The 72,089-nt window shown below is 45.8% G+C and overlaps 1 long non-coding RNA gene across 1 annotated transcript; it reads left to right on the top strand.

Annotated features, from left to right (window-relative positions):
- The first annotated feature begins 31,374 nt into the window (after positions 1-31,374).
- On the top strand, positions 31,375-37,399 carry LOC138819631 (uncharacterized). The gene is made up of 4 exons (XR_011369534.1): positions 31,375-31,443; positions 31,950-32,042; positions 33,121-33,226; positions 37,313-37,399. It is a non-coding gene; the product is annotated as an uncharacterized lncRNA (long non-coding RNA).
- Positions 37,400-72,089: the final 34,690 nt, after the last annotated feature.

The raw sequence follows: 72,089 nt of genomic DNA on the forward strand, positions 1-72,089 counted from the left end.
AATCAATTAATATAATAATTAATATAATATATTAATATATATTATATAAGGCCCAAATAAATATAGGTCCCATGGTTTCCCTTATCTACAATAACTAGTATATTTTTTAATCAAGCAGGAATGGTCAGATAAGTTGATATTAGGCGAAAGATAAGAACTCAAATGGGTTTTTTTTTCTCTTGATATTGTTTCTAGCATATTTCTAAGATGATTTCTTTGTATGTCCCTCCCCCATGGTATAACCCTTGTTTTCACTGTGTTTGATGTTGGTATAATTTGTGGAGGAGAAGGGAAAAACAAATTCTTTAAATAGGGATACAGGTGGACCCATTGCAACAATCAGATGTTCAACACGTTATGTTGGAAAACAAACTTTACAACTTTGGTGCATGGGTTGGTTTGGGGGTGGGGAGTTGGGAAGAGATGGTAAGGGGAAACAGAGGAGGGGCAACAATGCTTGATAAGAAATGTAATCATTTCCTTGCTCATGTAATTGTACCCCCTCTGTACGTATTTTCACAATAAAAAAAATCATGAAATTTAAAGTAAAAATCCATGTCAATTTTTTTTTGTTGTTGTTGGTCGTGCAGCTTGAATTCTGGGCCTGGGCAATGTCTCTCAGCTCTTCAGCTCATTGATACCACTGTACCACTTGAGCCACAGTGTCCTTTCTACTTTTCAAGTGGGTTATTGGAGATAAGAGTCTCACAGACTTTTCTGCCCAGGCTGGCTTTGAACCACTATCCTCAATCTGAGACTCCTGAGTAGCTAGGATTACAGGCATGAGCCACCAAAGCCCAGATCCAAGTCAATTTGTAAAAAGCAAGCTTATTGAAACTTCTGGCTTTTTCCAATAAACAATCTTACTTTTTAGTATTAGTTTATAACTATGAGTTATTTTTAGATGTAACCGTGAACTTTTTAATAGAATCAAACATAATTTTTACTATTACTCAGTATCTCACAAAATCCACTGTAATTAGCTTTCCCCAAAGTAAATTATTACAGGAAGTGGCGCTGTAGCTCAAGTGGTAGAGCGCTCGCTTTGAGCTGAAGAGCTGAGGGACAGCGCCCAGGCCCAGAGTTCAAGCCCCACGACCGACAAAAAAAAAAAAAAAAAAAAAGTAAATTATTACATACTCCATTACTCACTATTATTACACTCTATATTACATATAGTGTGAAGTGAAAATAGTTTGGATCATTATAAATTCACATCTGTGATTTTAAAAGAAGGAAAGAAGATTTTAGAGTTAAAATCAAATGTAAATGTGTTGTGTGTCCTAATTAAAGCAAAATTTATGAGTCCATACAGACAAATTTATTTTCTTTCCACTAAAGGCTTTGAAGTAATACTATTGGAAATAGTGAGGCAAGAGGAGGAAGAATTCAAATCATGTCAAAGAATGTGTCTGTTATTCTGCTACCCCCTCCATTAAGAAGACCTACCCGGTCCAGATATCACAAAACTTCAAGTATCTCTCTTAGAAATCTATTTGGAAAAGTTCTAAATCACTGATTATTTATGTATTTTCTGTTAAATGAAACAAAATATAGACACAAAACAACTGAAATAAAATGCACACATATGTTGAAGTCACCACAGGTGGAAAAACAACCAACAAAGTAGAACTCCCCCAGGAACAAAAACTTGTTGTGCCTGTTTGTTTTTAAGCACAAAAACCTGAAATACATGTTACCCTTGAGTAGATCCATAAAGATAACTGTGTCTCAGAAATATGGTGTGTTAATTTGTAATTAAATTCATCTAGATGAATGTAATATAGCAAATCACGTGAATGGATCAAATTGTTTAAAACAAATGTGACTGTATGTGGAGTGAGAGCTGCACATATTAAAAGAATAAAATAACAAAAATCATGACATACTTAAAAAATTCAGAAATGCAATGAATAAGACCAATGGTATCCATATTGAGACCTAAATCTTACTGATTTAACAAGAACAAAATATGCAAATAATAGAATCTGAGCAGGGTACCTGAGTGTACATAATTGTAAACTACTCCAAATTGTAGAAGACTGAATGTAGGTTATCTAAAGGAAAACATCAACCCATGATATAAATGACATTGAAAATTTCATGAAAAGATAGAAGTAGTTTCTAGAAAATACTATTTTAATAAGTGGTGATCAAAATCTTTCTAGTACTGACAAAATTGCATACCTATTTAGTTAGATCCAAAAAAGACTCAAGTTACGCAAGCTGATTTGAAACTTTGGCAAAGTAGCAGGATACAACTATATTGTTATTATGGATGTTGACTCCGGCATGGAATTAATTTCCTCTTTGATCTGACAAATGAATATATGAAAGAACAGAACTTCAGCTAAATATCAAGACCTAACTAAACATAGAACCAGAAAAGTGATCATGCAAGCCGTATTGCAACTGGGATAAAAGGAATATCAGTCATACTGATTCTGTATTTATTGTAAATGCTGATTTTTTCATAAATTATTTCCTTTAGCTTGCATTTTTAAAACATTGGTAACTAATTTTGGATTCCTCCTTCAATTTAGTTCTGAGTATAATGTATCACTTCAGTTCCTAACCCATATCCCCAGCACTCACACACACACACAAACACACATACACACAGGAGCTTCACGATGCACCTGCTTGGTGTGTGGAGTGGAGGGGGATGGAGGAGAGTCTCCTCCAGTGGTGGGGCTGAGGGGAGATTCAATCTCCTGGGCCGGTACTGGGGGTGAGGGATAGTGCTGAGCTGAGGTAAGGCTGCAATTGCCATGATCTGGAAGCCTTAGGACCTAGTCAGGGCTGCGATTGTGGCCAGGGGTGGCGGGCAGGGTCCAGGGGAGCAGGGGTCGGGGCCCAGGGGCACACTTTGGTGGCAACAATGGCCAGGGGTCAAGGGGTCAGGGGCGCATTGCCGCAGGGCGGGGTTGCCCAGGAGAGGAGTGTGGGGCCAAGAGAGAGCTGAGAGAAGAGAGAGCATGAGCACAGGCACCAGTGGAAACGGCTTCAGTGGCTGGCGGCTGCTCTGATCATAGCGTGGGTCCTGGTCGGAAGTGCATAGCATGTGGCGGCGAGGCATCTATGGCTGCTGAGGCTGTGGCATCTGAGGAGAAGGAGCAGAGGCTGCATGCAGCCCCGCCAAGTGCCAGCAGAGCACCGCCTCCTCCCAGTAAGGCTGCTTTTCAAACATGGTGCTGCCGGCTCTGATCCGCAGAGCTTCTTGCAGTCACTTGGCAGAGATGGTGCACCCCTGGCTTGCTTGTGGCCCTTATTTGGTCCCGGCCCCAGATCCTCAGACTCTGGGCGCGCACCTGATCGCAGCCTACAGCTTCTTCCAGCAGCACACGTAAGTGGATGCCCTGCAGGCCAGCACCCCGCGATCCACCCCCTGCTACCTCCCCACACCACCTCTGACACACATACAACTGGCCTGTACCCCCAACCCCAGCTGTCAACAGTTCTGACTGGGTGATCACATTTCCCATGTCTGTCAGCTTCTGCTAGTGCTCCCAGTCCATTTGGTCTCCTTGTACTCCCCAAGAATCTGCCAAGTCGCCCAGAAGTATGTAGGCTGGAAGCAGGGAGTCCATTCATGTATATAGCATTTAGGACCCCATCAAAGTCACCAACAACCCCCCTCCACCCCAGGTCAGACACCTCTCTGGAGGCACCATGACCCCCTGCTTTGTTTTCTGTCCAGGCTCTGAGGAGCCACATGTCTGGGGACTCCAGCGTCCTGGCCTAGGGTTTTGGTGAATGGGGAGTCAAGGCTAGTTGTTCCCAAGGGGAAGGGTCTGTCCCTGGAGAAAGGGGGAGGCAGGGTGGTTCTGCATTATTAGAGCATTGTTCCCCTTGGTTGGTTGCCCCTGGTTCTGACAAGAGAAACCCCGTGCTTGAGCTGGTACATTGCCCAGATGAGAAACCAACAAATTCAGGAGAGGCACTGCTCTGAGACTGTGTGTTTAGGTGTGTATGAGAGAGAGAGAGAGAGAGAGAGAGAGAGAGAGAGAGAGAGAGAGAGAGAGAGAGAGAGAGAGAGAGAGAGAGAGAGAGAGAGAGAGAGAGACAGACAGACAGACAGACAGACAGACAGACAGACAGACAGACAGACAGAGAGACAGAGAGACAGAGAGACAGAGAGAGACAGAGACAGAGACAGAGACAGAGACAGAGAGAGAGATCATCTTTCTCATTGTACAGTCACCATGTCTAAAAAGAACAAAAGCATTTTGGGGTGGGGTTGGGTTGTGGGGTCTGAACTCTGGCCTGTGCGCTGTCCCTTAGCTCTTCAGCTCACTCAGCTCTTCAGCTCAAGGCTAGCACTCTACCACTTGAGCCATAGCACCACTTCCGGCTTTTTTCTTTTATCTTATGTGGTGCTGAGAAATCGAACCCAGGGCCTCATGCATGCAAGGCAAACGCTCTACCACTGAGCTACCTTCCCACCCCGAGCAAAAGTATTTTATTTGTGTGTATGTGTGTATTTGTTGTCCTTTTTTCATTAATGCCCAGTATGAGCCCAGCCACAATTCTTGTTTTCTCTTTCGTTTCATGGCTCCTTTAGAGAAGGTTTCAGTAGATGTTCCTTTCCACCACTTTCTTCCCCTTTCCTCCAGCCCACAGTAACTGGTGGGCCTATGTGGGTCTCTCCTAGGAGGCCTGTGTGAACTGCAGACCAGAGTGGACACCTGCCCTTCTGTCTTCAGCCAGAAGGCTGATGAGGCTAATGTGACCACAGCCGCACTCTTCCAGACAGTCTGCTCTCATGTGTATAGTTGGAGCTAATTCAAAGTTGGGAATGTGTCTGCCAAACATAATTAGGGAATGAGATAGGGGGAGTAGGGCAGGGGCTGTGAATCTAGGTCGGTCTGGGAAGTGATGAACGGTGTGACATGGCAGATGGTTCACCATGAACGAGGATGAGAGAGGAATCTTACCCAGGGCATTGACAGTGTCCGTCGACATCTGAACAGGAGGCTCCAGACCCCCAATGGTGGCATGGATTCCCTCCCAGGGCAGTGCACTGGTTGGCAGTCCTCCCTCGAGTCCTGCAGACTCCAATCTGTGTCCCTCCTGGGCTGTTTCTAGCTGGGCAATGGTAGGCAAGTGTGTTCCCCCTGCTAGAGCCTGCTTGGGATCAGGACATGGCAGTTAGCTAGGGCTCTCTGAATGCCATTTTCTGTAACCTACTGTAGGCTGTCTGGAAGGAAAAGGGGACTACTGATTTTGGAACCCATTAAGTTTGATTGGGACAAGTGAAATGCCAGATTTCCCAGGGTTTTTTTTTTCCTTGATGCTGGCTATTTCTACTAATGCCTGGAATTCTGGGTCAAATTAGATGGACCATTTTAGACATTAAATTAGACATTCAAAGTGGCACAGGCAGAGTTCCCAAGCCAGATGGTCTCTTGCTATGAACGTTGTGTCTTGACTGCCTTTCTCCAGAAGCTGCTGATTCTCCTCCAGCTCTCTCTAGGGTGACCACCACAGTCAAGGATGTCTTGGGGATCAGAGATTGTGACCTTGCCATCCACAGCCTGCCAGCTGTGAGCAGAGACAAATCCCAGGACCTGTACTGGACTCTGGGAGATTCAGAGACCCGGGATGCCTCAGGGATTCTTTCTCTGCAACATGAAACTTGGGAGGCGGATATGGTGGACCATCCTGTCTGGCCCCAGGGAGTGGATAGGAGGCCCCTTGAGCCTGGTGCTCACCTAACAGCAACCTTGTTCACACCTGAGTGGGGAATTGAATGCCACATAGCTGGTCAGTGGCTGGACAGAGATCTTTGAGAAGATAGACATCCCAGAGGCCCTGGAATTCAGTGAGGACATCATGGCTCATGTCTTTGGAACCAAAGCAGTTAAGTGCAGTGGCACCAGGAGGGTGGGAAGAGGGATGAGGGAGAACTGTTGGAGAGCTACATCAGGCTTTGCCCTCACCTAGGATGCTTACCTGAATTGGATGGGACTTTTCTGTAATATTGTCATAGACAGATGCTCATTTATTTATCCAACAAACTGTTACAGTGGGTGCCAGGTCCGGGGGTGAGGGTGGGGGTTATACACAATTAAAGGTACCAGTGCTGGTTCCACAGCACATGAAGACATCTTGGTTTGAGCTGGAGATCATTGCTACACTACTGTCATCCTAGCTACTTAGGAGGCTGAGAGGGGAGGATTGAGGCCCATGCAGGAAAGCCTGTAAGACTCTTATCTCCAACTAACTACCAAAAAGAAAACACCAGAAGTGGATGAGTGGCTCAAGCCATAGACTGTTGGCCTTGAGTAAAAAGGCTCAGAGACAGCACCCAGGATCTGAGTTCAAGGCCCAGGAGTGACACATAGAGAGGAAAGAGAAAGAGAGGAGGAAAGAATGGAGGGAGAAAAGGAGGGAAGGAAGGAAGAAGGGATCATGCAGGCCTTGGTTTGGAGTCCCTGGATCAAGAGATCCAACCATGCACAATCTCTGTGGGACAGTTTCAGAGCCTAAAGTCAGTATGTAGGACCAAGCCACTGTCCCCTCAGCAACTTCATGACATCCAGGATCTGGGTGGTTGCCGACTGCAGAGGGAAATAGCCTCGGGTAGACACTAGTGCTCAGGGTGGGTCACAGAGTTTCAATCTCCCCTGGCTCACCAAGTTTATTTTCTGGTCAGATAAGAAGAAAGTATCCAAGGGCTAGGGAGGTATAGGGTAAGGGAGTGTCCAGAGTGGGGTAGCAAGGGATAAGCAGGAAGATGAAGAGGGAGGACGATCCCAGATCAAGTGTGTCAGGCCATTGAAACCATGACCTCACCTGAAAACCTAGACCATCAGTGATAGAGCATTCAACCCAGCCACATGGCTATTAAAAGTCCTGGCATTCTGGGTTCACTGTTGATGACCTCACTGTTGTCCACTGCAGGATACCTGTGCAGTACATCCTTGGGGACTGGGACTTTTGCTGGCTCAATCTGAAGATGACACCCTCAGTGTTCATTCCTCAACCAGAGACAGAGGTAACCAGGGCACTGGCACAGGAAAGCCAGGGAATGAGGGCAGGAGTCAGACCAGTGTTGCTCTGAGACTTCCTCTATGGGACTCTAGGGTCCCGTGACTACAATTCTCAGAGGTAGAGGTGGGTCTCCTTGCTTTCTAAGGCTTTAGTCTAGATGGCAGATGTGCGATTTAGAGAGGGCGGACTGAAGGTCGAGGCTGGTGGAAAAACCAGAGGCACTGGGCCTGAGCAGGGTTGTTTCTTTGAGGATACTCACAACCCAGGAACATTCCTGAGATAGATCAGCACTTTTCTCCTTCCCGAAAGAGAGGGACCTAGAGCCCTCCAGTCTGCATCCCTTGGCTGAGAAATTCATTCATTCCCATATCCTTTGGTTGCATAACTAGATCTCACCTGACTGCTCGGTGTCAAGGCAGGACAGTGAGAGATCTTCAGTCCTTGATGAGGTCATGGGATCCTCAGTATGAGATTGTACTTGAATGTCCTGACTTGGTGCATGGTCAGTCCCATCTAAGACTGCCATGATCTAGGACATAGAATCCAGAGAATCAGAGCAGAATGGTTCTATTCTGTAAGTTTTGAGTATTATGTGTGAGCTTTGAGCTCGGGTGTGCTCACCCGCTTCCCTTTCTTGGGTGGGTTTATGCTAGAAAAAGCTTAAAACTAGGGCCTGGGCCCATCTGTTGTTTTATGCTCAAAGCTAGCACTCTACCATTTGAGCCACAGCTCCACTTGCAAGGTTTTTGGATGTTTAATTGGAGATAAGAGTTCTCAATGATTTTGCTGCCAAGGGTGGCATCCAACTGCAGTCTTTAGATCTGTCTCCTGAGGGGATAGGGTGACAGGCATAGAAAAGCATCTTTGGGGGGCTGGGAAGATGGCTCAGTGGTAAAGCGCTTGCCTTCCATGCATGAGGCCCTGGGTTCGATTCCCCAGCACCACATAAGAAAAAAAGCCAGAAGTGGCGCTATACCTCAAGTAGTAGAGCACTAGCCTTGAGCTGAAGAGCTGAGGGACAGTGTCGAGGCCCAAAGTTAAGGCACCACTACCAGACCCCCCCCAAAAAAAGAAAAGCATCTTTGGCCGGGTGCCAGTGGCTCATGGCTGTCATCTCATCCTAAGTACTCAGGAGCTGAGATCTTAGGATCAAGTTTCAAAGCCAGCTTGGGCAGGAAAGACCCTCAGACTCTTCTCTCCAATAAAGCACCAGAAAACTGGACATGGTGCTGAGGCTCAAGTAGTAGAGTGTTGGACTTGAGCTGAAGAGCTCAGGGATAGCACCCAGGCCCTGAGTTCAAGCCCCACAACCAACAAAATGAAAGAAAGGAAAACATCATTGCCTGCAAAGGACGGTGGTGGTGTATTTGTGTGTATGTGTGTGTGAGCGGGAGTTGGTACACATTTAGTGCCCCACTCAGTCATAGTTTTTGAAAATTGTACATGACTTTGCATGGCTGAGGCTGGTAGGCGGTCAGTGAAGCCTGAGGTTAACCCAGACACCTGGGCCCTGAGCTCGATCCTAGGACTGCCATATACACATGGTTGAAGATCCTAGGAAACTGGTTCTTATCTCTAGGAACACTAATAGAATGTTTGAAATGTACTAATTGAATTACTAATTAACTAGTCTTTCTAATGTAAGATTGTATGCATTAAATATAGGTCTTGGATTAATTTAATTAATACCTTATTAAGTCTTCTACCATGATTAATTAATGGAGGAATAATTTTAGACTGAATAATTAGTAGTAATAGAATATACAAAAGTAAGATATAGACATCACTTTTTATATAGAGTTATACACTAGAATCTACACAAATGTCTATTAGTCTCTCTCTGTATATGTTTATAGATGCATATACATATGTAAATACACACACACTGCACTTTACACATCTATGTGTTTATGTGTTGACCACTTCTAGGGCCAAATTTGCCCGACAACTTCGTTTGCATCAGACTGGTGTGCTAACATTTATCTACTCCCCATTCATGAAATGGGCTTTCTAGGCCCTGCATTCAAATCACAGAACTGCCAAAAACTTAAGTAATCCTGGTGGAAGAAGCCAAATGTCTCATTTGTTTTCCGTATCGGTGAAAGTCCTGGGTGACAGGAATGAGGTATAGTACATTGGCAAATCTATGTCCTATGTAATAAGATGTAAAAAAGGTTATGTGTGTAATCATACTCACTAAAATACATAAGAAATAAATAAAACACAAAATAAAATGAATAACCACACTAACTGCAATATGCAGTAAAAATGTGTATGTAAATATGAATCCTGTATTTAAAATGAATACGAATATTATTTTTGCAAGAGCTAGGATTTGAATTCAGGCCCTGGGAACAGGCCTGACTTTCTTGTCTACGAGCAGGGTGAGCTTCTCCTTCTCGCACAGTGCTGTAGATGTACCTAGGACCTGAGTTCAAATCCCAGGACTGACAGAAAAATATGGCATGAATAACAAACCTGAAGTAGAGGGCTGGGAATGTGCCTTAGGGATAGAGTGCTTTGCAAATCTATGAAACCCTGGACTTGACTTCTCAGGAACACATCACTAGCAAAAAGCCTGAAGTGGCTCTGTGGCTCAAGTGGGAGAGGGCTATTCTTGTACAAGAGTAACTAGGTACAGTGCTCAGGTCCTGAGTTCAAACCCCAGTACTGGTGTATGTGCGCACACACACACACACACACACACACACACACACACACACACACACACACACACACACACACACACACAGACCAGAAGTAAAGCTGTGACACAAAATGGTAAATCACTGGGCTCCTGCGCTGAGCTCATGGTCAGCACCCAGGCCCTGTGTTCAACCCCAAAACCTTGCCACACAGGGCTCAACTAGGAGAGTGCAAAAGTTTCAAAACCTAATGTGCTTCAGCAGTCCTAGATGACAGGAAGCAAGATCAGACATGTGCTTGGATTTCCAAAGCTTTCAGAAACCTAGCAGAGGCATCATAGGCCCATCATCACCCTCAATGAAACATTGCTTGAACTTAAGTGCTCTAGTTGTCTGCCAGAAGGACTCCTGAATTATATTGAGCACTGTATCTGAACACCAGAATATAGTCTCACAAAGGCAGGATAAGTGCTGGGAACTTGGCCTGCCACAGGAGATGCCCCAAATGAAGGCTGCCTGTCAACACAGAGCACTGGGGAGAGAGATAGCTTGGAGTACAAAGAGGCCTGTTTTCCTGACCTTCAGAGCCCATCCACACTCATCCTCACTAATTGGCCCAGATGGAGTTGTTTGTTACAGAGCTGTACAGGACTGAGGTCTTTTGTCTGCATGTTCAAACAATGAGAGAGCCTTCTTCCAGCAGGCCTGGGAGGCAGAGAAACCCTCAAGGCTGCACTGGGAACTGTGAGGGGAGCCCAGGAACATGCAATGTCATGAAAGCAATCTCTGTGTTATGAAATCATTGTTTTGAAAACAAATTTTCTAGCTTGGTGCCTTTCATCATAGCTACTCTGGAGCTTCACCTATAGAAATACATCCACACATATACAATACATGGAAGCAGGTCCTGGGCTTGAACTATGAGCATAGGCCTTGTCCCTGAGTTACTTGTGCTCAAGGGTATTGCATTAACCTTGAGCCACAGCCCCACTTCTGGGTTTTCTGTGATGTCTTAGAAATAACAGTGTCATGGACTTTCCTATGCAGGCTGGATTCAAACTCAGATTCTCTACATCTCAGCCTCCTGAGGAGCTGGGATTACAGTCAGCAGCCACTGGCACCTGCCTTTCTTTTCTTCTTCATTTATAAATCTGGACAATCTAACTACTTAACAACACCATTCCAATACTTTGAATTTATAAGTAAACTACCCAATGTTCTTTATAGGTGCTTTCTCTGAGAAGGATTTTCTCTCCTCCTCTTCTCCTCTGGTCACAGGTTTGAAGCCAAGAGTGAGAAATGAGTGTCACATGACTTTGGCAGCAAATGTCCACAGAACGTGCCACTTCAGTCACTTAGCATTGAGTTCAGTGGAAGTCAGAGTGTCATAGACATTTCTGCCCTGGCTGGCTTCACCCTGTGATCCTCAGACCTGAGCCTCCTGAGGTAGTGTGATGGGCCTTGGCAACTGGGGTTTGCTAGGTCAGAACTGTAATAACATTGACAATACAAGTCAACTACTTATCACAAAGGACTTGGGGAGCATATTAAGCTTTTCAACAATGGACCTTTCAGAACTCTGTAGGACACAAGATTATAATGCTAGAGTCTGAGAGGCTGGGCATGTGGATCTGCTACACTTGAACCTTAAGCTGTGACCCAATTCTGGTGTATATCAGCTTTCATTTTCCAGAGAATGTTCTCCTAACCCGCAAATAGGAAAAGTACTTTGATTAACCATCACTTTTTTTGCATTATGTGTCTCAAACTCAAGCCTGGGCACTGTCCTGAGCCCTTCATCTCAAGGCGAACACTCTACCACTTGAGCCACAGTGCCACATGGGGCCTTTCAGTGGTTCATTCGTGATAAGAGTCTAACAGGCTTTACTTGCCAGGCTGTCTTTGCACTCTGGTCTTCGGATCACAGCCTCCTGAGAAGATAGGGTTCCAGGTGTGAGCCACTGGCATCTGGCCTATTGTTTTTGCCAGTGCTGGGGCTTGAACTTAGGGCCTGGGTACTGTGTCCATGCTTCTTTGTCTCAAGGCTAGTGCTCTACCACTTGGGCACTCCACAGCTTCTGGCTTTTTTTGAGTATGTGGCACTAAGGATTCAAACCCTGGCATTCATGAATGCTGAGCAAGCTGTCTACCACTAACCACATTCCCAGTCCCACCCTTACAATTATCCCTCAACTTGCCTATCCTCAAGGAAAGGCTTCGGAGTATAAATCATCTAAAGAAATTCCTGTAGGAAGGTGTTAAAGATAAACAAGGCAAATCTCATATTTGGGAGAGACTCTAAACATGTGAAGACTGTGACAAATACCTCCATTTACTTATGTATCATGTTTTGACACTTAATAATGTATTAATGAAAAATGAGTCAATGTCCTAAATTATTTTGTATAATTTTATAATAGATGTGCAAAATGTAATAAATATTATGTGAATAATAATATTAATACAATAAACAATATGTAAATGAATAAAATATAGAAATACAGAAATACAAAATCAATAATAAAAAATCATAGTTTGTATTAAACATACACATATAATACGTAACATATATTACACATGTACACAAATATTATTTTCCATTATAGGGACTTAATTCAGGCTCTGGGAACTCTACCCTGAATTTCTTTTCCTCAAGGACAGTGAGCTTCCCCTTCACCTACGATGCGAAAGAGTTACCCGGATGGTGAGATCAAATCCCAGCAGTGGCAGAAATACTACCTCCAGTTCCAAGACAGTGACTTAATTACTTTTAACGGAAGCAGTTATTTTTATTCAGTTCCATACTGAACATTTTAAACACAGCAGTGTACAAATTTGTATATCTATTCAGACATCCTTCCCTTACCTGCAAAGTGTTTCTCCGAGCTCTAAATTGTTTCCTTCTTTGTACATTTTTTGTTGTAAAAATGTTGTATATAAGGGTTACAGTTAAATGAGCAAAGTAATGAGTACATTTACTATTGAGCATTGTTGCATCCTCCTTTGTTTTCCCCTTGCCCTCCCTTCCCTCCCACCTCCACAGCTATCTCCTGAACCCCCCAGCTGAGGTCAGTGACTTAATTTTTTGTTTTTGGCTTGGCACAGGATTTGAACTCAAGTAGTAGAAACTCTGCACCTTCCCTCACATTGCTACAGGTTTACCAAGATCCTGAGTTCAAATCCCAGGCTAGGAAAGAAAACTGGCAGAAATTCCAAACCAGGGGATTTTTTTTTTTTTACAACCATGGAGCTTGAACTCAGGTCATGGCAACTCTACCTCAGCTCTGATTGCCTTAGACTGGGCTGCAGACTCTCACCCATAGTCGATCCTGGAATCCTAGGCCCAGAGGGCTTGCATGAAGAAAAAAAAACTGGGACAGCACAGAAAGTGATGAGCTGCAGAGGACTGGGGGTTTTACCTTATTCTTTTCTTTGCAGGGTGACCATCCTGAGTCTGAATGGCATGGCTGCAAAGGGGAGCTGAACTTCTATTCCTGAAGGCTGGTGGGCCATCAGGGAAGCCATAGACCAACCTGTCAATATAGGCCCTGGGTTAAAAATCTAAGTCCTGACACCTACCAATGGCAGGACAGCACAAGAGATTCGTTCCTATGCATAGTAATACTGATTGAAAGAGTAGTTCGTGCATCAGTTGAGTCTAAAAGTGGATGAAATAATCCTAGGATGGTGATTGATTTTAATTGATAGTTTATTAAGTATAAAAAGAATAATATTACTTCAAAGGCAGTATAATAAATACCTAAGAGTTGGTAGGAATGTAGTAGGCGTCATTCAGTCAGATAGATGGCTCTGGCACTCTTTACCAATATGTATTAATTGTATACCACCATCTGCCAATCCATTCATCAGTTTTGGCCAAACCTGGGGCTCCATCTCAGTGCCTGGGAACCACCTCACAGCTTCATTGGCTAGAGGCTGCCGTGCTCACCCTTACCCATTCATGAATTGGGCCTGCTAGGCCCCAAGTTTGGATCCCAGCACTGCCAAAAATTTAATCTTGGAGTAAGAAGCAGAGTGTGACACATGTTTTCCTTTTCTGAGAGAGTCCTGGATGTCAGGCATGATAGAGAACACATCTACAAATCTAGATGCTATGTGATAGGAAGTAAAAAAAATGTAAGAAACGGTATAGGTGTCAAAGAGTCAATAAAATAAATGGTAATTAAATGAATAAAACAAGAAATGAAATGAATAACCATACCAAACATGATATTGTCAGACTATATGTAAGTATAAATCCTGTCTTTAAAATGTAAATAAAATGCATATAAGGAGTATGTTTTGCAGGACTGAGGCTTGAATTCAGGCCTAGGAAAGAGGCCTGACTTTCTTGGCTTCAAGTATGGTGTGATTCCCCTAGCCCGACAGTGCTGCCTTTTTATGCAGACTTTGTGTTCAAATCCCAGGCCTGGCAGAAAAATGTCACGAATTGCAAAACAGGGAGATAAATAATTGTTTTTTTAATTTTTTTAATTTTTTAATTATTTTACTTTTTTAATTTAATTTTTTTGTTTGTTTTTGGCCATGGCCATGCACGTGGCTTGAACTCAGATCGTGACAGCTCTGTCTCAGCTTCCATCACACTAGCCTGGGATGCAGCCTCCAGAACCAAAGCCAAACCTGGAATCCTAAGACTTGATATCTGACAGGAAAACAAAATGAAAATGACACTAAAACAAACTGCGAGCCACCCATGGTAGGTGCTTTCTTGGCTTTGGTTCCTTGCATGGTGACCATCCTAGGTCTGAATGACATGGATGCCACACACAGGTGACCATTCCTTGCTCAAGGTTGGCAGACTCTCAGGAAAGCCATAGGCCAACCCCCCAACACAGTCCCTGAGTTCAAATCCTGGTCCTGACACCTACAATGGCAGGAGATCCCAAGAGACTCCTGCCTATGCACGGAAATTCCGATGGAATGGTATCCAACACATGATTGAATAGTTCGTGCAGCTGTCTGGACTGAAATTAGATGCAATAATTCTAGGACGCTGATTGAACTTAATTAATGGTTAATTAGGCATGAAAAGAATAATACTCCTTCAATGGAGGCATAATAACTACCTAAGACTTGGTAGGAGTGTAGCAGATGTCATTGAATACTAGATACACAGCTCTGGCCCTCTGTACTAATATGTATTTTTGGTATACTACCACCTGCCTATCCATGTATGGCTATTTTGGCCACCCCTGGGGCTCGATCTCAGAGGTTGCCAAAAATTTCCTCCTGGAGTAAGAAGCCAAGTGTGACACCTGTTTTCCTTTTCTGTGAGAGTGCGGGGTGTCAGGCATGATGGAGAACAAGTCTACAAATCTAAATGCTATGTGACAGGGTGTAAACAATGTAATACATGGTTAGGTGTCATCACAGTCAAGAAAATAAACGGTAAATAAATGAATAAAACAAAAAGTACAATGAATAACCACACCAAACATGATATAGACTGAACACCTGTCTCGAAGTTCAATCCTATCTTTAGAATACATGTAAGGACTGCGTTTTCCCGGGTTGGGGCCTGAATTCAGGCCTAAGGAAGAGACCTGACTTTCTGATCTTCAAGCATAGAGACCTTCCCCTTCCCCTAGATACAAGAGTTACCCAGACCCTGAGTTCGAATCCCAGCCCTTACAGACAAAAAAATAGCACAAATTCCAAGCCAGGGAGCTTCATTAGCATTTTTCATATGTTTTAAAGTTCACTTGGCCTTTAATTGCCACATTTTGATTTTATAACATGAGAGTTTTTCAAAAAGGGGTTTAAACATTTACATTTCAGCACAGCACATTGGTGTTTCCATTTTGACCATCTGCCATGAAGACTGAGAATGAAAATGAGTACATCATTCCTCCCTAGAGGGACAGTTGATATTATTTCTATTTAGAGTTATTTCTATAACTATAACCACTCTACAATTGTATCTTGTGAGTTTTCCTCAGTGCCTACCACAAAATACACTAGGGGAGTCCTCATGCCACAAAAGGTTGGGTTTCTGAATAAAAACTCACTTCTGTGAGGACAGTAGGTACTTGTAAGCATTTTGGGAATAAAGTGAATTGTAAAATGAAAAACAAAAACATTGGGACTGGGATGTAGCACAGTAGTGGAGTGCTTGCCTAAAGAGCATAAGACCCTGGAAGAAAAGGAAGGCAAGTTTGCTAAAGGTCAGAAGGTTAGAATTTTATGATCTGTATGAACAAACTTCTTTTTTTCTATTTTTTTTTTTTTTGGTCGGTGGTGGGGCTTGAACTCTGGGCTTGACTTCCTGCCTTCAGCTCTTCAACTCATGGCAAGTGCTCTACAGCTTGAGCCACAGTGCCATTTCCGGTTTATTGGAGATAAGCCACAATGTGATTTCCGGTTTATTGGAGATAAGAGTCTCATGGACTTTCCTGCCCAGGTTGCTTTGAACCGCCGTCCTCAGATCTCAGCCTCCTGAGTAGCTAGGATTATAGGCATGAACCAACAATGCTCAGAGCATGAATAAACTTAAAGATTGATTCTGAGGAAAGAAATTTGAAATACACTTTTAATAGAAATAATTTATAATGCCATGGTTAAGGCACTAATTCAGAAGTATTTATTCATTGGCTGGTTTCTTAGTTCATTTAAATATATATATATATATATATATAAACATTTTTAATATATATATACATACATATATATTATTAAAACATAGCTTTGAAGTGTACCTAAAAGCATATGTGCTCATGTAAAGTTATACACTACACAAGCTTGATTTTTTATTTTCAGTTTGTTGGTGCCATAAATTAGGTGGGATGTGTGTACTGTTGTTTTGTTCTCTGTTTTTGGAGAATTTCTCTCTGCTTTCTTCCTCTACCCCCCTCTCTCTGCACTTGAATTCAGCTTGCTCTTTCTTGGCTTGATTTTTCATAGCTGATTTTCTACCACTTCAGCCATACCTGTAGCCTGGCTTTTTGCCAGTTAAATGGAGATGTCATCTCTCAGGCTTTTCTGCCTGGATTGGCTTTGATACTTCATCTTCCAGTTCTCACCTCTTGAGTAGCTGGGATTTCAGATGTGAGCCACTGAGGTGCCTAGGGATGAATTTGACTTTGGTTGGTGCATTCTTTCTGTTTTTCTAAGCATGGGATCATCTACTATAGAATTTCTGTGAATGTCCTGGGTCTGAAATAAGATATATAATACATATGCTAATCTGTATAGTTCTCATAAGATGTAATCAATTAATACATGTTATAAGTATAATAATAGTCAATATAAATAATGAATGAATGAATAGTGCAAAAAATAAAATAAATACACAGTAAAATAATATGCAGTAAACATAAGTATGTAGATATTTATTAATCATTATTTCAAATGTGGATGAATATTACTTTAACAGGACTGGGGATTGAATTCAGGCCTAGGGAACAGGCCTGAATTGCTTGTCTTAAAGATGGTGAGTTTCCCCATCCCCCACAGTGCATTAGAGTTACCCAAACTCTGAGTTCAAATCCCATACCAGACAGGAAAATAAAAAGACACGAATTCCAAGCTGGGGAGCTTCATTAGTATTTTTACAATTTTTATTTTGTGAGGCTTGAGCTCTGGCATTGGGCCCTTTCCCTGTCCTCTTCAGCTCAAGGCGAGCACACAACCGCTTGAGCCACAGCACCACTTCTGGTTTTCTAGTGCTTTATTGGAGATAAGAGTCTCATGGGCTTTATAGCCTGGGATGGATTTGAACCACAATCCTCAGCCTCTTGATTAGCTAGGATTACAGGTGTGAGACACCGGCCCCCAGCTATTTCTAATATTTTAAAATTTTATTGATTGATTGATCGATTGCCAATCACAGGACTTGAACCTCAGCTTCCATCACCCTAGGCTGGGATTGTGCAGCCTCTGGACTCACAGCCTACAATGGGATAATAGGCCTCAGGGGCTGACAGGAAAACAAAATGAATACAGCACCGAAAAATCCACTCATTATCTTGACCACGTAATTATAACCCCTCTGTACAGTATTTTCAAAATAAAAAAATGGAAAATAAATGAATAAAACAAAAATACAATAAGTAACCATAACAAACAGGATATGGACTGACCATCTATACGTAAGAACAAATCTTACCTTTACAATGAATATAAATAGAATGTTTCCGAGGTGGGTACTTGAATACAGGCTTAACGACCAGGCCTTACTTTCTTGTCTTCAAGCATGGTGAGCTTCCCCTTCATCCACAGTGCTTCAGAGTTACCCAGGCCTTAAGTTCAAATTCAAGGGTAGGAGAAACGGCATGAATTGCAAGCCAGGGAGCTATTTTTTTGCTTTTATTTTGCCAAACAAGGTCTTGAACTCAGGTCATGGCAACCATGCCTCAGCTTTCATCACCATAGGCTGGGGTGCAGCTGCTCGAAACACAGCCTATCCTGAGATCCTAGAACTTCAGGCCCTGTGCCGCGGGCGGGTGGGTGGGAACGGGGAAGGATGCACAGAAAAAAAGTGGTGGGATGGAGTTTTAACATTTTCTTCTTTGGCACCGTGGCCATCTGGGTCTGAGTGATCCGGCTCCAAAGGATACTTCACCTTGCATTGCTGAAGGCTTGCAGGCTACTGGGGAAGCCATAATCCTGAACAATGATTAGCCAGGCACCAGTGGCTTTCACCAGTCCTCCTTGATACTTACAAGGCTGTGATAGGAGGATTATGGTCACAGTCACCCTAGGCAGGGAAGTCCTTGAGACCCCTGTCTAACCTCAATGCCAACAAAGCAAAAGCAGAGCTGTGTGGCTCCAGTGGTAGAGGGCTAATCTTGAGCAAGAACAGCTCATGGACTGTGCACAGATCCTGAGTTCAAAGTCCAGGACTGGCAACAAATAGACATACACAACAATCTGTGCAGCCATCTGGCTAAAGCAGGTCTCCCTCTTGTCCCCAACTGGATTTGACAGAGTTTCCTGGTAAAGGGGCTGCTGTCATCTTGACTCCATCCATTCTGTCTGTATCACAGAATTCCAGACACACCCTCATTCTTTCATGGTTCTTTTTGACCAATGGGATACAAGAATAGTGGCCACGACCACATTCCATGTTTCCCTGTATCACTAGGATTCCCTCTGTTGGTTGATAACACTAAAAGCAGTTGAGGAAGGTAGAGGTGGCTGAGTGGTGAGCAAGAGACTCCAGGTGACTTTGAGGTAGAGTAGGAAACCATGTCCTAGTCAGTGAGAGGATTTCCTAGAGCCTGGGAACGTGGCCTGCCCAACTTTCCTGTCCCAGCACTCAGATGTCTGAAACAATAAGACTCAATGAGAGAACTGTGGGCAAGAAACTGCCACAAGAACACCAGCAGTATCCTTCCGACAGACCTGAAACATTCAAGAAAACAAAGAACACGAAAAAAGGAGGCATCCCCAAGACAAACATCTCTGGGGAGCCGAATTGAATGGAGAGTCCGGCCAAAGGTGATGCCGACCATGGGCCTCCCTTGCTTTTGGACACAGTCACAGCCACCAGGGTCCAGGGTGTCAAGGGTCCCAATAACACCAAGGATCCACAGAGGGGCTACTGGCATGTGGTGCCCACCCTGGACTACAGAAAAGAAGAAACCAGGCACTCTGTGCCAAGATCCAACCACTGAAGCAGGGAAAGACAGACTGGCAGGATCAATGGGAGTAAGAGAGGGCGAAGATAGCCCAGATACATGCAGCACCAAAAATGGAGGTAGAGATCCACAAGGCACCCATACAGCGGTTGGTTTCAGCAGAAAGTGTTTTACAATGTGCGCTTGCCCAAGTGCAGCAGGCCACTGATGACAGAGAAAGGGAGCACGAAGCTCTCACCAGCTGCCTGCAAGCTACAGAGTGGCCCATGGCAGAGCTGGAGATAGCGGCTTCTGCGGTCACTGCTGCAAAGAAGGAGACCAAAATGTTCTTGGAACAGCTGAATGGTCTGACCCTTCAGCTTGAGGAAAAGACCAGAAGCTTCGATGACCTGGAGCAAGTGAACACAGAGTTGCAGGAGAAGCTGGAAGTGCTGTGGATACAGAGGAGCCACATGAAGAAGAGAATATGCAAGTTCCAACAAGTGCTGGAGGGACGTGAGGTACTGAAAGACTACTGGACAACCTGAGCTGGCTGGTGACCACAGCGAATCTGGAGAGAGACACCTTCATGGAGGACCTGAGCATTGAGAGGTCCGCAGGGAAGGAGGAGGCATGATGGCTGACCCAATGGGTGAACCAACTGACAGAGGAGAAGGAATGAGGGGTAAGGCATGTGTTGGACCTAGGGAATGAGCTGTGGGAACTGAGAAGAAAGCTGGTAATACCACCCCCCCCCCCCGCAGGACCATCTCAGGCCAAGCAGCAGCTGTAAGTCCAGGCCTACAGCAAGGAGATGGAATTGAAAAACCTGGAGGAACAACTTCACATCCAGGTCTAGGAAAACCAGTCTCAGTCTTCAGAACGTGGAACAGCAGGAGATGCTCAGAGGAGAAGATAGAGAAATGGATAGTGGTGGCTGAGAGAGAGAGCCAAGAGGTTCAGGAGCAGCAGGAGCAGTCCCTGGGCCAGTGCAGGAGTTCAGAGCCTCCTGTGAGGCACATCGCCTCCAATGAGTGGCTGTGCTCTGAGAAGGAGGCCCTGCAGCAGCACTTAGAGAGGCAGATCCAGCTGCTGGAGCAGCTGAAGCAAGTGAAGGGCTCAACAAACTGGAGGGACCAGGTGGTTTGCTAAGTGGCAGGACACTCTCAAGTGCCTGGAAGCCACCAGATCACAGGAGGAGTGCCTGCAGGTCCAGCTGAGCTCCTTGGTTTTCCCTGGGGAAGGGGAAGGCATGAGCCCTGGAGAAGCAAAAGGTAAGGAGGTGATACCCGCCCTCCCCCTTCCATGTGACCATCACAGAGGACAGAGATGTCCCCCAGACCAAGAGTGACATGGCTCTGAGAGTGCTCTTGGAGGATGAGATCCACAGGGGGAAACTCCTGCCACAAGAATGGCGGGCCAGCTGGAGGCACCCCCTGGCCGACCCAGCAGCTCAGTGCCAGACTGAGCTGGAGCCACAGACCCTCATGAACTGCCACCAGAGCAGGCATGGGGATCGGAAGCGGGACACGTGGGCATCTGAGAAGAAAATCTGCTTCATCCATGACCTGCCTGATGAGGTAGACTTCCAGAGTCCAGCAGGTGAGCTCCACCATTGATGCAGCCAGCTGTCGGCACACATCCAAACCATGGAGGAGTCCCTCATGGTGTGTAAAGAGCAGATGTTGGTCCTGAATGAGCTGTGTTGGGAGAAAGCCCAGTGCATGCACTGGCTGTCCCAGGAGAAGATGGAGAAGAGGAGAGTGCTGTGGGAGCTGCTGTCACTCCTCCCAAGGGAAGGCACAGACAGCAGTCTCCAGATGACAGCACAGGCTGAACCCCCCCACCCCCTACCAACTCTGCTTCAGATGCCTCAGGATGTGTGGTGGGTGAAATGAGGGAGGATCAGAAAGGTTTTGAAGAATTGCCACTTGAAGACAGCATGGAACCTGCTAGAGGAGAGGTCAGGATTCCCGTCCCCATAGTGGAGTCCCCCAAAGAGAAGGTCCTGCCCCAGATGCCCCACATCCAGATCTGCCCACAGCTCCCAGGCTCAGGGGAGGAGTGCTCTCTCACATTCTCCTATAGACTGATGTGGATGATAACGAACTCTGTGATATACCGACTCTCAAAAGCCTTGGCAGCCACCAAAAGTAGGTGGCCAAGTGGCTTTCTCTTAAGCCTCCATATGCGAGGTGACAGGAAGGTTAAACTGGGAGTAGGGTAGGGCAGAGGCTGCAGGGAGTTTTCCCAAACTCAAGGGATAGCTAATGGCCCATTGGTGGCCAGGAAAGAGACCCATGTTATGCTTATCACAAAGAATAAAGTGTTTTCAAAGCAAAATAAAAAAAAAGCCTCCAACAAAGATTTGTTCTTCCAGCCCTGAGGCTTGAACTCAGGACCTGGCCACTATTCCTGAGCTCTTTTTGATCAAGGCTGGCCACACCTCCCCTTCCAGCTTTTTCTGTGTGGAATAGAACCCAGGGCTTCAGGCATGCTAGGCGAACACTCTACCATTAACCACATTCTCAGGATGATTCTTCCCCCTCCCAAACCCATATGGCCATTCCTCAGATCAATAGGAAGTAGGGGCTAGGATGAATATGAAGCACAAGTCTGGTTCACATCAAAATATTCCCCCGCCCCCTTTTCCCACACCCTTAGTTGAAGTTTCTCTTCTACCATTGAGGGATGAGAGAGGGAGAGGGGAGTCCCAAGAGAGTACCAACAACAGTGGCCCCCTGAGTCCCACATCCTCCCCCACTCAAGTGATCCTCCAGATTCTGATCTTATCTGACTCAATGTGAAGTCTACACTGTCTCCCCACCACTGCAAGGCTCAAGATGAAATAAAGGTCAGGCATGGCCTCAGCCCACACCCAAGGTGGAAGCTCCTAGTCCCAGACCTACTTCCATGTCTGACTGCCCCTAGTTAGGCCAGAACCACCACTCACCACTATGTTGATGGTGATGACCTCATGGATGGATTCCAGGAAGAAGGTCTATGGCAAAGAGCCGAAGCAGCAGGGTGAGCAGGACAGAAGGAGGTGGGGTGATTGCTCTGGGATCTTCCTTGGAGCCCTCCCATCCAGCCAGATCCATGGTGACCCAAAGCACAGACAAGGCCAGGGGGTGAGACAAGATGGAGGAGCACAGGACTAAAGGAGGTACTGCTTTGTCTTGGAGGACTTGATTAATTCCAATTATAATTAATTCCAATTATATTTGGCCCATGCCAATCCCAAAGGCATCATGCAATGCCTCTCCTTTTTGTTGGCTGTGAGCACTGTCCCTGAGCTCTTTTTCTCAAGGCTGGCACTCTACTACTTGAGCCACAATGCCACTTTGTTTTCTGATGGTTCATCGATAAGAGTCTCATACACTGTCCTCTCCAGACTGGCTTGGCACCATGATCCTCCAGGATGACAGGCATGAGCAACCAGTGCCCAGTATGTGATGCCTTTTGAAGGCATCTTGCTGAGTCTGTAAAGGAGCCCCAAAGGGCCTGGATAGACCATGACCCAATCAAGGAGCTGGGATGGGGGAAGGTTGACCTTCTAGCCATTCTGTTCCCCCAAAATTGAAGATGCCATGTGATGTTGTATGCACCAAACACCTAGGCCAGCAGCCACCAGGCTTAGTGGGAAAAAAATAGAGAATATCCAAAGACTGCAGTGTAGAAATCTCTGATTTTGCATGCATGTAGTGTGTGTGTGTGTGTGCGTGTGTGTGTGTGTGTGTGTACACTAAGGGACTAGGCTCTATAGACCCTGAGTTTTCTTGCTCAAGGATAGTGCTGTGCCACTTGAGCCACAGACCCACTTGCTTTTCGATGGTTAATTATAAGTAAGAGTCTCAGGCACTTTTCTCTCCAGGGTGGCTTTGAAGCATGATGGAGGCCCTAGGGAAGCAAGAGTAAACAGAACTTGCAGGTACAATCCCTATGGTGGGCTACTCTTGCCGCCTGGTGGCCACACACAGAACATGTAGCCCAGTGCCAGTATCCTCTTGAGTTCAATTTGGGGAAGTTACCATGGTCAAGCTCACTTTTGTTCACCCTGATTGCTGATGCCAGAGCAGGTCTGTTCAACCCTAGGCCAATAGAGCTCCAGGAAGCCCAGCTTTCCAGGGACACAAGGAAGGGAGAGGTCAGCTCCAAGCTGAGCTAAGAGCCTTTGCCCATGGATACCCCAACTTGGCCTTACTTATCACCATAAGACCTGTCAAAGAACAACCCAAAAAACAAAATTGTTGCTGTGCCTCCAAGTGGTAGAGCTCTAGCATTGAACCAAAGAGCTCAGGGACAGGGCCCCCAAGCTTTGAGTTCAAGACCCCCAGCTGACCTTCCCCCATAAAACACTGGCTGTCTAAATGTGAACTAGTAGCATTTATGAAGTGTTTCTGAAGAATGGTGATACTGAAGAAAGCACCCTAATTCTAATGACAGCTGAACTTGTGACATACAACTATATGCTGATTCCTTCACAGGGAGCTATTTGCTGGGTCCTTCCCTCATGGGAGTTGTGTGCTGAGTCCTCACAAAAGTGCTGTTTGTTAAGTCATCCCAAAGGGTGCTATGTGCTGAGTCCCTGAGAAGAGTGGGTCGTCCTGGGTTTTTTAAAGGGTGTTGTGTGCTGAGTCCATTACTCAATGTAATGTATGCTGAGTCCTTCAAAAGGTGTGGTCTGCTAATGTATCCCAAAGGGTCCTGCTATGTGCTGAGCCCTTGAGAAAAGAGGGATGAGGTGTTTTTGAGTGCTGTGTGCCAAGTTTTTTCACAGGGTGCTCTGTACTGTCCTTCAAATGATGCTGTGTGCTGAGTGCCTCCACAGTGTGGTAAATGCTGAGTCTTCCAAAACTGTTCTGTGTGCTGAGTTTTTCGAAGGATGCTGTGCACTGGGTGTTTTACACAGCATGCTTCAACACAGGGTGTGATGAGTCCCTGGAAAAGAGTGCTATGTGCTGAGTGTTTCAAAGTGTGCCATGGACTGAGTCCTTTACACTGTGGGCTATAGACTCCCTCCTTCAAAGTGTGCTGTGTGCTGAATACTCTATCCAGCATACTACATGCTGAGTCCTTCAAAGAGAGCTGTGTGCTGAGTCATTTACACAGGGTGCTTTGTGCTGATTTTGGAAGTGCGTTGTGTGCTGATTCATCCCAAAGGGTGCTATGTTCTGAGTCCTTGAGAGGTTATCCCCAACACTCACACACACACACACACACACACACACACACACACACACACACACACACACACACAAATACAAACACACATACACACACCAGTGTCACCATGCACCTGTGGTGTGGAGGGGGATGGAGGAGAGTCTCCTCCACTGGTGGGGCTGAGGGGAGATTCGATCCCCTGGGCCAGTACTGGGGGTGGGGGTTAGTGCTGAGCTGAGGTAAGGCTGCAATACCATGGTCTAGAAGCCTCAGGGCCCAGTCAGGGCTGCAATTGTGGCCAGGGGTGGGGGGCGGGGCCCAGGGGAGGAGGGGGCGGGGCCCAGGAGCACACTTTGGTGGCAGCAATGGCCAGGGGCACAAGGGGGCAGGGGTGTGTGCGCAGAAGGGGCGGGGTGGCCCAGGAGAGGAGTGTGGGGCCCAGGGAGAGCTGGGAGAAGAGCGAGCAGGAGCACTAGCACCCGTGGAAATGGCTTCAGTGGCTGGCGGCTGCTCTGATCATAGTGTGGGTCCTGGCCGGGAGCGCAGAGCATGCGGAGCCTGCAAGGCAGGCACATCGCCACACGCAGCCCCTCCGAGGCACCCAGCCATGGTGGCCCTGAGTCTGAGGTCCTGGTTTTGGGAGCACGGCAGAGGCAGTGGCTGCTAAGGCAGCGGCAGCCACAGGTTAGGAGGCCGCTGAAGCTGCGGTGGTGGCTGAGGAGGAGCAGAGGCTGCACGCAGCTCCACCAGACGCCCGCGCTGCATTTCAAACATGGCGCTGCTGGCTGGGACCCACGGAGTCTCTAGCAGTCACCTGGCGGAGATGTTGCACCCCTGGCCTGCTTGTGGGCCTGACTTGGTTCCGGCCCTCGGTCCTCAGACTCCCGGCACGCACCTGGAGTCCCAGACTACAGCTTCTCCCAGCAGCACACGTGAGTGGCCGACCTGCGCTCCCGCACCCCACTACCCCCTCCCCGTAAACCCCGTCCCCCGCTCTACCCTTCCTCCCCACCCTCGTGGATCTGGACCCTTGCCTCTTGCCTTCCCCATGCCCCACAGTCTGTCCTGGCTCTGCCACAAATGCACCCCAAGGGTGGGGGGTGGAGATGGGTGTCCACCCGGGGATCCCACCCTCATCCCTAGTGGCCAGTGTTCCAGGAAAAGGGGAGCTGCAGGGAGGTGGGGGCAAAACAGAGCCCCTGGTCTCGAGCAGTGGGAGCCACACAGCTGTGCATCTGCATCCTTTTTCTCCCTGCACCCCCAACCCCAGCTGTCAACAGTTCTGACTGGGTGATCACATTTCCCAGTTCTGCCAGCTTCTGCTAGTGCTACCAGTCCATCTTGTCTCCTTGTCCTCCCCAAGAATTTGCCAAGTTGCCCAGAAGTATGTAGGAGGGAAGTAGGGAGTCCATCCATGTATATAGCCTTTAGGACCCTATCAAAGTCCCCAACAACACCCCCACCCCAGATCAGACACCTTTCTGGAGGCACCTGCTTTGTTTTCTGTCCAGGCTCTGAGAAGCCACATGTCCCAGAACTCCTTCACCCAGCGCCCTGGCCTAGGGTTTTGGTGAATGGGGAGTCAAGGCTGGTTGTTCACAATGGGAAGGGTTTGACCCTGGAGAAAGGGAGAATCAGGGTGGTTCTGCATTATTAGAGCATTGTTCCCCTTGGGTGAGATCCCTTGGTTCTGGCTAGGGAACCCCTGTGCTCCAGCTAGTACATTGCCCAGATGAGAAACCAACAAACTCAGGAGAGACACTGCTCTGAATCTGTGTGTGTGTGTGTGTGTGTGTGTGTGTGAGAGAGAGAGAGAGAGAGAGAGAGAGAGAGAGAGAGAGAGAGAGAGCGATCATCTTTCTCATTGTACAGTCACCATGTCTAAAAAGAGCAAAAGCATTTTATTTGTGTGTATTTGTTATTCTTTTTCAATTAATGCCCAGTATGAGCCCAGCCATAATTTTGTTTTCTCTTTCACCGTTTCTTGGCTCCTTTAGAGAAGGTTTCAGTAGATGTTCCTTTCCACCTTTTTCTTCTTCTTTCCTGCAGCCCACAGTAGCTGCTGGACCTGTGTGGGTCTCCCCTAGGAGTCCTGTGTGAACCACAGACCAGAGTGGACAACTATTCTTCTGTCTTCAGCCAGAAGGCTCATGAGGCTACTGTGATCACAACCGCACTCTTCCAGCCAGACAGTCTGCTCTGGTGTGTATAGTTGGAGCTAATTCAAGGTTGGAAATGAGTCTGCCAAACATAAATAGGGAATGAGATGGGAGGTAGTAGGGCAGGAGCTGTGAATCTAGGAGGGTCTGGGAAGTGACGAACGGTGTGACATAGCAGATGGTTCACCACGACTGAGGATGAGAGGGGAATCTTACCCAGGGTATTGATGGTGTACGTGGGCATCTGGGCAGGGGGCTCTGGGCCTCCAATGGTGGCATAGATTCCCTCTAGAGACAGTGCACTGGTGGGTAGTCCTCCCTGGATTCCTGCAGACACCAATCTGTGTTCCTCCTGGGCTGTTTATAGCTGGGCAATGGTAGGCAAGTGTGTTCCCCCTGCTGGAGCCTACTTGGGATCAGGACATGGCAGTTAGCTTGGGCTTTCTGAATGCCATTTTCTGTAACCTGCTGTAGGCTGTCTGGAAGGAAAAGGGGACCACTGACTTTGGAACCCTTTAAGTTTGATTGGGACAAGTTGAAATGGCAGCTTTTCCAGAGTTTTTTCTTGAAGCTGGCAATTTCTACTAATGCTTGGGATACTGGGTCAAATGAGATGGACCATTTCAGCCACCAAACAATGACATTCAAGCAGCACAAGCAGAGTTCCTGAGCCAAATGGTCTCCTGCAATGAACGTCGTGCCTTGACTGCTTTTCTCCGGCAGCTGCCGATTCTCCTCCGGCTCTCTCTAGAGTGATCACTACAGTCGAGGATGTTGTGGGGAGCAGAGATTGTGCCCTTGCCATCTGCAGCCTGATCGCTGTGAGCAGAGACAATTCCCAGAACCTGTACTGGACTCTGGGAGATTCAGAGACCCAGGATGCCTCAGGGATCCTTTTCTGCAACATGAAAATTGGGGGCCGGTTATGGTGGACCATCCTGTCTGGCCCTAGGGAGTGCAGAGGAGGACCCTTGAGCTAGGCTTTCACCTCACGACAACCTTGTTCACAGCTGAGTGGGGAATGGAGTGCCACACAGCTGGTCAGTTGCTGGACAGAGATCGTTGAGAAGATAGGCATCCCAGAGGCCCCAGAATACAGTGAGTACATCATGGCTCATGTCCTTGGAACCAAAACAGTTAAGTGCGGTGGCACCAGAAGGGTGGGAAGAGGGAGGAGGGAGAACTGTGGGAGAGTTACGTCAGGCTTTTCCCCCACCCAGGATGCTTACCTGAGTTGGATGGGACTTTTCTATAGTATTGTCATAGACAGATGCGCATCTATTTATCTAACAAAACATTACAGTGTGTGCCAGTTCTGGGCGGGGGGAGAGAGTGGGGGGTCATACACGATGAAAGGTTCCAGTGCTGGTTCCACAACACATGAAGAAATCTTGGTTTGAGCTGGATGCTGGTGCCTCACACCTGTCATCCTAGCTACTTAGGAGGCTGAGATAGGAGGATTGAGGCTTAAGGCCCAGGCAGAAAAGCCTGTAAGACTCTTATCTCCAACTGACTACCAAAAAGAAAATGCCAGAAGTGGATGAGTAGCTCAAGCTGTAGACTGTTGGCCTTGAGTAAAAAGGCTCAGGGACAGCACCCAGGCTCTGAATTCATGCCCAGGAGTGACACAATGAAAGGAAAGAGAAAGAGAGGAGGGAAGGATGGAGGGAGAAAAGGAGGAAAGGAAGGAAGAAGGGAGCATGCAAGCCTTGATTTGGAGTCCCTGGATCAAGGGAGCCAACCATTCACAATCTCTGTGGGGACAGTTTCAGAGCCTAAAGCTAGTGTGTAGGACCAAGCCACTGACCCATTCATGACATCAGCAACTTCATGACATCCAAATCTGAGTGGTCGCTGACTGCAGAGGGAAGCAGCCTCGGGTAGACCCTAGGGCTCAGGGTGGGTCATAGAGTTTCAATCTCCCCTGATTCACGGAGTTTATTTTCTGGTCAGATAAGAAGAAACTGTCCAAAGTCTAGGGAGGTATAGGGTGAGGGAGGGGCAAGACGGGGGTAGCAAGGGATAAACAGGAAGATCAAGAGGGAGGACAATCCAGATCCAGTGAGTCAGGCTATTGGAGCCAGGACCTCAACTGATAACCTAGACCATCAGTGATAGAATCTTCAACCCAGCCACATGGCTATTAAAAGTCCTGGCACTCTGGGTTCACTGTTGACAACCTGGCTGTCATCCACTGCAGGATGCCTGTGCAGTACATCTGTGGGGACTGGGACTTTTGCTGGCTCAATCTGAAGATGACACCCCCAGTGTTCATTCCTCGACCAGAGACAGAGTTAAGCTTGCTACTGGAACAGGACACTCAGGGAATGAGGGCGGGAGTCAGAACTGTGTTGCCCCCAGACTTCATCTAGGGGACTCTAGGGCCCTGTGACTGCCATCTTCAGAGGTAGAGGTGGGTCTCTTTGCTAGCTCAGCCTTTAGTCTAGATGGCAGATGTGGGAGGGGCCGACTGAAGGTGAGGCTAGTGGGAAAACAGGAGGCACTGGGCTGGGAGCAGGGTTGTTTCTTAGAGGATACTCACAACCCAGGAACATTCCTAAATGGATCAGCCGTTTTCTCCTTCCCGAGATAGAAGGACCTAGAGCCCTCTAATCTCCAACCCTTGGCTGAGAAATTCATTCATTTCCGTATGCTTTGTTTGGATAACTAGATCTCACCTGACTGCCCACTGTCAAGACAGGAAAGTGAGAGATCTTGAGTCCTTGATGAGGTCATGGGATCCTCAGTATGAGATTGTACTTGAACGGCCTGACTTGGTGCGTGGTCAGTCCCATCTAAGACTGCCATGACCTAGGACATAGAATCTAGAGACTCAGAGCAGGATGAGTATTATGTGTGAGCTTTGAGCTCCCGTGTGCTCACCTGCTTCCTTTTCTTGGGTGGGTTTATGCTAGAAAAATCTTAAAACTAGGGCCTGGGTCCCATCCCTTGTTTCATGCTCAAAGCTAGCACTCTACCATTTGAGCCACAGCTACACTTGCAACATATTTGGGTGTTTAATTGGAGATAAGAGTTCTGAATGACTTTGCTGCCAAGGGTTGCATCCAACTGCAGTCTTCAGATCTCAGTCTCCTGAGGGGATAGGATTACAGGCATAGAAAAGCATCATTGGCCGGGTGCCAGTGGCTCATGGCTGTCATCCTAAGTACTCAGGAGCTGAATCTTAGGATCACGGGTAAAAGCCAGCTTGGGCAGGAAAGACCCTCAGACTCTTCTCTCCAATAAAGCAACAGAAAACCGGAAATGGTGCTGTGGCTCAAGTAGTAGAGTGCTGGACTTGAGCTGAACAGCCCAGGGATAGCACCCAGGCTCAGAGTTCAAGCCCCACAACCAACAAAAAGAAAGAAAGTAAAACATCTTTGCCTACAAAGGACAGTGGAGGTGTGTTTGTATGTATGTGTGTGTGTGTGTGTGTGTGTGTGTGTGTGTGTGTGTGTGTGTGTGAGGGGTGATGGTGGTAGACATTTAGCGCCTTGCTCAGTCATCAGTTTAGATGGATTGTCCCAAACTCTTAGTTCACGGCAGCTGATTCTTGACCACAGGTGAAGCTCTGGGTTGGATGTCGACCATCGGACCTCAGTCTCCTCATGGGACAGTTGTGAGTAAATAAGGGACTAATACAGAAGGATCTCTGGAGCAGGGCCAGGCACAGAGGGAGCAGGTGTCAGATACAGTTGTCAAAAATTCTGTGAGCATATGACAGGAAGTTGCCGGGGAAGAGCTCAGATGGGGTCTGCTATTAATCATGCAACAGGTGTGGGATAATGAAACAAAACATGGCTGTCTTTCATCATTACCCTGTCTCCATGAGGAAGGGATCCTTCATTCTATTCATTTTTCCAGCTGGGGAAAATGAGTCATGGAGAAGCCAGGTGACCTACTCATGACCTCTAGCTGACAAGAATCTTGGCCTGATTTCTCTGCCATGCTTCCTAGAACAGTGGGTGTTATTCAGTCCACTTCTTGTGGTGGGAAGTCCACTTCTTGTCATTTGTGGGGATTGAATTCTGGGCCTGGATGCTATCCCTGAGCTCCTCAGAACAAGGCTAGTACTCTTCCCCCTGAGCCACAGCATCACTTCTGGTTTTCTGTTGGTTCTTTGAGGAAAAAAGTCTCACAGACATTCCTCCCGAGCCAGCTATGAACCACGATCTTCACATCTCACCCTCCTGTGTAGGTAGGATTATAGGTCTGAGCCACCAGCACCTGGCTTAAGTGTAATACTGAACCTCTGCCTCTCTCTCTCTCCCTCTCTCTCTCTCTCTCTCTCTCTCTCTCTCTCTCTCTCTCTCTCTCTCTCTCTCTCTCTCTCTCTCTCTCTCTCTCTCTCTCTCTCTTTCCCTCTCTCTTTGTCTCTCTCAGGAATTGGTTGAATGAGTGCTGGAGGAGGTGTCCCAGCATCCCCATGTGGCTGGAACCCAAGGTGGCCCTCTCATTCTGGAGGTGGGCTGTGGGTCAAGAGCTGTTTTGCTCAGCCTGTTGAACCAGCCCCATGAGGTAAGCCCCTCTGTGCCCTGGCTAGACAGTGATGGTTATTCATTGTCCATCCCATTAGTCCTTCCCCACATCACTCTGCTACACCGTTGAAGGAAAGTGGATGAGAAGGTGTCATCTTGTCCCCTGCCCAGCACAATCCAGGGACTCTGACCTATACCCCCACCTATCTGACAAGACCCTGGATATAAGACAATAAAAACACTCCATGTGTAATACCCTTTGCTGGAGAGTTTCCTTTCGGTTAGAGTGGCGGGGTTCAGAGGAAAGACCCAAGACCTGACACCTCCCATTGTACATTTGTTCTTGTGACAGAGCCAAGTCATTGCTGTGGATAAGGACAAAGCCTCCATCAGACTGACCCAGAACAATGCTCAAAGATTGGTAGGTTGTTGAAGTATCAAACCCACTCATGTCTGTTTCCTACTTCCAGCAAGGAGGTTTAGTATGGGTGGCCCGGCCCTGGGCCTAAGGGATTATAAATGGATGGTGGCGGTCAGGAGCTCATGGCTCCCACCCATCATCCTGGCTCTTCGGGAGGCTGAGGTCTGATGGTTGTGACTCAGAGCAGCCCCGGAAGGAAATTCCAGGAGATTCTTATCTCCCATAAACCACCTCCCTCCCCAAACCCACACACAAATAAGCCAGATGTGGTGCTGTGGCCCAACTGGTAGAGCCTCAGCCTTAACAAAAGAAGCTAAGGGATAACACCCAGGCCCTGAATCCAAGCCCTAGGACTAACACAATCATAAAATAAATGAATAGTGTACACCTTTTAGCTGACTACCAAGAAAGATGTATTCAGTTTTCTGGCTGGTACATTCAGCCAAAGGAAAGGGGATACCCTTGATGTTCTCCCAACCCTCTCCTTCTCTCCTTTATCTGTCCAGGCTTAGGTTGCAGGACAGAATTCAGATCATAGCCTTGGATGTAGATCCTGGATGCACTCCCTGCTGGGAGGATGAGGCCCCACAGAGATGAGGGTAAGGACCCCAACACTCACACACACAAACACACAAACATCCGTAAGGCAACTCAGACTAGCCTTTTCCAAAGACACTTTATCTCCTTGGATTAACTGACCCAGGAGAGGAATTTGATCCCCTGTAACTGATTATTTTAACTTGGGCTTGCTAGTTGATAGGATATGAATGTGAGCCAACAAAAACCAAAAAGCTTTTGGTGCCGGTCACCTGGGGTTCAGGCTCAGGCCTGTTATCCTGGCTACTTGGGAGGCTGAGATCTGAGCATCACAGTTTGAAGCAAGCCATAAGCTGGAAAGCCCATGAAAATCTACTCTCCAGGAACCACCAAAAAACCAGAAGTGGAGCTTTCGCTCAAGTGGTAGAGCACCAGCCTTGAGCAATAAAACTCAGAGAGACAGTTCCCAGATCCTCAGTTCAAGCTCACACAAAGAAATGGTCCTGTCTAGTTGCCCACAGATTGCCCAGGCCTCGCTCCCCCTCTCACTGAGTGTGATACAACACCTGCCCCTGGGTGGTGTATCAGGGCTTTCAGAAATCCTGTGGTGGAATCCAGGACTTCCTCTTTGTGCACTCTCAACCCACACTGGCTGGAAGGCAGAGCTTAACAAGTCTGGCAGGCTGCAGAGTGGAGAGTCTCCAGCTATGCCAAGGTGATCAGAAAGGGCTTCTTGGAGACAACATAGCAGAGCATGTTCATTTCCAGCCAGGGCTGCTGGTGAGAGACTTGGTATAGATGTGCGAGACTGTCCCAAGACAGGCCTGAGGGGTCACAGAAGAACAGCTATCCAGGGGTGGCATTGCATCATAGAGGTAGAGGGCTCGCCTAGCACACAGGAAAGCATGGGTTCGATTCCTAAGTCCTGCATACACAGTAAAAGCTGGAAGTGGCACTGTGGCTCAGGTGAAAGAGCACTCCTCTGGAGACAAAGAAAGTCAGGCACAGTACCGGGGCCCTGTGGTCAGGCCCCAGGGCTGTCACCATAAAGCAGTTCTCCCAGGGACCTTGGTGACAGGTGGATGGCTATGCCCTGAAGCTCTTAGTAGATCCATCCGTGCTCTGTGTTTCCTTTGACAGAGGAGAGCTGGACACTCCTGCCCTGTGCACCCCTGTACCCAGTTTTCAGCAAGCCTCCCAAGGTCTTCCACCAGGACATGGAGCAGTTGGCCCCGGAAGTCCTCAGGTATTGGTTTGGTGGGGCAGGGGGACATAGGGCAGGCCCCAGAACTTCTTGTGGGTCTGATCTGCCCTGGAAGACCAGGCAATCAGGAGGAGGCAGATGGGAGCTTAGAGGGGATTAGTGATGTGGAGTGGGCTCTTTAATCCCCATGACCCCACCCAAATTCTAGCCTTCCTTTGCTGTCTCTGAAGGAGGTAGAGGGGTGTCTAGGAGGTATCTTCTAGAGGAGGAGTAGGTGGAAATTCTGAAGGACTAGACACCTTGAGCCATGAGCCGCTGGCTCATACCTTTCATCCCACACCTGTCATCCTGGCCACTCAGGAGTCTGAGATGCAGTGGATCTCATTTCCCAGCCCTGGCACGAAAGTCCCTCCAGAGCCTCATCTCCAATCTCCAACCAGAAGTGGCACTGTGGCTCAAGTGGCAGAACAATGGCCTTGAAGAAAATTAGACATCAGGGACAGTACCCAAGCCCTGAGTTCAAGGCTCTCAACCAAAAAACAAAAACAAAAACAAAAACAAAAACAAAAAACCAAACAAGAAAGAAAGATACCCCTTCCTTGCTTGCAAGAGATAGTGAAGTATTGGGGTGGTTGAGGTTGTGAGACCAGATGCTGGCCTCACAGTACAGACATTTCTAATAACTCCCCAGGTTTACCCCAGTGTGAAGCCAACACAGGGTGGGTGGTGCCTTACCAAGAACTCCAGAGGTCGTGGCCTGTGGCAGGCAGGGAGTGGGTGAATGGGAGCAGGGGTGGGATGGTAGTGTCAATTATATGCTCTCCATCCATGGAAGAAGGTTTTGGATGCTGGTGACCAAGTCTGAAGTGTAGGGTTACATTTGGTTTGTGTCTTGATGAGTTGGGTTTTCCCTTGGTATAAGAAGGTGGCTGCAGAGGAGGCTACAATGTTTGATAAGAAATGTACTCCTTATCTTGCCCATGTAATTGTAACCCCTCTTTATAGTATTTTCTTTGTTTTTATTGTAAGGATACTATACAAAGGGTTACAGGTACATGAGTGAGGTAATGAGTACACTTCCTCTTGAACATTGTCTTTATAGTATTTTCACAATAAAAAAAGAAAGAAAGAAAAGATCTGAAGAAAAAAAAGAAGTTGGGTGTAGCCGGGCGCTGGCAGTGGCTCACAACTGTCATCCAAGCTACTCAGGAGGCTGAGATCTGAGGATCACGGATCAAAGCCAGCTTGGGCAGGAATGTCTATGAGACTTTATCCTCTATGAACCACCAGAAAATAGGATGTGGTGCCTGTGGCTCCAGTAGTAGAGCGCACACCTTCATCTGAAGAGCTGAGACCCTGCTGGCAGGCCCAAAGTTCAAACCCTATAACCTACAACCAAACAAAAGGTAGCTGAATTTTCTGCATAACAATGTGTACAGTAGAAATGCCATGATGTGTTGTGAACCATTCCAGACATGTGAGAGGCTCTGAGTTTTGTCTACAGTTGGTCTGATGATGGTAGTGCTATCATCTCTGGGGTGGAATATTCACGGTGCTCAGGGACTGCTGAGGCTTTGGGTTACCACTGGGTGTATCTGTGTGTTCGTGTGTCTTTTGTCTGTGTGTGTCTGTGTCTGGGTGTTTGGATGTAGAAGACCTGGGCCTTGAACTCAGGGTCTAGGTGAAGTTCCTATGCTTCTGTGCTCAAAGGTAGTGCTCTAACACTTGAGCTGCAGCTCCATTTCTGGCTATTTGGTGGTTTATTGGAGATAAGAGTCTCTCAGATATTTCTGTGCTGACTGGCTTTGACCTCAGCCTCCTGAGTAGCTAGGATGACAGGTGTGAGACACCTGTGCCATATTTGTGTGTGAGTGTATGTGTGTGTGTGTGTTTGTTTTCCTCATCTTTCTCTGTCCCCTTCCTGGGTGCCTTTCTGCCTCTTTCTGACCTTGGATGGTGCCCCCTCCACACCAACTTTGTCTTTATCCTCCTATCAGGGTCTACAATGAGTCCTAAATTGCCAGAGACCTGAGTTCAAGCTTTTCTTTGGGGCCCAAGTCCAGCTGTCCAAATCTTTGGCCTCCTGCAGGGGATTCTGGGTCAACTGGTCCAGCTGCAATAAAGCCTTGCCTGTCTGTGGGTGGGGAACTCAGACATGGGATGTCCTTCCCTTTTCCTCAGCTAGACCTCTGGCTGCATGTCCCTCTCAGCAGGCTGGCAGTGAGTGGGGGAAGGGGGTTGCCGGTGGCTCTGGCCAACTCCAGCTTGATAGCGGACTGAAGGCCACCCAAGCAAGGAGGATTCCAGGCTACATTGGAGGTGAGGCCAAGGTGGCTTGGAAATATCTATTGTTGTCTAGGAAATGTCAACATACTTTATCGCAGGCAAGTCTATCTTCCAGCCCCAGCTGGGCCTCTCCAATCCTTCTAGAGAATTCTGGATGCCCAGAATACAGAGGCACAGACTTTAGATTCAAGGGCCAGGGAATTGGGGGAGGAGAGACTGGTATGGCCAATACCTCAATGTTCTGGGGCATTAGCCTTGACCTGGGTATGCCCCCCTTGTGTACATTCACTTCTTAACCCAGAGCTGGCCAGAAACTGGCCACTTGTGGTGCTGTGGAAGTGGCAGGAGTGGAAGTGAGATCTAGGATGACCAACATCTGGATTTATGGCCTGAGGGAAGGAGGGGGACAAAAGGTGTCTTAAAAAAAACTCTTACAGCTGGAACTCAGGGCCTAGGCACTGAGCTTCCTTTGCTGAAATCTAACATGTTACCACTTGAACCACAGCTCACATTTCATCTTTTTTAGTAGTTTAGTGGAGATAAGATTTTCACAATCTTTTCAGCCTGGGCTGGCTTCAAGCTGCCATATTAACAGCTCAGCCTCGTAAGTAGTTAGGATTGCTGGTATGAGTCAACCGGCACCTGGTAGGGTTGTTAGTGTGTGTGTGTGTGTGTGTGTGTGTGTGTGTGTGTGTGTGTGTGTGTGTGTGTGTGTTTACTAGAGCTTGAACACAGAGCCTAGGTGGTATCCTTTAGCTTGTTTGCACAAGGTTGGTGCTCTACCACTTGAACTACAGTACCTCTGCTTTTTGGTGATTCATTGGAGATAAGAGTCTGCCCAGGCTAGCTTTGAATCTTGCTTGATCCTCATGTGTCAGCCTTGAGTAGCTAGGATTATAGGCATGAGCCACTGGCATCCAGCTTCAAGGATGTCTCTTCATACTGTCTTTTGTTCTAACAGCTGTCTACTTGCCCTGGCCTAGATCTCTGATCTCTACATCAGCTCCCAGCAGCCCTTGACTGTGTGGAGAACATAAAGCTCAAACCTGTCAAGCATCCTATTTCTATGTCTTCAGGGCAGGGTACGTTTCCTCTGAAGCCTGGAGGAGTAGAAGGAGGAGAAGGAAGGTTAGCTGTACATTGTGCTAAGCTGGGAGAGTGGTACACTGTCTTAGCCAAGAAGGAAAGTGTGGCCAGATGTTAATAGCTCATGCTCTCATATTCTTAGCTCCTTAGGAGGCTGAGATCTAAGGATTGGCATTCAGAGGCATCCCAGCTCACTTTTCTTGTTTTTTTTTTTTTTTTTTTTTGTATCAGTAGGATCTTTTTTTTTTATTGTGAAAATACTGTACAGAGGGGTTACAATTCCATGGGCAAGATAATGAGTATATTTCTTATCACCAGCTCACTTTTCTAAAGTGTGTGAGACTCCTCTTCCAATAACCACCTGAAAGTTGGAAGAAAAGCTGTGGCTCAAGTGGTAGAGTTGCTAGCCTTGAATGAAAAAAGTGAGGGACAGGGCCCGGGTCCTGAGTTCAAGCCCTAGTACCAAGATGTGCGTGTGAACACACACACACACACACACACACACACACACACACACACACACACACACACAGGAAGGTGGTAATGATCAGCTGAGCTAGAACTGGGGGCAGTCTAGAGGCACATTCATAGTGAACTCTCGACACGTAAGTTATTTCTCCCCAACTCCTTCTTGGGCTGAGGGGTCTGGGCCATGGCAGTAAGTTCCATGGAACCTGCGCCTCCATCCATGCATAGGGTACAGGACCAAGGGAATAACACGATGGATGCTCGTTTATACTCCGTGCATGATTGCAGACCTTCATCTGCCACTGAACATTGGTGAGGAAAGCAGTGCTCTGAGCCCTGGGACTCCTGGGATAGCCACTGCTACCAGCAGCAGCCAGCCAGCTGTGGATTCCTGATCCTACGAATCTTTCATGAGCCCAACTCAACACCCACTCAAGGTGTGCCTGTCAAATTTGCCCCGGTGAGTAGGCAATACCTGCTGTGCCATCTTGCAGCTCTTGCCCCTCCTGGCCCAGAAACATGGTCTGAAATGCTGATTTACTGCTCAAATCCACACTGCACCCATGACAGATGCCACTCTGATGTCATTCTGGCCGATGTCCTCCGTGCCCCAAGGCTAGACCCTTCTCTGAAACTCTGGCCTACTCTGTAGGCAAAGGCTCCCAAAGAGGCTGCTTTCAAGACTTGGAGGACATCTAGATATTGGGAGACACTAAGGGGCCCACTGGAAATTACTCTGCCTAGAGCTACAGAGTAAGGTTCAAGCAGGCCCGGTGTTGGTCATAGGGCTTGACTTGTGGGCCTGGGCACCGTCCCTTCAGCTCTTCAGCTTACCACTTGAGCCACAGTACCACTTCCAGTTTTCTTGTAGTTCACTGGAGATCAGAGTCTCCTGGCCTTTCTTGCCTGGGCTGGCTTTCAACCATAATCCTCAGATCTCAGTCTCCTGAAGAGCTAGGAGGATAGGCATGAGCCACCAGCACTCAACTGGATTGGACTTTCACCACAGTGAACTAGGAACTCCTGAAATCTTTTCTTTATTTTTTATGTGCCAGTACTGGGGCTTGAACTTAGGGTCTAAGCTCTGGTCTCTTTAATTTTTGTCTCAAGCCTGGCACTCTACCACTTGAGCCACACCTCCATTTCTGGCTTTTGGTAGTTCACTGGCAAGAAGAGTCTCACTAACTTTCCTCTCCTGAGCTGGCTTTGACCCACAACTTCTGATCTCAGTCTTTTTAGCAGCTAGGGTTTACAGGGATTGAGCCACCAGTGGCATTGGGCTAGAAGCTTTTCTTAAGCAAGTGTTCTTCCCTGCATTTGCCCTGAGTCCTCCATGTAAAGGAGGCCTGAGAGTCAGGAGCTGTGAAAAATAGGCTTCCAGCCACAGGAAATACTTGGGGTCCATGGTGAAAAGTCAAGCTAATCTTCCCTCTGGGCCCCATTCTGGGACCTCCACCCTCTGCCCTCCCTGTGACTCAAGTACAAACCTTTATGCAGCCTTGAATATCCTGCCGGACTTGTCTGAAGCCACAGAACCTTCATTCCACCCACACCACCTTTTCTACACCACACCTCAGGAAACTTTGTGCAGTGTTGTACCTTCTGCCTGAGGTTCTCTATCCTGTTCCACATCTTAGAACTCCTGTGGAATTTTGGCACTGGTTATATCACCTCCAGGAGCAAGTCTTTCTTTCTCCCTCTTTTTTTTTAATATTGAGTTGCTAGAGATGGAACTTGTGCAGGCTGACTGACAAATGCTCTAGCTTGGTGTGTGTGTATGTGTGTTTGTGTGTTTGTGTATTTGTGTGTTTGTGCCAGTCCTGGGGTTTGAATTCATGGCCTGGATGCTATCCCTGAGGTTTTGTGCTCAAGGCTAGCACTCTATTACTTGAACCACAGCTCTACTTCTGTCTTTTTGGGTGTTTATTTGGAGAAAAGTGTCTCATATAGACTTTCCTGCTTGGAATTGTGATCCTCAGATCTTAGCCTCCTGATTAGCTAAGATTACAGGGGTGAGCTACCAGCAACTGTCCTCTACCCTACCTCTGACCTCTATCCTTGGCCCTCCTATGAGTAGGAGAAGAATGTGTTTCACCAGGCTCACTTTTTTGCCAGTCTTGGGGCTTGAACTCAGAGTCTGGGCATGTTCCTGAATTTCTTTTGGTCAAGGCCAGCACTCTTATCACTTAAGCCATAGTGCCACTTTTGGCTTTTTCTGTTTCTGTGATACTGAGGAATCGAACCCAGGGCTTCATGCATGCTAGGTAAACAGTACCACTAAGCCACATTCACAGCCCAAGGCTCACTTCTGACAGTAACTATGAGGGTGGGATTTATTGACTTACCCCTTTTTGGTGCAGAAATCGCTGGCTATTTCATATCTTTGCCAAGATTTGTGACCAGCCTATGACTCAGCAATGAGGATGATGAATGAGGGATAGCCACCAGGCCCCAGAGGAGTAGGCTCACATATCCTACAGAGGGATAGAGAATATGGAGCCAGAACCTTTGACAACTCCTACAGCCTAGGAACTGTGATCTCCCTGGTGGCAGTGGCTGGCTGCTAGGTGGCCCGATGGGACATCTCAGCCAGAACATAAGGCAACTGTTGCACAGCCCAGGCAATGCTGGCCGGGCTTTAGTTATTAAATGGCAGAGAAGGATGCTTTGTTCAAGCTGCTGGCTCAGACTTAGGACTCTCTGAGGACTTGCCCAGGTTAGGGGGATGGACATGGGCAACCTGCTGAATGCCCATCATCCATACATCATCCATCCATACACAGAGACGTGGAGTTATTGCCTCCTTTTTTGGGGTGGGGGTGAGGCAGGTCCAGGGTTGTTGTACTATGAGCCTAGGCCCTGTTCCTGAGCTCCTTTTGCTCAAGAATAGCACTCTGCCCTTGATCCACGGCCCCACTCATAAGCTTTTTTCTCCCTATGATCTGTTAGAAAGAAGATTGTTTTGGACTTTCCTGCCTCAGATGAATTCAAATTGGCATTCTCTACATCTCAGACTCAGGAGGAGTTAGGGTTATAGGCAGGAGCCACTGTCACCTGGCTTTCTTTTCTTCTTGTTGTTCTTTTGTTTTAATCATGACAATCTGAAATCTTCATGGTGTCATTCCAATGGTTTGCATTCAAAGTAATCTACCCAGGCCTGGGATTCAAATGCTATGACTACCACCCACAAATGGAGGGAGATCCTGATGAACTAATTCCTGTTCATGTGAATGCTAATGGAATGTTATAAAAGTAATCATTGAATTTGCAGTTAATTTATGATTCTATTTTAGAATGCCACACAAAAATTATTGGATTCATATCTTCCATTCTAGCACCATGGTATGATTAAGGATATTGACTAATTTTTTTTTTTTGGTCCGTTCATGGGGCCTGATCTCTGGGCCTAGGCACTGTCCCTCAGCTCTTCAGCTCAAGGCTAGCGCTCTACCACTTGAGACAGCGCCACTTCCGTTTTTTTTCTTTTTGCTTATGTGCTGCTGAGGAATCGAACCCAGGGCCTCAGGCATGCAAGACCAGCGCTCTACCACTGAGCCAACTTCCCAGCCCCTTGACTAATTTTTAATTAATGCTTTTATAAGTATTCAACCATGATATTTCATTAAATGGAGTCATAATTTAGTTACTAATAATTGGTAATATCATATATATAATTTAATAATAGCCTCATATTCCCTCTTTGTATGTGTATGTGTATATATATATACATATATATGCAGGTATATATGGATATCTATATATAATATCAATTTACACATGTATCTATTTGGCACTACTGTGGCTTGATCACAGGTCTTCAGAATTTCCTGGATGCTCAGTTTGCCAGTGGATGGTGTGCTATGACTGTACCTCATGTATGGGTAGAACATTGTAGGCTGAGTTGAAATCCCAGCATGGCCAAAAGTTTATTTGTGGACTATGAGGCTAATTTGACACATTTTTTTCCTTCTCTGTGAAAGCCCTGGGTCTCAATACGATGGATAATCCATATGCAAACATGTCCTATGTGATATGATGTAATAAAGGACATGTTATATATGTAATAATACTAAATAAATAAGGGTAATAAATGTCATATGCAGTAGAACCCATGTATGGAAATAGATCTCATATATATGAATATTATTTTTTTCCAGTGCTGGGGCTTCAGTTCAGGCCCTGGGAACAGGTCAGAATTTCTTTTTTCTTTTTTTCTTCCTTTCTTTCTTTTTTTTTTTTTTTTGCCAGCCATGGTGCACTGTCCCTCAGCTCTTCAGCTCAAGGTGAGCACTCTACCACTTGAGCTACAGCATCACTTCCAGCTTTTTCTGCTTATGTGGTGCTGAGGAATTGAACACAGAGCCTCATGCATGCAAGGCAAGAACTCTACCACTGAGCCACCTTCCCAGCCCCATGAATTTCTTGTCTTCAAGGACGGTGAGCTTTCCCCTTCAAACACAGTGTCACTGAGTTACCCAGACCCTGAGTTCAAATCCCAGGACTGCTAGAAAAATGGTGCAATTTCCTAGCCAGGGTCTTATTGTTATTATTACTTTGTTTTTGGCCTAGCACTTCAACTCAGGTCTTTGCATCTTTGCCACAGCTGATCATTGGATCCTATGACCCTATTTCAATTTTTGGGGCTGGCAAAAAAATAAAAAAATAAAAAGGAGAAGGATAAAACTGAGAAATTCAAGAAGGAGGTTTTACTTTTTTTTTCCTTTGTATTGTGACCATTGTCTAAATGACAAGCCCAAGAATGTGTACATGACATTGCATTGCTAATGTTTGGTGGGCTTTTAGGGAAGCCATAGCTGAAACCAGCTACTTAGGCCTGGAGGTCGAATCTTAGAATTGCCAATAATGAATTGTGGGAGGTTCTAAGAAACGCATTCTGATATACATCCGTACAAATGCAATGTTATAAAATAACATTTAAATTAGCAGTTAGTGTATGATTATATTCTAAAATTATAGACCACAATTATTCCACATTGAATAATTTTCAATTAATACTTTATTATGTATTCAATCATGATACTTAAAAAGGAAGGAATAATTTAATTGCCAATAATTGGTAGTTATATCATATATGCAGTTTCATAATATACAGACATCTCTTTTGTTTTATACATTTACATCCATCCATCTATCTATCTATCTATCTATCTATCTATCTATCTATCTATCTATCTATCTATCAATCTTTATCTACCAATCTATACATTTATCTGTTTATACACTTGTCACTCCTGGGGCTCAGTGCTAGAGTGCTCACCGAGTATGTACAAAGCCCTGGGTTCCATTCCTCACTACCAGTTGCACAGAAAAATCCAGAAGTCATGCTGTTGCTCAAGCAGTTTAGTACTAGCTTTGAGCACAAAAGTTTAGGGACTGTGTCTAGACACTTACTCAAGATGCAGAACTGGTACCAAAGCAAAATGATAGAATGTTCTGACTGCAAAGATTTAAGGATAGGACTGCAAATACATCATCATAGAGCAAGCTAGGAGTCTGGTGCTGAGAGCTGCAATCTAACCTGACTTAGCCAGAGGTAAATTGCTTGCAACCCAGCTACACAGAACCAGATGCTTCTGGCTCTCTCAGCCCTGTCATCCAAGATACTGGGGGCTGAGATCAGACACTGGTGGTTTTAAAATCCAGCCCTGACAGGAAATCTGCAAAACTCTGAGCTGTGGCTCAAAGTGGTAGAGCTCTAGCCTTGAGCAAATGATCTTAGGACAGTACCCCCAAACTTTCAGTGGAATCCCTGTGGCTGACTCCCCGCCCCTCCCACAAAAAACCCACCCCTCTAAATCATTAGATGTGAACTTTGTGTAGTTTGGTGAACTGATGAAAGCACCCTAATCTAATGACAGTGTGTGGATACAGCTATGTCATGAGTCTTATATGAGGAATGGTGTATTGAGTGCATTCTTGCATCTGGTCCTTGTAAGAGCTCCACAGATTATTGTGCAGGTGAGAACCTTGAGGCTCAGATATGTCCCCATGTAAGGGCCAAAATGATGTATGTACTGAACTCTAGTGAGTTGTCTCCTGCAGATGTTTGTTTTGGTTTATTTTTCTTGGTCATGAACCTTGAACTCAGGGCCTAGCCACTGACTCTTCCCTGTTGGACTCATGGCTAGTACCCTACCAAGGGCACCCAAGGACACCTGTACAAAATGTTACAGTCTAGGCATCTGTGGCTGATATCTGTCATCCTGCCTACTTTGACACATTTTTTTTCCTTCTCTGTAAAAATCCTTGGTCTCAGTATGAAGTATAATCCATATGCAAATATATGCATGTGATAAGAGGCAATAAATGAAATAAATGTTATATATGTAATAATACTAAATAAAATAAATAATGAATAAAAAAGGGTAATAAATGTCATATGCAGTAAGCCCATGTATGTAAAAAGATCACATATATGAATATTAATTTTTCCAGTGCTGGCACTTAAATTCAGGCCTGGAAACTGAAATTCTTGTCTTCAACAACAATGAGCTTCCCCTCCCCTGCAGTGTCACTGAGTTACCCAGACCCTGAGTTCAAATCCCAGGCCTGCCAGAAAAATGGAGGAAATTCCAAGTCATGGCCTTGGGCCTTGTCCAGGCCCGGGGCTTGAATTCAGATTGTGGCAGTTCTGCCTCAGGTTCGATCACCCTAGGCTGGGATGCAGCCAATGGACCCACAAGCCCATCCTGAGATCCTAGGTCCTGAGTTCAAATCTCGGGACTGATAAAAGAAAAAGGAGAAGGGCAGGGAAGGTGGCTCAGTAGTAGAGTGCTTGCCTTAGATGTAGCAAGGTTCTGAAAACCTAGGGAGGCACCGTTGGCAATAATGAATCATTGAATTAGGTTCAGCTCCCTAGTTGTTGTCTGCCAGAAGGAATCTTGAATTAATTGTAGCAATTTGTTTCAACACTGGAACACAGTCTAACAAAGACAGGATAAGTGCAGGGAAATTGGCCTGCCCCGGGATGTGGCACAAATGAAGGCTTCCTGTCAAAACAGAGCATTGGGAAGAGAGATATCTTGGGTTACAAAGAGGCCTTTTTCTCCTGGTCTTCAGGGTCTGCCCACACTCTTCATCACTAGTTGGTCGGGATAGAGTTGTTTTTTAAAGAGCAGTACGGGAGTGAGGCCTTTTGTCTGCCTGTTCCAACAATGAGGCAGACTTCCTCCAGCAAGCTGGGGTGTGGAAAAACCCTCAGGCTACACTGGGAACAGGGAGGGGAGCCCTGGACCATGCACTGTCTTGAAAGCACCCTCTGTGCTATGAAATCATTCTATTCAAAGCAAATTTTCCAGCTGGGTTCCTTTCTTCATAGCGACTCTGGATGTTCACCAATAGAAATACATTCACACATACACAGACACATGGAGTTACTGGCTCTATATATATATTTTTTTTTGGCGCAGGTCCTGAGGCTTGAACTGTGAGCTTAGACATTGTCCCTGAGCTCCTTTTTCACAAGGAAACACTTTATTGTGCCTTAAACCATGATACATCATTAAATGAAGGCATAATTCAATACCTAATAATTATTAGTAATATATTACGTGTAATTTAATGATATATAGACAACTCACATTCTATAAATATATTTATATATTTAAACATAGACTGGAATATACGTATACATCTCTCTTTTTGTCTCACTCTCTATGCATATATATGTGTTTGCAGCAATTTACGCATCTATCTATTTATATATTGGCCACTCCTGGAGGTTAAACTTAGGTCCTGGGAACTCCCTAGCAATGTAATTGTTTTAGACTACTGTGCTTACATTGATCCCTTGAGGAATTGGAATTCCAGGCCCTGAGTTCAAATCCCAGCAGTGCCAAACACAATAGGTAGAGTAAGAAGCCAATGTTGACCTATTCTGCTGTCTGTGAAAATATTGTTTCCTAGGTACAATATGTAATACCTATGCAAATACATATATATGATGTACAATATAAATGTATATAAATATTTTGCCATGCCTGGGTCTAGAATTCATGCCCTGGGAAATGCTCTTGGCTTTCTTTTATTCAAGGAGGATGAGCTTCCACTTCAGCCACAACAAAATAAAGTTACCCAGGCCCTGATTTCAAATCCCAGGTATGGCAGATAAAATGTCCCAAATTCCAAACCAGAACCTTAATTTTTTTTGGGGGGGGGCAGGCACAGGGCTTGAACTCAGGTCATCACAAGTCTGACTCATCCTTGATTACCCTAGGCTGGGGTGCAGCTTTTACACCCACAGATCATCCAGGGATCCTAGGACCCAATTTCAACTCCCAGCACTGGCCAAAATACAAACAAACCAAAATGGAAGAGGAAAAATCAGAAAGTTTTACACAACAGTTTTACCTTTGTTTCTTTTGCACAGTGACCATCCTGGGTCTCACTGACTTGGCTTGAAAATTGTACATGACTTTGCATGGCTGAGGCTGGTGGGCTGTCAGTGAAACCTGAGGTTAACCCAGACACCTGGGCCCTGAGTTCAATCCTGGGACTGCCACATACAGATGGCTGAAGGTCCTAGGAAACTGGTTCTTATCTCTAGGAACACTAATAGAATGCTTGAAATGTACTAAATGTCTTTCTAATGTAAGATTGTATGCATTAAATATAGGTCATTGATTAACTTAATTAATACTTTATTAAGTCTTCTACCATGATTAATTAATGGAGGAATAATTGTAGACTGAATAATTAGTAGTAATAGAATATACAAAAGTAAGATATAGACAACACTCTTTATATAGAGTTATACACTAGAATCTACATAAATGTCTATCTGTCTCTCTCTGTATACGTTTATAGATGTGTATACATATGTAAATACACACACACTGCATTTTACAAATCTATGTGTTTATATATTGGCCACTCCTAGGGCCAAATTTGCCCCACAACTTCATTTGCATCAGACTGGTGTGCTAACATTGACCCACTCCCCATTCATGAAGTGGGCTTTCTAGGCCCTGAGTTTAAATCACAGAACTGCCAAAAACTTAAGTAATCCTGGTGGAAGAAGCCAAATGTCCCATTTGTTTGCCTTATTGGTGAAAGTCCTGGGTCTCAGGAGTGCTGTATAGTACATTGGCAGATCTATGACCTATGTAATAAGATGTAAAAAAGGTTATGTGTGTAATCATACTCACTAAAATACATAAGAAATAAATAAAACACAAAATAAAATGAATAACCACACTAACTGCAATATGCAGTAAACATATGTATGTAAATATGAATCCTGTATTTAAAATGCATACAAATATTATTTTTGCCAGAGCTAGGACTTGAATTCAGGCCCTGGGAACAGGCCTGACTTTCTTGTCTACCAGCACGGTGAGCTTCCCCTTCTCCCAAGTGCTGTAGATGTACCTAGGCCCTGTGTTCAAATCCCAGGACTGGCAGAAAAATATGGCATGAATAACAAACCTGAAGTAGAGGGGTGGGAATGTGCCTTAGGGGTAGAGTGCTTTGCATCTATGAAACCCTGGACTTGACTTCTCAGGAACACATCACTAGCAAAAAGCCTGAAGTGGTTCTGTGGCTCAAGTGGGAGAGGGCTATTCTTGTACAAGAGTAACTAGGTACAGTGCTCAGGTCCTGAGTTCAAATCCCAGTACTGGTGTATGTGCGCGCGCGCGCGCGCACACACACACACACACACACACACACACACACAGACCAGAAGTAAAGCTGTGACACAAAATTGTAAATCACTGGGCTCCTGCGCTGAGCTCATGGTCAGCACCCAGGCCCTGTGTTCAACCCCAAAACCTTGCCACACAGGGCTCAACTAGGAGAGTGCAAAGGTTTCAAAACCTAATGTGTTTCAGCAGTCCTAGATGACAGGAAGCATGGTGAGATCAGACATGTGCTTGGATTTCCAAAGGTTTCAGAAACCTAGCAGAGGCATCATAGGCCCATCATCACCCTCAATGAAACATTTCTTGAACTTAAGTGCCCTAGTTGTCTGCCAGAAGGACTCCTGAATTATATTGAGCACTGTATCTGAACACCAGAATATAGTCTCACAAAGGCAGGATAAGTGCTGGGAACTTGGCCTGCCACAGAAGATGCCCCAAATGAAGGCTGCCTGTCAACACAGAGCACTGGGGAGAGAGATAGCTTGGAGTACAAAGAGGCCTGTTTTCCTGACCTTCAGAGCCCATCCACACTCATCCTCACTAATTGGCCCAGATGGAGTTGTTTGTTACAGAGCTGTACAGGACTGAGGTCTTTTGTCTGCCTGTTCAGACAATGAGAGAGCCTTCTTCCAGCAGGCCTGGGAGGCGGAGAAACCCTCAGGCTGCACTGGGAACTGTGAGGGGAGCCCAGGAACATGCACTGTCATGAAAGCAGTCTCTGTTATGAAATCATTGTATTGAAAACCAATTTTCTAGCTTGGTGCCTTTCATCATAGCTACTCTGGAGCTTCACCTATAGGAATACATTCACACATACACAAAGACATGGAAGCAGGTCCTGGGCTTGAACTATGAGCATAGGCCTTGTCCCTGAGTTACTTGTGCTCAAGGGTATTGCATTAACCTTGAGCCACAGCCCCACTTCTGGGTTTTCTGTGATGTCTTAGAAATAACAGTGTCATGGACTTTCCTATGCTGGCTAGATTCAAACTCAGATTCTCTACATCTCAGCCTCCTGAGGAGCTGGGATTACAGTCAGCAGCCACTGGCACCTGCCTTTCTTTTCTTCTTCATTTTTTAATCTGGACAATCTGACTACTTAACAGCATCATTCCAATGCTTTGAATTTATAAGTCCACTACCCAATGTTCTTTATAGGTGCTTTCTCTGAGAAGGATTTTCTCTCCTCCTCTTCTCCTCTGGTCATAGGTTTGAAGCCAAGAGTGAGAAATGAGTGTGACATGATTTTGGCAGCAAATGTCCACAGGACATGCCAGTTCAGTCACTTAGTATTGAGCTGCAGTGAATTTACTGTCTCAGGACGAGAGGTCCAAAAGCTGGAGCGATCCTCATACTGTCTGAATTGCTCCTTAGGCCTATAAAATTATCTAATACTTATGAATGTTTTGTGTCTCCCACCTGAAGTCTCTAGAACATACTAGAAGCATCTTCATGTTTCCTTTTTTCTCTAGTACCTCTTTAGATTTAGACTAACGGTTTGTGTGGAGCAGATTCTCAGCGAATCCCTGAGGAAAGCCACTTACAGTCTCCTCAGTAGATCTCTGTTCACAGCCAGCCTGAGCAGGAAAGTCTGCGAGACTCTTATTTCCAATAAATCACCAGAAAACCAGAAATGAATCAGTGGCCCAGAGGCCAGAGCTCCAGCTTTGAGAAAGAAAGCCAAGCAGGAGATACAAGCCAGACCAGGCAGGAAAGCCTGGCAGGCGCTTATGTCCAATTAACGACCAGATGTCTGGAAGTTGAGCTGTGGCAGTGGTAGAGTCTCCACCTTGAGGAAAACAGCTGAGGGACACATTCGGCCCTGAGTTTAAGCCCTGGGATGGCCACCAAAAAAATTCAAAAAGAGAAGGCCAAGTTTATGTATCAGTGCCCTACCTACTTATGTGTGTATATTACCTCTCTGAGTGTAATCAGATTGTATGCAATGCTTCTCCTTTTATGTACAGATTTATTTTTCAGATAGGCTTGTTGCACATACTGCATCATTCTCTTCTTTTCAGGCCCATGGCTTTTCTCTTCCAGAGTTCCAGGCCTGTGTCCTCATATGATACACACTTAAGTTCACAGCAGCCTTTATTTCATATTATTATGAGGCCAAGGCAGGAACAGTCACAAATCAGGCAGGGGAAGAGAAGATCAGGGTTTTTGAAATAACCTGTATTCGGAAAATTAAACTTGGGGAATGTAACGTGGTAGCATACTTATGTAGAAACTACCATTAAGAAAAAATGAGAGGGCTGGGAATGTGGATTAGTCCTTAGCATGCAAGAAGCCCTCTGTGCCAAGCCTACTCCGGTGGAGTCTGCTTAGCATGGGAAACCTGCTTTCAGATCTGAGAATGGGGCTTCAAAGAGGCCTACCTCCTGGAAAAGGCTGGCAAGCCCCTGGGAAAGATGTGTTGCTGGTTTTTTTTTTCTTCACTGTATAGGAGTGCCTATTAATCTTTTACTGTTTCTGCTGCTTATTGTACTTACTCATGCTCAACGTTCCCTTAGTCAAGGCTCTTTCTTAAAAGTGATGATGACTCCAACATCTGATGAGTGTCCTGAGAATATGACTAACTCACCAGAGTTAAGTGCTACCCTAAAAGCCCCTCTTGTGGAGGCTAGTAGATGAGTCATAAGTAAATATAAAAGTATTGGGGGTTTCATGACATCACTTCGGCAGAAGGAATTGTTTGTAAGAGATTTACAAGAAGCTGTAGGCATGGCTAGAGCAGAAAGAGTGTATGGCTACTGGAGACTTCCCTACAATCCTAAAACATATACAATAGACTCATATAGATATCCTGTAGGTAAGAAAGATGTAGAGAGATATTTAGACCAAAAGCTAAATAAGATTCCTAAAAGGTTGGTAGATAAAAGGTGGCAATGGCTTATCAGAGGAAAATAGTGGGATCCTCCATTACCTAGAGGACCCCAAAGACTTCCCCCAGATCCATAGGCTTTTACAGGTGTGTATGATAAGGATGGCAACTGTTGGGAAAACTAATTAGGAGAAAGAACTTCCTGTTACTCTCTTTCATTTACTGAGACACTTGCTAGATCTAGGCCATCTTGGTGCTTACTATTAAAGAAGGAACAAAAAAGGTCTTATGAGACAGTTAAGTCCTCTATAGAAAAGAGTAAATGATTATGTGAAAGGGTTACAGAAAAGACACTATGAGCTTAAATTTGCTATATGGCCATATTTAAATAAGTATACTGAATATCATGATTTTTGGCCACAAATTGGGAACCCTCTAAGCACAATTGCTTAGAAAAGATTTAAAATGTATAAAGTACACAACTAAACAAAAGTAACTATGAAGTACTAGAGTTCATGCCTTTCTGTTCAGCACCTTGCCCATAAGCTCTGGTTAATGGTTAATTGGTGATAAACATCGAAACCCGTTGTATTTCTTAAAAATAGAGGTAAAGCCAAAAACAAGTGCCTATCCTCATAGCTCGTCATCTAAACAACAAGATTAGGCGACCAGCTGCTGAAAACCCAAGAATGAAGCCTTGCAGCAAGGTTGTGTAACCTTTTGCCCTTTCTCATGGAGACTTTTGCTATAAAAGTTTGATTTCCTCTGCATTAAATTGCACTCAGCATCCACAAATCTTGTGTGTGAGTTGTCTGTTTGCCATCTCCTCACCTATTCCAGTTCCTCCACTAGGTGTCCTCCGGTGTCCCCAAAGAGCCAGTCCACAGCACCTCTGTAGCACATGCACAGAAAAAGCCAGAATTGGTGCTGTGGCTCCAGTAGTAGAGTGCTAGAGACAGTGACAAGGCCTTGAGTTCAACTCAAGTACAAGTAACTTCTCATCACCAAGGGAAACCCAGGAGGCTCTTAAACATCTGCCCTTTCAGAAGTGGAAGTCAGAGTGTCATAGACTTTCCTGCCCTGGCTGGCTTCACCCTGTGATCATCAGACTTCGGCCTCCTGAGGTAGGGTGATGGGCCTTGGCTACTGGGGCTTGCTAGGTCAGAACTGAAATAACATTGACAATACAAGTCAACTACTTATCACAAAGGACTTGGGGAGCATATTAAGCCTTTCAACAATGGACCTTTCAGAACTCTGTAGGACACAAGGTTATAATGCTAGAGTCTGAGAGGCTGGGCATATGGATCTGCTAAACTGGACCTTGAGCTCTGACTCCAATTCTGGTGTACATCAGCGTTCATTTTCCAGAGAATGTTCTAATTAGCTAATAGGAAAAATACTTTGATTAACCATCACTTTTTTCCCATTGTGTGTCTCAAACTCAAGCCTGGGCACTGTCCCTGAGCCCTTCATCTCAAGACGAACACTCTACCACTTGAGCCACAGTGCCACATGGGGCCTTTTGGTGGTTCATTGGTGATAAGAGTCTAACAGGCTTTACTTGCCAGGCTGTCTTTGCACTCTGGTCTACGGATCACAGCCTCCTGAGAAGATAGGGTTCCAGGTGTGAGCCACTGGCATCTGGCCTATTGTTTTTGCCAGTGCTGGGGCTTGAACTTAGGGCCTGGGTACTGTGTCCATGCTTCTTTGTCTCAAGGCTAGTGCTCTACCACTTGGGCACTCCACAGCTTCTGGCTTTTTTTGAGTATGTGGCACTGAGGATTCAAACCCTGGCATTCATGAATGCTGAGCAAGCTATCTACCACTAAGCCACATTCCCAGTCCCACCCTTACAATTATCCCTCAACTTGCTTATCCTCAAGGAAAGGCTTCTGAGTATAAATCATCTAAAGAAATTCCTGTAGGAAGGTGTGAAAGATAAACAAGTCAAATCTCATATTTGGGAAAGACTCTAAATATGTGAAGACTGTGACAAATGCCTCCATTTAACTATGTATCATGTTTCAACAGTTAATAAAGTATTAATGAAAAATGAGTCAATATCCTAAATTATTGTGTATAATTGTATAATAGATGTACAAAATGTAATAAATATTATGTGAATAATAATATTAATACAATAAACAATAATTAAATAAATAAAATATAGAAATACAAAATCAATAATTAAAAAATCATAGTTTGTATTAAACATACACATGTAATACGTAACATATATTACACATGTACACAAATATTATTTTCCATTATAGGGACTTAATTCAGGCTCTGGGAACTCTACCCTGAATTTCTTTTCCTCAAGGACAGTGAGCTTCCCCTTCACCCACGATGCAAAAGAGTTACCCAGATGGTGAGATCAAATCCCAGCAGTGGCAGAAATACAAGCCCCAGTTCCAAGACAGTGACTTAATTATTTTTAATGGAAGCAGTTATTTTTATTCAGTTCCATACTGAACATTTTAAAAACAGCAGTGTATAATTTTGTATATCTATTCAGACACCCTTCCCTTACCTGCAAAGTGGTTCTCAGAGCTCTAAATTGTTTCCTTTTTTGTTGTAAAAATGTTGTATAGAGGGGTTACAGTTATATGAGCAAAGTAATGAGTACATTTACTATTGAGCATTGTTGCCTCCTCCTTTGTTTTCCCCTTGCATCCCTTCCCTCCCACCTCCACAGCTATCCCCCAAACCCCCAGCTGAGGTCAGTGACTTAAGTTTTTGTTTTTGGCTTGGCACATGATTTGAACTCAAATAGTAGAAACTCTGCACCTTCCCTCACATTGCTACAGGTTTACCAAGATCCTGAATTCAAATCCCAGGCTAGGAAAGAAAACTGGCAGAAATTCCAAACCAGGGGGATTTTTTCAACTTAGTTAAATTATTTATTTATTTATTTATTTATTTATTTATTTATGCCAACCATGGAGCTTGAACTCAGGTCGTGGCAACTATACCTCACCTTCGATTTCCTTAGACTGAGCTGCAGCCTCTCACCTATAGTCAATCCTGGGATCCTAGGCCCAGAGGACTTGCATGAAGAAAATAATAATGGCACAGCACAGAAAGTGGTGAGCTGCAGAGGACTAAGGGTTTTACGTTATTCTTTTCTTTGCAGGGTGACCATCCTGAGTCTGAATGACATGACTGCAAAGTGGAGCTGAACTTCTATTCCTGAAGGCTGGTGGGCCATCAGGGAAGCCATAGACCAACCTGTCAACATAGGCCCTGGGTTAAAAATCTAAGTCCTGACACCTACTAATGGCAGGACATCACAAGAGATTCGTTCCTATGCATAGGAATACTGATTGAAAGAGTAGTTCGTGCATCAGTCGAGTCTAAAAGTGGATGTAATAATCCTAGGATGCTGATTGATTTTAATTGATAGTTTATTAAGCATGAAAAGAATAATATTACTTCAAAGGCAGAATAATAAATAAGAGTTGGTAGGAATGTAGTAGGCGTCATTCAGTCAGATAGATGGCTCTGGCACGCTTTACCAATATGTATTAATTGTATACTACCATCTGCCAATTCATGTATCACTGTTTTGGCCAAACCTGGGGCTCCATCTCAGTGCCTGGGAACCACCTCACAGCTTCATTGGCTAGAGGTTGCCGTGTTCACCCTTACCCATTCATGAATTGGGCCTGCTAGGCCCCGAGTTCGGTTTCCCAGCACTGCCAAAAATTTAATCTTGGAGTAAGAAGCCGAGTGTGACACATGTTTTCCTTTTCTGAGAGAGTCCTGGGTGTTAGGCATGATAGCGAACACATATACAAATCTAGATGCTATGTGATAGGAAGTAAAAAAATGTAATAAAAGGTATAGGTGTCAAAAGAGTCAATAAAATAAATGTTAAATAAATGAATAAAACAAATGAAATGAGTAACCATACCAAACATGATATTGTCTGACTATATGGAAGTATAAATCCTGTCTTTAAAATGTAAATAAGATGCATATAAGGAGTATGTTTTGCAGGACTGAGGCTTGACCTCAGGCCTAGGAAAGAGGCCTGACTTTCTTGGCTTCAAGTATGGTGTGATTCCCCTAGCCCGACAGTGTTGCCTATTTATCTAGAATTTGAGTTGAAATCCCAGGCCTGGCAGAAAAAATGTCACGAATTGCAAAACAGGGAGATAAATAATTGTTTTTATAATTTTTTAAATAGTTATAATTTTTTAATTGTTTTACTTTTTTAATTCAATTTTTTTGTTCATTTTTGGCCATGCACATGGCTTGAACTCAGATCGTGACTGCTCTGTCTCAGCTTCCATCACACTAGCCTGGGATGCAGTCCAGAACCAAAGCCGATCCTGGAATCCTAAGACCCGATGTCTGATAGGAAAACAAAATGAAAATGACACTAAAACAAGCTGCAAGCCGTATATGGTTGGCGGTTTCTTGGCTTTGGTTCCTTGCACGGTGACCATCCTAGGTCTAAATGACATGGATGCCACACACAGGTGACCTTTCATTGCTCAAGGCTGGGGGACTGTCAGGAAAGCCGTAGGCCAACCCCACAACACAGTCCCTGAGTTCAAATCCTGGTCCTGACACCTACCAATGGCAGGAGATCCCAAGAGACTCCTGCCTGCGCATGGAAATTCCAATGGAATGATATCCAACACATGATTGAATAGTTCGTGCAGCTGTCTGGACTCAAACTAGATGCAATAATCCTAGGACGATGATTGAACTTAATTAATGGATAATTAGGCATGAAAAGAATAATATTCCTTCAATGGAGGCCTAATAACTACCTAAGACTTGGTAGGAATGTAGCAGATGTCATTGAATACTAGATACATGGCTCTGGCACTCTGTACTAATACGTATTTATTGGTGTACTACCACCTGCCTATCCATGTATGGCTATTTTGGCCACCCCTGGGGCTCGATCTCAGAGGTTGCCAAAAATTTCCTCCTGGAGTAAGAAGCCAAGTGTGACACCTGTTTTTTTTTTTTCTGTGAGAGTGCGGGGTGTCAGGTATGATGGAGAACAAGTCTACAAATCTAAATACTATGTGATTGGGTATAAACAATGTAATACATGGTTAGGTGTCATCACAGTCAAGAAAATAAACAGTAAATAAATGAATAAAACAAAAAGTACAATGAATAACCACACCAAACATGATATAGACTGAACACCTGTCTGGAAGTTCAATCCTATCTTGGCCTGATATTCTGATCTTCAAGCATAGAGACCTTCCCCTTCACCCAGACTGCAACAGAGTTACCCAGAGCCTGAGTTCAAATTCCAGGCCTTGCAGACAGAAAAATAGCACACATTCCAAGCCAGGGAGCTTCATTAGCATTTTTCATATATTTTAAAGTTCAGTTGGTCTTAATTTGATACATTTTTATTTTATAATATGAGATTTTTTCAAAAAGGGGTTTAAACGTTTACATTTCAGCACAGCACATTGGTGTTTCCATTTTGACCATCTGCCATGAAGAGTGAGAATGAAAATGAGTACATCATTCTTCCCTAGAGGGACAGTTGATGTTATTTCTATTTAGAGTGATTTCTATAACTATAAGCTCTCTAAAATTGTATCATGTGAGTTTTCCTCAGTGACTACCACAAAATAATCTAGGGGATTCCTCATACCACAAAAGGTTGGGTTTCTGAATAAAAACTCACTTCTGTGAGGACAATAGGTATTTGTAAGCATTTTGGGAATAAAGTGAATTGTAAAATGAAAAACAAAAACATTGGGACTGGGATGTAGCTCAGTAGTGGAATACTTGCCTAAACAGCATAAGACCCTGGAAGAAAAGGAAGACAAGTTTCCTAAAGCTCAGAAGGCTAGAATTTTATGATCTGTATGAACAAACTTCTTTCTTTCTTTCTTTCTTTCTTTTTGTCGGTGGTGGGGCTTGAACTTTGGGCTTGGCTGCCTGCCTTCACCTCTTCAACTCATGGCAAGTGCTCTACTGCTTGAGACACAGTGCCATTTCCGGTTTATTGGAGATAAGCCACAGTGTCATTTCCGGTTTATTGGAGATAAGAGCCTCACGGACTTTCCTGCCCAGGCTGGCTTTGAACCGCCACACTCAGATCTCAGTCTCCTGAGTAGCTAGGATTATGGGCATGAGGCACTGACGCCTGGAGTATGAACAAACTTAAAGATTGATTCTGAGGAAAGAGACTTGAAATACACTTTTAATAGAAATAATTTATAATGCCATGGTTAAGTCACTAATTCAGAAGTATTTATTCATTGGCTGGTTTCTTAGTTTATTTAAATATATATATATATATATATATATATTTTTAATATATATACATATATGTTTTCAAAACATAGCTTTGAAGTGTACCTAAAAGCATATGTGCTCATGTAAAATTATACAAAAGCAGAAGCTTCATTTTTTATTTTCAGTTTGTTGGTGCCATAAATTAGGTGGGATGTGTGTACTGTTGTTTTGTTCTCTGTTTTTGGAGGGTTTCTCTCTGCTTTCTTCCTCTACCCCCCTCTCTCTGCACTTGAATTCAGCTTGCTCTTTCTTGGCTTGATTGTTCATAGCTGATTTTCTACCACTTCAGCCATACCTGAAGCCTGGATTTTTGCCAGTTAATTGAAGATGTCATCTCTCAGGCTTTTCTGCCTGGATTGGCTTTGAAACTTCATCTTCCTGTTCTCACCTCTTGAGTAGCTGGGATTACAGATGTGAGCCACTGAGGTGCCTAGGGATGAATTTGACCTTGGTTGCTGTATTCTTTTTGTTTTTCTAAGCATGGGATCATCTAGAATTTCTGTGAATGTCCTGGGTCTGAAATAAGATATATAATACATATGCTAATCTGTATAGTTCTCATAAGATGTAATCAATTTAATACATGTTATAAGTATAATAATAGTCAATATAAATAATGAATGAATGAATAGTGCAAAAAATAAAATAAATACACAGTAAAATAATATGCGGTAAACATAAGTATGTAGATATTATTCATTATTTCAAATGTGGATGAATATTACTTTAACAGGACTGGGGATTGAATTCAGGCCTAGGGAAAAGGCCTGCATTACTTGTCTTCAATATGGTGAGTTTCCCTATCCCCCACAGTGCATTAGAGTTACCCAAACTCTGAGTTCAAATCCCATACCTGCCAGGAAAATAAAAAGCCACGAAAGCTGGGGAGTTTCATTAGTATTTTTACAATTATTTTTTTTTCGTGGGGCTTGAGCTCTGGCCTTGGTTGCTGTCTCTGTGCTCTTCAGCTCAAGGCGAGCACACTATCACTTGAGCCACAGCACCACTTCTGGTTTTCTAGTGCTTTATTGGAGATAAGAGTCTCATGGGCTTTACAACCTGGGTTGGATTTGAACCACAATCCTCAGCCTGTTGAGAAGCTAGGATTATAGGTGTGAGCCACCGGCAACCGGCTATTTCTAACATTTTAAAATTTTATTTATTTATTGATTGATTGTCAATCACAGAGCTTGAACCTAAGCTTCCATCACCCTAGGCTGGGATGGTGCAGCCTGTGGACCCACAGCCGATCATGGGATGGTACGCCTCGGGGGCTGACAGGAAAACAAAATGAAAACAGCACCGAAAAATCCGCAATCTGTGGATGGTTGGCTGTTTCTTGGTTTTCCTTTCTTGCATGGTGACCATCCTGGTTCCAAATGACTCGGCTGCAACCTGTACGTTACCTGGCACTGCTGAAGGCTGGCAGGCTGGCAGCGAAGCCATAGGCCAATCTGGACACATTGGTCCTGAGTTTGAATCCCGGTCATGCCACTTACAAAGGGCTGGGGAGCCTGAGAAACTATTACCTATCCATAGTAGCACCAGAGGAATGTGAACAATGTCATGGTTGGATGAGTAGTTCATCAATCAGTCTAGCAGAAAATTAAACCCAATAATCACAGGACATGGACTGATTTTAATTCATAGTTTATTATGCACTAAAAGAATACTATTGTTTAAATAGAGTCCTCACTAAAGACCTGAGAATCCGTAGGAGCGTATTATGTTTCATTGAATACTAAATAGACATTACTGGCAGTATGTAAATATCTAAATTTATATTTATTTGTATATCATCATCTGCATAGAACATTTTTTGCTATTTTGGCCAAACCTGGAACTTGTTCCCAGGTTTTGGGATCCACTTGGCACCTTCATGGGCTAGATTCTGCCGTGCTGACACTCGCCCCTTCATGAATTGCGCCTCCTAGTCCCTCAGTCAAGGACCCATCATTGCCAAAGTTTCTTCCTGGTGTAAGATTTCATGTGTGCACCTATTTTCCTTTTCTGTGCAAGTGCTAGGTGTCACATATGATGTACATATTATGTCAGCAAAGCTACATGTTATGGAATAGATTGGGACAAATGTAATACATGTTGTAGGTGTACTCACAGTCCATAAAATAAATGATAACTCAATCAATCAATAATAATAAAATATAATGAGTCACTCCAACAAACACGATTTAAAATGAATATAGAGATATAACTCAAATATTTAAAATGTCTATAAATGTTATGTTTTTCAGTAGTGGCGCTTGAATTCAGGCCTAGGGAAGAGTTGAGAAGTGCATGCATGATTCACATAGGAAATGATAGGCAAGATCTTAATTAAGACTGCATGAAGTGTGACAGTAATTATATTCAGGAAATTGAAGCATTGGGAAAGATCCAAAAATCAGTAGTCAAATGGAAGATAGGATTCCAACACAGCTCACCACATCTCCTACTCTATACAAACAGGCATTTATTAGCATATTAATTTCAGCATATGAACGGATGAATATGGTGCTCCACCCCAACCACGGGGCTAGATCTCAGGTCCTGGGTATGGTCTAGCTCCTTAGTGGCTCACAAGCTGGTGTGCTTATGTAGACCAATTTGACAGTTGGTTCTGCTAGGCCCTGAGTTCAAGTTCCAGCACTGCCAAAAGATTCATCCTGATGTGAGATGCCAAACCTTGCAGATGTTTTCCTATCCTGTGCAAGTCCTGGGTCACAACTAGGATCTAGAAAGCATAGACAACTCTATACCCATGGGAATAGGTTGTCATCCATGTGAGCACAGTTATATATGTCATCCTATACTCAATAAAATACACAATACATAGATGAATAAGACACAAAATAAAAAGTTTAACTACACTGAAAACAAGGTGCATACCACACCTGTATGTAAATAGAGATCCTATGTTTAAAAGAGGTGGGCTTGTCCAGTGCTGGGGCTTCAAATCAGGCCCAGTACCAGACCTGACCTTTTAGTCTTCAAAGATGGTGAGCTTCCCTTCCCCCACAGTGCAACAGAGTTACCCAAACCTGAGTTCAAATCACAGCTCCGGCAGTAAAGTGGCACAAATTCTGAGCTAGGGTTCTTCATTTATAGTTTTTTAATTTTTTTTTTTTTTTTTACTAGACCCGGGGCGTGAACTCAAGTCGTGGAAACTCTGCCTCAGCTCTGATCATCCTAGGCTGCACCCTCTGGACCCACAGCCAGTTCTCGAACCCTCGGACTCTTGGGCTTGCTGAAAAAAAAAAAAAAAAAACCCTCGAGTGGAAAAAAGGCTTCGGTAAATTCCACCTTGCTCTTTTATGCTTATTTTCCTTTGCATGGTGACCATTCTTGGTCAGAACATGGCTGCCTGCAGAGTGAAGGTGACCTGGCATGGGTGAAGGCCTGCTGGTTTTCGGGGGAGCCACAGGCTAACCAGACAGTGAAGGCCCTGAGGACAAATCCCAGTCAGCCCTTTTATGATGAGGGAATGGCGGGAGATCCTGGGACACTCGTTTCCACACTTAGGAAGAGTCGTGGAATGCAATCAATCTCATCCTTGAATGAGTAGTTCCTGCTTGATGTGAGTAGGAAATGATAGGCAAGACTCATGGGGTATCGATTATTTTTAATGAAGAGTTGATGAAACATGACCATAATCATCACAGTCATGAAATGGAGGCATTGGGGAAGATCCAAGAATTTTTAGTCACAAGGTAGATTGGATTCCACCACTGGTCGCCATCCTACTCTATACTAATATGTACTTACTACTTTCAGATTATGAATAGATGACTATTGTGCTCCCCCTTCTATTCCCCCCCACCCGTGGGGTTCAATCTCAGGTCCTGGGAATGGCCTAGCTCCTTAGTGGCTCACAGGCTGGTTTGCTTACCATTTGCCTATTTGGCCTGCTAGTTCCTGAGGTCAGATCCCAGCACTGCCAAAAGATGAATCCTGATGTGAGAAGCCAATCGTTGCACCTGTTTTTCTGTCTTGTGAAAGTCCTGGGTCTCAGCTAGGATGCAGTGTGCTATATATGCAACTTTATATTCATGGGAATCAGTTGCCATCCATGTCATCACAGTTATAGCTGTCATCATATGCAATAAAATACAAAATGCATCCATGACTAAGACACACAATAAAAAGAATAACTACACTGAATGCATGATGCATTCCATATCTCTATGTAAAGAGAAATCCTATGTATAAAGTAGGTGACCATATGATTTTTGCCAGTGCTGGGGCTTCAGTTCAGGCCCTGGGACTAAGCCTGACCTTGTAGTCTTCAAAGATGGTGAGCTTCACCTTCCCTCACAGTGCAACAAAGTTACCTAGACCTGAGTTGGAATCTCAGAGGTGGCAGAATAATGGTGAGAATTCTGAGGCAGGGTGTGTTGTTGTTATTATTATTATTATTATTATTATCATTATCATTATCATTATTATTGCCAAGCAAGGGATTTGAACTCAGTTCCTGACAACTCTACCTCAGCTTCGATCACTTTAGGCTGGCGGGCTCCCATGGGCCCATAGCCAATCCTGAGATCCTAAGCTCTTACGTTTGCACAAACAAATGACAGAAAAATGACAGAAAAAATGTCGCAGGATGGATTTTTTATATTTTCTTCTTTTGCATGGTGACCATCCTGGGTCTGAATTACACGGCTGCAAAGGGTACTTCACCTTGCATTGGCGAAGGCTAACGGGCGATCAGGGAAGACATAGGCCCATGTGGCAATATAGGCCCTGAGCTTGAATCCTGGTCCTGACACCTACCAGTGGGGGGAGATCCCAAGATGCTTGTTCCTATGCATGGGAATAACAATGAAATGTTAGCAAACTCATGATTGAATGAGAAGTCTCTGCATGCATTGATCTAGTCCAAAATTAGATGCAATGATCCTAGGAGGATGATTCATCTTAATGAATGGTTTATTAAACATGAAAAGAATACTATTCCTTCAATGGTGGCATAATAAATACCTAAGAGGTAGTAGGAATGTAGTTGATGTCATTGAATCCTAGGTAGATGTCTCTGGCACTCTGTACAAATATATATTTATTGGTGTTCTACCACCTGTCTACTTATGTATGGTGATTTTGTCCACCCCTGTGGCTCAATCTCAGGGTCTGGAAATTCCCTGGCAGCTTCATTGGCCAGAGGTTGCCATGTTGACACTCCCATTCAAGGTCTGAATAGGGTCTGCCAGGCTGTGAGTTCAGATCCCAGCACTGCCAACAAATGGATCATGGAGTAAGAAGCTGAGTGTGATACCTGTTTTCCTTTTCCCTGAGAGTCCTGGCTGTCACACATGATGGAGAACATATCGACAAATCTAGATACTATGTGATGGGTTGTCATCAATATCATAAATGCAATATGTGTCATCACAGTCAATAAAAAATCTCATATCTGAAATATACTTGGAACTCAAAAAAATTAAATCCCCCAAGAACAAATCCTGAAATAAGTGGGCTAAAGACTTAAAGAGAAATTTCTCTGAAGAGGAAAGAAGCATGGACAATAGACACATGAAGAAACGCTCAACCTCCCTAGCCATAAGAAATGAAAATTAAAAAAACATTGAGATATCACCTCACTCCAATTAGAATGGCTAAAATCAAGAACTCTAATAACAACAGATGCTGGAGGGGATGTGGACAGAAGGGAACCTTACTGCATTGTTGGTGGGAGTGTAAACTTTGTTCAACCACTTTGGAAAGTAGTATGGAGGTTCCTCAAAAGACTCCACATAGAACTACCCTATAACCCAGCAATCCACTTTTGGGCATTTACCCAAATGTTTACAAACAAGGCCACACTAAAGCTACCAGCACGACTATGTTTATTGCAGCACTATTTACTATAGCTAAGATATGGAACCAACCCAGATACCCCTCAGTAGATGAATGGATCAAGAAAATGTGGTATATGTACACAATAGAATTCTATGCCTCCATCAGAAAGAATTACATTGCCCCATGTGTTAGGAAATAGAAAGACTTGGAAAAAATTATATTAAGTGAAGTAAGTCAGGTCCAAAGAAACATAGGTCCCATTGTTTCCCTTATTTGCAATATCTAGTATATGTCTGAGTCAAGCAGAAAAGGTCAGATAAGGTGATGTTTGGGAAATGAACCGTAAGATATGTACTCAAATGTTTTTTTTTTTCTTTCTTGTGATTGTTTCTAATACATTTATAAGATTATTTCTTTGTTGCTTTGTATGTTCCTCCCCCACAGTATAACCCCTGCTTTCACAGTATTTGATGTAGGTGTAATTGGTGGAGGGGAAGGGGAAAAACAAATCATTTAAATAGGGATACAGGTGGACCCATTGCAACAACGAACTTTACAACTTTGGTGCGGGGGGGGGGGGGGGAGGAGGCAGGGGAGGAGGCGGATCGGGGAGGACTGTGAGTGGGGGCTGGGAGGAGGATGGGAAGGGATGGGATGGGGAAAAAAATGGAGGAGGCTAAAATGTTAATAAGAAATGTACTTATTATCTTGACCATGTAATTGTAACCCCTCTGTACAGTATTTTCTTTTTCGTTTCTTTTTTTTTTTTTTTTTGGCCAGTAATGGGGCCTGAACTCTGTGTCTGGGTGCTGTCACTCAGCTCCTCAGCTCAAGGCTAGCGCTCTACCACTGGAGCCATAGCGCCACTTCTGGCTTTTTCTGTTTATGTGGTGCTGAGGAATGGAACCCAGGGCCTCATGCTTGCAAGGCATGCACTCTACCGCTGAGCTACCTTCCCAGCCCATGTACGGTATTTTCAAAATAAAAAAAATGGAAAATAAATGAATAAAACAAAAATGCAATAAATAACCACAACAAACAGGATATGGACTGACCATCTATAGGTAAGTACAAATCCTACCTTTACAATGTATATAAATAGAATGTTTCCTGGGTGGGTACTTTAATTCATGCCTAAGGACCAGGCCTTACTTTCTTGTCTTCAAGCATGGTGACCTTCCCCTTTGTCCACAGTGCTTCAGAGTTACCCAGGCCTTAATTTCAAATTCAAAGGTAGGAGAAACAGCGTGAATTGCCAGCCAGGGAGCTATTTTTTTTTTTTTTTTTGCTTTTATTGCCAAACATGGTCTTGAACTCAGGTCATGGCAACAGTGCCTCAGCATTCATCACCATAGGCTGGGGTGCAGCCGCTGGAAACACAGCCTATCTTGAGATCCTAGAACTTCAGGCCTTGTGCCGGGGGGGGGGAGGGAGGAAGGGGGATGCACAGAAAAAAAGTGTCGGGATGGCATTTTTACATTTTCTTCTTTTGCATGGCCATCTGGGTCTGAGTGATCCGGCTCCAAAGGATACTTCAACTTGCATTGCTGAAGGCTTGCAGGCTTCTGGGGAAGCCATAATCCCCAACAATGATTAGCCAGGCACCAGTGGCTTTCACCAGTCCTCCTTGATACTTAGAAGGCTGTGATAGGAGGATTATGGTCAAAGTCACGCTAGGCAGGGAAGTCCTTGAGACCCCTGTCAATGCCAACAAAGCCAGAAGTAGAGCTGTGTGGCTCCAGTGGTAGAGGGCTAATCTTGAGCAAGAACAGCTTCTGGACTGGGCCCAGACCCTGAGTTCAAGTTCCAGGACTGGCAACAAACAGACATACACAACAATCTGTGCAGCCATCTGGCTAAAGCAGGTCTCCCTCTTGTCTCCAACTGGATTGGACATAGTTTTCTGGTAAAGGGGCTGCTGTCATCTTGACTCCATCCATTCTGTATGCATCACAGGATTCCAGGCACACCCCCATTCTTTCATGGTTCTTTTGGATCAATGAGATACAAGAATAGTGGCCAAGCCCACATTCCATGCTTCCCAGTAGCACCTGGATTCCCTCTGTTGGTTGACACCACTACCAGCAGTTGAGGAAGGTAGAGGTGGCTGAGTGGTGAGCAAGAGACTCCAGGTGACTTTGAGGTAGAGTGGGAAATGATGTCCTAGTCGGTGAGTGGGAGAAGAGAGGATTTCCTAGAGCCTGGGAACTTGGCCAGCCCAACTTTCCTGTCCCAGCTCTCAGATGTCTGAAACAATAAGACTCAATGAGAGAACTGTGGGCAAGAAACTGCCCCAAGAACACCAGCAGTATCCTCCCGACAGACCTGAAATATTCAAGAAAACAAAGAACACAAAAAACGGAGGGATCCCCAAGACAAACACAACTGGGGAGCCCGACTGACTGGAGAGTCCGGCCAAAGGTGATGCTGACCATGGGCCTGCCCTGCCTTTGGATATAGTCACAGCCACCAGGGTACAGAGAGTCAAGGGTCCCAATACCACCAAGGATCCACAGAGGTGCTACCCCCATGTGGTGCCCACCCTGGACCACAGAAAAGAAGAAACCAGGCACTCTTTGCCAAGATCCAACTACTGAAGCAGGGAAAGACAGACCCACAGGATCAATGGAAGTAAGAGAGGGAGAAGATAGCCCAGATACATGCAGCACCAAAAATGGAGGTAGAGATCCACGAGGCACCCATACAGCGGTTGGTTTCAGCAGAAAGCGATTTACAATGTGCACTGGCCCAAGTGCAGCAGGCCACTGATGACAGAGAAAGGGAGCACGAAGCTGTCACAAGCAGCCTGCAAGCTACAGAGTGGCATGTGGCAGAGCTGGAGATAGCAGCTTCTGCGGTCACTGCTGCAAAGAAGGAGACCAAAATGTTCTTCGAACAGCTGAATGATGTGACCCTTCAGCTCGAGGAAAAGACCAGAAGCTTCGATGACCTGGAGCAAGTGAACACAGAGTTGCAGGAGAAGCTGGAAGTGCTGTGGATACAGAGGAGCAACATGAAGAAGAGAATATGCAAGTTCCAACAAGTGCTGGAGGGGCGTGAGGTACTGAAGAGACTACTGGACAAGCTGAGCTGGATGGTGACCACAGCTTATCTGGAGAGAGACACCTTCATTGAGGACCTGAGCATTGATACGTCCGCATGGAAGGAGGAGGCATGATGGCTGACCCAATGTCTGAACCAACTGACAGAGGAGAAGGAATGAGGGGCAAGGCATGTGTTGGACCTAGGGAATGAGCTGTGGAAACTGAGAAGGAAGCTCATAAAGCCACAGCCCCCGCAGGACCATCTCAGGCCTAGTGGCATCTGCAAGCCCAGGCCTACAGCAAGGAGATGGAGTTGAAAAACCTGGAGGAACAACTTCAAATCCAGGTCCAGGAAAACCAGTCTCCGTCTTCACAACGTGGAACAGCAGGAGCAACTGCAGAGACTGGAGGAGAAAGCCTAGGATCAGCAGGAAATCCCTGAGACCCCACGATGTGCATGTGTGTGGGATGGACAACCTGAGGAAAAGCTGGCCCTGCTGTGGGACGCTCTCCACAGGGTGAGCAGTGAGAAGGAGGAGCTTGCCAGCATCCTGGACTCAGAGCAGCAGATGAAGAAACATCTGCGGGAACAGTAGGACTGCTCAGAGGAAAAGATAGAGAAATGGATAGTGGTGGCTGAGAGAGAGAGCCAAGAGGCTCAGGAGCAGCAGGAGCAGTCCCTGGGCCAGTGCAGGAGTTCAGAACCTCCTGTGAATGGCACATCGCCTCCAATGAGTGGCTGTGCTCTGAAAAGGAGGCCCTGCAGCAGCACTTAGAGAGGCAGACCCAGCTGCTGGAGCAGCTGAAGCAAGTGAAGGGCTCAACAAACTGGAGGGACCAGGTGATGTCCCCGAAGAGGCAGGATACTCTCAAGTGCCTGGAAGCCACTAGATCACAGGAGGAGTGCCTGCAGCCCCAGATGAGCTTCTTGACTTTCCCTGGGGAAGGGGAAGGCATGAGCCCTGGAGAAGCAAAAGGTAAGGAGGCAATTCCCTCCACCCCCCACCCCCCCCCCATGTAACCATCACAGAGGATGGAGATGTTCCCCAGACCAAGAGTGACATGGCTCTGAGAGCGCTCTTGGAGGATGAGATCCACAGGGGGAAACTCCTGCCACAAGAATGGTGGGCCAGCTGCAGGCACCCCTTGGCCGACCCAGCAGCTCAGTGCCAGACTGAGCTGGAGCCACAGGCCCTCAACCCCATGAGCTGCCACCACAGCATGCGTAGGGATAGGAAATGGGACACAAGGGCATCTGAGAAGAAAATGTGCTTCGTCCATGACCTGCCTGATGAGGTGGACTTCCAGAGTCCAGCAGGTGAGCTCCACCATTGATGCAGCCAGTTGTCGGCACACATCCAAACCATGGAGGAGTCCCTCATGGTGTGTAAAGAGCAGATGTTGGTCCTGAATGAGCTGTGTTGGGAGAAAGCTCAGTGCATGCACTGGCTGTCGCAGGAAAAGACGGAGAAGAGGAGAGTGCTGCGGGATCTGCTGTCACTCTTCGCAAAGGAAGGCACAGACAGCAGTCTCCAGATGCCAGCACAGGCTGAACCCCCCACCACCACCACCAACACTGCTTCAGATGCCTCAGGACGTGTGGTGGGTGAAATGAGGGAGGATCAGAAAGGTTTTGAAGAATTGCCACATGAAGACAGCATGGAAACTGCCAGAGGAGAGGTCAGGGTTCCCGACCCCATAGTGGACTCCCACAAGGAGCACCTCCTGCCCTAGATGCCCCACATCCAGATACGTCCACAGCTCCCAGTCTCAGGGGAGGAGTGCTCCACTTTCTCCTGTAGACTGATGTGGATGATGATGCTCTATGTGATATACTGACTCTCAAAAGCCTTGGCAGCCACTAGAAGTAGGTTGCCAAGTGGCTTTCTCTGAGGCCTCCATACGCCAGGTGACGGGAAGGGTAAACTGGGGGTCAGGTAGGGCAGAGGCTGCAGGGAGTTGTCCCAAACTTAAGGGATATCTAATGGCCCATTGGTGGCCAGGAAAGAGACCATGTTATACTTATCACTTAGAATAAATTGTTTTCAAAGCAAAAAAAAAAAAGCCTAAAAACAAAGATTTGTTCTTCCAACCCTGAGGCTTGAACTCAGGGCCTGGCCACTCTCCCTGAGCTCTTTTTGATGAAGGCTGGCCCCACCTCCCCTTCCAACTTTTTTCTGTGTGGAATAGAACCCAGGGCTTCAGGCATGCAAGGCGAACACTCTACCATTGAGCCACATTCTCAACTAAGATGATTCTCCCCCCTCCCAAACCCATATGACCATTCCTCAGATCAATAGGAAGTACGGGCTAGGATGAATATGAAGCACAAGTCTGGTTCACATCAAAATATTCTCCCGACCCTGTTCCCACACCCTTAAATGAAGTTTCTCTTCTACCATTGAGGGATGAGAGAGAGAGAGGGGAGTCCCAAGAAAATACCAACAACAGTGGCTCCCTGAGTCCCACATCCTTTGCCACACAAGTGGACCTCCAGATTCTGATCTTACCTGACTCAATGTGAAGTCTACACTGTCTCCCCACCACTGCAAGGCTCAGGATGAAATAAAGGTCAGCCATGGCCTCAGCCCACACCCAAGGTGGAAGCTCCTAGTCCCAGACCTATTTCCACCTCTGACTGCCCCTAGTTAGGCCAGACCCACAACTCACCACTATGTTGGTGGTGATGACCTCATGAATGGATTCCAGGAAGAAGGTCTATGGCAAAGAGCAGAAGCAGCAGGGTGAGCAGGGCAGAAGGAGGTGGGGTGATTGCTCTGGGATCTTTCTTGGAGCCCTCCCATCCAGCCAGACTCATGGTGGCCCAAAGCAGGGACAAGGCCAGGGTGTGAGACAAGATGGAGGAGCACAGGACTAAAGGAGGTACTGCTTTTTCTTGGAGGACTTGATTAATTCCAATTATAATTAATTCCAATTATATTTGGCCCATGCCAATCCCAAAGACATCATGTAATGCCTCTCTTTGTTGTTGGCCGAGAGCACTGTCCCTGAGCTCTTTTTCTAAAGGCTGGCACTCTATCACTTGAGCCACAAATGCCACTTTTTTTTCTGATGGTTCATCGATAAGAGTGTCATACACTGTCCTGCCCAGACTGGCTTGGCACTGTGATCCTCTAGATCTCAGCTTCTGGCATAGCTAGGATGACAGGCATGCTCCACCAGTGCCCAGTATGTGATGCCTTTTGAAGGCATCTTGGCGAGTCTGTAAAGGAGCCCCAAAGGGCCTGGATAGACCATGACCCAATCAAGGAGCTGGGATGGGGGAAGGTTGACCTTCTAGCCATTCTGTTCCCGCAAAAGTGAAGATGCCAGGTGATTTTGTATGCACCAAACACCTAGGCCAGCAGCCACCAGGCTTAGTGGGGGAAAAGCAGAGAATACCCAAAGACTGCAGTGTAGAAATCTCTGATTTTGCATGCATGCGGTGTGTGTGTGTGTGTGTGTGTGTGTGTGTGTGTGTGTGTGTGTGTGTGTGTGTGTGTGTGTGTGTACACTAAGGGACTAGGCTCTATTCTTGAGTTTTCTTGCTCAAGGCTAGTGCTGTGCCACTTGAGCCACAGCCCCACTTGCTTTTCGATTGTTAATTGTAGGTAAGAGTCTCAAGGACTTTCCTGTCCAGGGTGGCTTTGAAGCATGATGGAGGCCCTAGGAAAGCAAGAGTAAACAAAACTTGCAGGTACAATCCCTATGGTGGGCTACTCTTGCCGCCTGGTGGCCACACACAGAACATGTAGCCCGGTGCCATCATCCTCTAGAGTTCAATTTGGGTAAGTGACCAGAGTCAAGCTGACCTTTGCTCACCCTGATTGCTGATGCCAGAGCAGGTCTGTTCCACCCTAGGCCAAGAGAGCTCCAGGAGGTCTGACTTTCCAGGGACACAAGGAAGGGAGAGGTCATCTCTAGGCTGAGCTAAGAGCCTTTGCCCACAGATACCCCAACTTGGCCTTACTTATCACCATAAGACCTGTCAAAGAACAACCCAAAAAAACAAAATTGGAGCTGTGACTCCAAGTTGTAGAGCTCTAGCATTGAACCAAAGAGCTCAGGGACAGCACCCACAAGCTTTGAGTTCTAGACCTCCAGCTGACCTTCCCCCATAAAACACAGGTTGTCTAAATGTGAACTAGTACGATGTGTGAAGTGTTTCTGAAGAATGGTGATACTGAAGAAATCACCCTAAAATGACAGCTGAACTTCTGACATACAGCTATGTGCTGAGTCCTTCACAGGGCGCTATTTACTGGGTCCTTCCCTCATGGGAGTTATGTGCTGAGTCCTCAAAAAGTGCTGTTTGCTGAGTCATCCCAAGGGTGCTATGTGCTGAGTCCCTGAGAAGAGTGGGCCATCTTGGGTTGTTCAAAGGGTGCTGTGTTCTCAGTCCATTACACAACATACTGTATGCTGAGTCCTTCAAAAGGTGTGGTGTGCTAATGTATCACAAAGGGTCCTGCTATGTACTGAGCTCTTGCAAAGGGAGGGATGAGGTGAGTTTTTTGAGTGCTGTGTGCCGAGTCCTTTACACAAGGTGCTCTGTACTGTCCTTCAAATGGTGCTGTGTGCTGAGTCCTTCCACAGTGTGGTAAGTGCTGAGTCCTTCAAAATTGTTCTGTGTGATGAGTTTTTCGAAGGATGCTGTGCACTGGGCGTTTTACACAGTGTGCTTCAACACAGGGTGTGATGAGTCCCTGGGAAAGCGTGCTATGTGCTGAGTTTTTCAAAGTGTGCCATGCACTGAGTCCTTTACACTGTGGGTTATGGACTCCCTCCTTCAAAGAGTACTGTGTGCTGAGTGCTCTACCCAGCATACTACATGCTGAGTCCTTCAAAGGGAGCTGTGTGCTGAGTCATTTACACAGGGTGCTTTGTGCTGATTTTGGAAGTGTGCTGTGTGCTGAATCATCCCAAAGGGTGCTATGTTCTGAGTCCTTGAGAGGTGGTTATCCCCAACACACACAACACACACACACACACACACACACACACACACACACACACACACACCCCATACAAACAAACACACATACACACCAGTGTCACCATGCAACTGCTTGGTGTGTGGATTGGAGTGGGATGGAGGAGAGTCTTCTCCAGCGGTGGGGCTGAGGGGAGATTGGATGCCCTGGGCCTGTACTGGGGGTGGGGTGTAGTGCTGAGCTGAGGTAAGGCTGCAATTGCCATGGTCTAGAAGCCTCAGGGCCCAGTCAGGGCTGCAATTGTGGCCAGGGGTGGGGGGTGGTACCCAGGGGAGGATGGGGGGGTGCTCAGGAGCTCTCTTTGTTGGCAGCAATGGCCAGGGTCCCAAGGGGGCAGGGGTGTGTGCGCAGAAGGGGCGGGGTGGCCCAGGAGAGGAGTGTGGGGCAGAGAGAGAGCTGGGAGAAGAGCGAGCACAAGCAGAAGCACCAGTGGAAAGGGCTTCAGTGGCTGGCGGCTGCTCCGATCATAGCATGGGTCCTGGCCAGGAGCACACAGCACGGGGAGCTGCAAGGCAGGCACATAGCCACAAGCAGCCCCTGGGAGGCGCCCAGCCATGGTGGCCCTGAGTCTGAGGTCCCTCTGTGAGGAACACAACAGAGGCAGTGGCAGCTGAGGCGGCGGCTGCCACAGGTTAGGAGGCCGCTGAGGCTGCGGTGGTGGCTGAGGAGGAGCAGAGGCTGCGCGCAGCAACATGGTGCTGCTGGCTCAAACCCCCGGAGTCTCTAGCAGTCACCTGGTTGAGCTGGTGCACCCTTGGCCTGCTTGTGGCCCTGACTTGGTTCCAGTCCTGGGTCCTCAGACTCCCGGTGCGCACCCAGAGTCGCAGCCTACAGCTTTTCCCAGCAGCACACTTGAGTGGCTGACCTGTGCTCCTGCACCCCACAACTCCCCCTCCCCCATAAACTCCACCCCACACTCTACCCTTATTCCTCACACTCAGGGACCTGGACCTTGCCTCTCACCTCCCCCTCCAGTCCTGCCTGCACCTCCCCTGTGCTCCACAGTCTGTTCTGGCTCTGCCACAAGTGCACCCCAGGGGTGGGGTTTGGAGGTGGGTGTCCACCCGGGGACCATTCTCATCCCTAGTGGCCAGTGTCCCAGGAAAAGGGGAGCTGCAGGGATGGGGAAGAGGGGGCACCACAGAGCCCTTGACCTGGAGCAGTGGGAGCCACACAGCTGTGCTTCTGCATCCTTCCTCTCCCTGGTGGGAACCTGGTGGCTTTAGTCAGAGGTTGGGAGATGCACCACACACCTGCCTTCTCAGTTCTTTTCCCTTTTGCTGGGTGTTGGATGCAGAAGATAGACCCCTTGCTGTGTGAGCCCTTGTCTTCTGTGCTCAGTCACCCTTTCACCTGAGGACATTCCCAGAATAGCCCACTAGAGAGGTGAGAGCACTGGGGTCAGATAGAAGGTGGATATTTGGGAGAAAAACATACCTGCCCTGACATACATATGCCCGGCCTGTACCCCAAACCCCAGTTGTCAACAGTTCTGACTGGGTGATCACATTTCCCAGCTCTGCCAGCTTCTGCTAGTGCTCCCAGTCCATCTGGTCTCCTTGTCCTCCCCAAGAATCTGCCAAGTCGCCCAGAAGTATGTAGGCTGGAAGTAGGGAGTCCAACCATGTATATAGCCTTTAGGACCCCATCAAAGTCCCCAACAACGCCCCCACCCCAGGTCAGACACTTCTCTGGAGGCACCATGACCCCCTGCTTTGTTTTCTGTCCAGGCTCTGAGGAGCCACGTGTCTCCATACTCCTTCGCCCAGAGTCCTAGCCTAGGGTTTTGGTGAATGGGGAGTCAAGTTGGTTGTTCCCAAGGGGAAGGGTCTGGCCCTGGAGAAAGATCGAATCAGGGTGGTTCTGTGTTATTAGAGCATTGTTCCCCTTGGGTGAGATCCCCTGGTTCTGACAAGGGAACACCTGTGCTCCAGCTAGTACATTGCCCAGATGAGAAACCCACAAACTCAGGAGAGACACTGCTCTGAATCTGTGTGTGTGTGTGTGTGTGTGTGTGTGTGTGTGTGTGTGTGTGTGTGTGTGTGTGTGTGCGCGCGCGCGAGAGAGAGAGAGAGAGAGAGAGAGAGGAGAGAGAGAGTGATCATCTTTCTCATTGTACGCTCACCATGTCTGAAAAGAGCAAAAGCATTTTATTTGTGTGTATGTGTGTATTTGTTATTCTTTTTTCATTAATGCCCAGTATGACTCCAGCCATAATTTTTGTTTTCTCTTTCACTGTTTCATGGCTCCTTTAGGGAAGGTTTCATTAGATGTTCCTTTCCACCTCTTTCTTCCCCTTTCCTGCAGCCCATAGTAGCTGCTGGGCCTGCGTGGGTCTCCCCTAGGAGGCCTGTGTGAACCACAGACCAGAGTGGATACCTGCCCTTCTGTCTTCAGCCAGAAGGCTCATGAGGCTACTGTGACCACAGCTGCATTCTTCCAGCCAGCCAG

The sequence above is a fragment of the Dipodomys merriami genome, unplaced genomic scaffold (genome assembly GCF_024711535.1).
Source record: "Dipodomys merriami isolate MVZ:Mamm:240054 unplaced genomic scaffold, mDipMer1.0.p SCAF_801, whole genome shotgun sequence".
In the NCBI taxonomy this organism is placed as follows: domain Eukaryota; kingdom Metazoa; phylum Chordata; class Mammalia; order Rodentia; family Heteromyidae; genus Dipodomys; species Dipodomys merriami.